Source organism: Anolis carolinensis, chromosome 1 (assembly GCF_035594765.1).
Source record: "Anolis carolinensis isolate JA03-04 chromosome 1, rAnoCar3.1.pri, whole genome shotgun sequence".
NCBI lineage: Eukaryota > Metazoa > Chordata > Lepidosauria > Squamata > Dactyloidae > Anolis > Anolis carolinensis.
This window is the reverse complement of record NC_085841.1, coordinates 351,841,072-351,913,160: the sequence shown is the minus strand read 5'-3', so window position 1 is coordinate 351,913,160 and position 72,089 is coordinate 351,841,072.

The following is a 72,089-nucleotide window of genomic DNA, read 5'->3' as shown; positions in this document are numbered from 1 at the left end:
CCAGGTCCCTTCTATACTGCCATATAAAATCGTGATTTTTTTCCATGTCAGGAGCAAATTGAGAAATTGCAAGTTTCTTCTGGTGTGAGAGAACTGGCCGTCTGACAGGATGTTGCCCAGGGGATGCCCGGATGCTTTACCATCCTATGGAAGGCTTCTCTCATGTCCCTACATGAGAAGCTGGAGCTGACAGATGGGAGCTCACCTGCTCCCCGGATTTGAACTGGCAACCTTTCAGTGAACAATCCTGCCGGCACATGGGTTTAATCCGTTGAGCTACCGGGGCTCCAAATCCAGATTATCTGCTTTGATCTGGATTATATGGCAGTGTAGACTTATATAATTCGGGTCAAAGTAGATAATATGGATTATCTGCTTTGATAACCTGGATTATATGGAGTGTAGAAGGGGCCTCAGAGTCCTAGACCAGCATTCAAATCATGAAACCACATTCCTTTTTTTACTTGCTGTACAGTCACACAAACCAGTCTGTTCATGTCTGTGATGACGCAAAAAAACTACAACTCTTAGCTAGAATGCATTTCCCTGAAATGCTCAGTTTCTTTCTGAAACTAAATGTTGAGTTGGAATTTTTTCCCTAATGATTTTTGAAACTCTAGATAACAATACCACAGTTCTGGTGAAACTGGCTAGTTTTATCATGTACTACTGCATTTGTATGTATGTATGTATGTATGTATGTATGTTGTTGTGAGTAAACCAAAAGCAAACCTATCACAGGGTTTTCTTGGCAAGATTTGTTCAAAGAGAGTTTTTTAGCCTTCCCCTGAAACTGAGAGAGTGCTACATACCCAAAGTCACCAGTGGATTTTCATGGCTAATTGAGGATTTGTATCCTGATCTCCAATCTAATCCAATGCTCAAACCATGACTCTGTGGTTGAGCTGCGATTCAAACCCTGGTCTCCAAAGTTGCGGTCCAGTGTTCAACTAATCCTGGCACTACATACTTGCAGCGAATTCATTCTATCATTATTGTTATTACTATATGAGAGCAAATCTCGTTTATGCAGCCATAATGGCTTCATCTATCAATGGACCTCATCATACTGAAGTCCAGAAGTGTCTTGTCTGCACTTCTCAGTGTAGCTGGCACGTAGTCCATCAAATGATGCAGAGCTACTTCCAGCAGGGATTCATTGGGCTACTTGCTAGCAGTGCAGAGAAACTGAGCCTAGACTCTTCATAGAAGAAACCGGAGAGGAAGTGGGAGGAAGCCGGGGACACCGGGGAAAGGTTGTGGGAAGGGGTCCCATAACCACCAACAGTAAGGAGACGATGTCTTACTCTGCCCTACAGTTTCCCCTGGCTTCCCCTGACTACTCAGCCTCAATGCAATGAGGTCCAGAGGATATCAACATGTAGAGTGAAACCTCATGGTTTTGCAGAATTGAAAACAGGAGAGAACTGAGCAAAACATACAAAAATGTCCATTAAACCATTGACTGACTTGTGTGTCAAGGGAGACCCTGAATAATGAGATGGCAGGAGTGCCTTCTAAAAGGGCAAAGTTGGCTAGCTGACAGTTACCCTAGATAGGAAAATCCTACACTGCATTATTCTGTTTGCAGGTCATCCTTCTTTATGAAGTAAAACAACGGTCGTTCCTGTTGAGGAGACTAGATTTGTAACTTGATCTAGTTAGAAAAGCTACTAGTTGGCTAATCAAAATTGTTGCTGATTAGGATGTTCAGAAAGACAGAACGAAGGCAAACACGCAGGAGAGGGGCAAGCATAAGGTGTCTGAACTAATGTTCTGTTTTATGACTCTCTGCTAATGATGAAATCCAATCAGGATTTCTCGGTGTTGTTTTCCTTTAAAGCCCTCTAAGGAGTTTGAATAGTTTTATAGCCCTAACACCTTTAATTGGAAGTAAGTTGCATCGATTTCTGCAGGACTTAGATCTTTCCCCAGTAAGCCTCCTTTTAGGAGCATAGCCTTAATAATATAATTAACTATCTCTTAGCACTTTCCTTTATTGTGACACTCTGGGTCCATCTGACATGTAACTGTATTTCCTCCAGGCAGTAAGAAGAAATGATGACTTATTCATTTCATTTTATAAAATATATGTCTTACTTTCCCCTTCAGTGTAGTTTCGAAATTAGAGGGAGCTCTAGGTATATTGGTACTAATGGCAGAGGGACAATCTTATTTGAGCTGCAGTCCTTAACATTTGTTTCTCCAAGTTTATTCTATTATTATTGACCCCTCAGCCTATGATAATGCTTGCCATAGATGTGGGCGAGACGTCAGGAGAGAATGCTTCTGGAACATGGCCATACAGCCCGGAAAACTCACAGCAACCCAGTAATTCCGGCCATGAAAGCCTTTAACAACATACTGGTATCACTTTCATTGAGAATTCCAATGTTTTCCCAGTGCAAGAATTTATCTCTTCTAAGGTGGGGAACTGACCAGAGCATATTACTTTTGCTTCATTGTTCATTAAAAAATAGCACAAAGAGGAAGAGGAGGAGGAAGTAGAATAGCATACTCTGTTAAAAAATAACCATAGACTTGATAGGATTGTTTTGTTCCAGCTATTTAAAAAAAATGTATAAAGGCAAAACCTGCATATCAGTTGGTTGAAACTTGGGGAAATTTCAGTTTAGAGCTGTGCCAGAGACAATGACATTCCAGTGTTGTCACTCTAACTCTGCATGAATTCTACAGCAAAATGCAAAAAAAAAAAAAAGGGGGGGGATTTAAATGTCCTATTTTGGCTTGAAAGGTTAAACCAAGCTCTCTGAAAATGGGGCAGATCAACAGGTGGAGTTTTTAAATGAACAAATCTGCCCAAACATACCAGGAGCAGCACTTCTACCTGTTCATGGCATCGCTCAGAGCCACAGTGGTGCAATGGGTTAAACCCTTATGCCGGCTGGACTGCTGACCTAAAAGTTGGGTTGCTGGTTTGAATCTGTGAGATGGGGTGAGCTCCCATCTGTCAGCTCTATCTTGCGGGGACATAAGAGAAGCCTCCCAGTAGGATGGTAACACATCCGGGCTTTCCCTGAGCAACATCTCTGTGGACAACCAATTCTTTCACACCAGAAGCAGTATGTTCTGAAGTCACTTCTGACACAATAAATGGCACCTCTGTTTTTGGTTTTTGTTTGGTCGGTTGGTTTTGTTTTGGCTTCTCTGAGTATTGGAGAGGGGGTTCATTCCCTTTCTTGTTTAAAAAATAATTACAGGGAAGCTGGCTAGGGTCATTATGAAGCCCTGTTGCAATTGAGGCCCCCTCGATGGATTGTCACCTTGCCGTGGTGAGGGGGCTTGCGTGTTCCGATGAACCTGTGGGCACTGGAGTGATGCACTCCCAGGAGTGGCCGCAGGGGAGGTTCCAGACCAAGCACAATCCGAAGACCCAAAGACCTCAACGGCGGAGCAGGCGGAGGATAACATGGTACATGTTACAACGGCTGTGAAGGCGGAAGAAGGCTGCAACAGACTGAGAAGCCACTGTCGTTGTGTTAACCACACCACTGCTGGAACCTCACTCTGTGAAGACTGTGTGTTGACCGGCCGTGCACCGACCTCCACACATTAAAAAAAATCACGCACAGGCGTCTTCCAACAAAAATAAAAACAAACCTACAAAAGTCCCATGGCGATCAGCGAGTGGCGACGGGGGCAGGACTGTGAAATCTGGAAGCCCCTAGTCACAGACTGGCACATGGGCGGTGGATATGGACTCAGTCGTTCTACCTCAAGGACCGAGGCAGTTGAGTAGTCCGGCAGCTGTATCCATGACTGAGCAGCCCTTTTTAGGATCCGCTCTGCTCACCCCACACGGGGAAGGGGCTAGAAAAGGTGCCCTAAACATAGTCTGCCTCTCCTACCCTGACTGGACTGCCGCGTCCAGAGGGGTCACCACTCTGCGGCCAAAAAAGAAAAATGAACTTTGGAACATGGAACGTACGGACATTGTTAGATAACACTGACAGCGAGCGCCCCGAACGCAGGACTGCTCTCATTGCAAGAGAGCTGGGACGCTTCAAGATCGACATAGCAGCCCTTCAGGAGACCCGGAGAGCAGGAGAGGGGCAGCTGAAGGAAGAAAAGGGAGGCTACACCTTCTTCTGGAAGGGACTACCTGAAGAAGAGCGAAGAAGAATACACGGAGTTGGCTTTGCTATCAGAAACGACCTGGTGAAGCACCTGACTGAAGCACCCACTGGCATCAACGAACGACTTTCAACCCTCCGAATTAACCTTGCCAAAAACCAACAGGCAACCATCATATGCGCCTATGCACCAACTCTAGATGCTGACGAAGACATCAAGGAAAAATTTTACTGTCAGCTGGATACCATCCTATCGGAGATACCTAAGGAGGACAAAATCATCCTCCTGGGGGACTTTAACGCAAGAGTCGGAAGGGACTCTGACCTGTGGCCAGGGATCATAGGAAAAGACGGGGTCGGAAACAGCAACTCGAATGGCATCTTGCTTCTCACCAAATGCGGAGAGCACAACCTTGTCATCACCAACACGCTCTTCCGCCAGAAAAACAAGCTCAAGACATCATGGAAGCACCCTCGGTCAAAGCATTGGCACCTCCTGGACTATGTTATCACACGTGCCAGAGACCGCCGCGATGTGCTTCTCACAAGAGCCATGACAGGTACTGATGACTGCTGGACAGACCACAGGCTAATCCGATCCACGATGGCTATCAAGATCGTCCCCAAACGCAGACTCCAAGGAAGGAAAACAAGGCGAAAAATGAACACCCAAGCCCTTCAGGTGCCCTCCAAACGAGCCCTTCTCCAAACAACACTCAAAGATCATCTACCCACAGAACACCCCGAAAATGTTGAGGAACATTGGAACAAACTGAAGACCTCCATCATCACAGCCTGCGAAGAAAGCATTGGATACCTAACTAAGAAACATCAAGACTGGTTTGATGATAACGACAAAGAGATCCAACAGCTGATTGATAACAAAAGGAAAGCCTTCCAAACATGGCAGAGAGACACCAACTGTGCTGCCAAGAAAAAGATCTATGCCAGTGCAAAAGCCGAGGTCCAAAGAAGGACCAGAGAACTCAAGAACATCTGGTGGACAAAGAAGGCTGAAGAAATCCAACACCTTGCAGATACCCATGACGCTCAGGGATTTTTCAAAGCCACAAAGATCATTTATGGACCAAGAAACCATGGCATACAGCCCCTACGCTCATCAGATGGAACCAAAATTCTGAAGGACAAAACATCAATTGCACTACGTTGGAAAGAGCACTACCAGAACCTGCTGAATCGCAGCTCCAATGTGGCCGAAGAGACCCTCTCACAAATCCCGCAACAACAAACCAGGGATGAGCTTGCAGCACTGCCTAGTTTGGAAGAAGTCAGCAATGCCATCAGCCAACAAAAAAACAACAAAGCTAGCGGACCTGATGGGATTCCCGCTGAAATCTTCAAAGAGGGTGGACCTGAGCTGATGCAACAACTCCACCAGCTTATTGAAAAGGTGTGGATGACCGAGAAAATCCCAGCAGACTTCAAGGATGCCACCATCATCACCCTTTTCAAGAAAGGGGACAGAACAGACTGCGGGAACTATCGTGGTATCTCCCTTCTAACCTCCGCCGGGAAAATCCTCGCAAGAATCCTTGCAAACCGCCTTCTCCCTGTCTCAGAAGACACCCTCCCAGAATCCCAGAATGGCTTCCGCCCCTCCAGAGGAACAGTGGACATGATCTTCACTGCTCGACAGCTCCAAGAAAAATGCAGGGAACAAAACCAACCTCTGTACATGGCATTCATTGACCTTGCAAAGGCATTCGACACAGTGAATCGCAGCGCTCTCTGGACCATCCTCCAAAAAATCGGGTGCCCTGACAAATTTGTGAACATCCTGCGGCTCCTCCATGATGACATGATGGCAACAGTCTTGGACAGCAACGGCTCCCAAAGTGACCCATTTAAGGTTGAATCAGGTGTCAAGCAGGGATGTGTTATTGCCCCCACCTTATTTTCCATCTTCATCGCTATGATACTTCACCTTGTTGATGGGAAGCTTCCCACCGGAGTGGAAATCATCTATCGGACAGATGGCAAGCTATTTAACCTCAGCAGACTGAGAGCCAAAACCAAGGTCACCACAACATCTGTTATAGAACTCCAATATGCTGATGACAACGTAGTCTGTGCGCGTTCAGAAGAAGACCTACAAGCCACTCTAAACACCTTCGCAGAAGCATACGAGAAGCTCGGCCTCTCACTGAACATCGAGAAAACCAAAGTGCTCTTCCAACAGGCACCAGCTAATCCCTCTGCAAAGCCAGGAATACAGCTTAACGGTGCAACATTAGAAAATGTTGACCATTTCCGCTACCTTGGTAGCCACCTCTCCACAAAAGTCAACATCGACACTGAAATACAACACCGCCTGAGCTCTGCGAGTGCAGCATTTTTCCGTATGAAGCAGAGAGTGTTCGATGACCGGGACATCCGTAGAGAGACCAAGGTGCTTGTTTATAAAGCCATTGTCCTCCCAACCCTGCTCTATGCCTGCGAAACGTGGACTGTGTACAGACGTCACACCAAACTCCTGGAGCGTTTCCATCAGCGTTGTCTCAGGAAAATCCTGCAAATCTCTTGGGAAGACAGGCGGACAAATGTCAGCGTGCTTGAGGAAGCAAAGACCACCAGCATTGAAGCGATGCTCTTACGCCATCAACTCCGTTGGACTGGCCACGTTGTCCGAATGCCCGATCACCGTCTCCCAAAGCAGCTCCTCTACTCTGAACTCAAGAATGGGAAACGGAATGTTGGAGGGCAGGAAAAGAGATTTAAAGATGGGCTCAAAGCCAACCTTAAAAACTGTGGCATAGACACTGAGAACTGGGAAGCCCTGGCCCTTGAGCGCTCTAATTGGAGGTCAGCTGTGACCAGCAGTGCTGCGGAGTTTGAAGAGGCACGAACGGAGGGCTTAAGGGAGAAACGTGCCAAGAGGAAGGAGCGTCAAGCTAACCCCGACCGGGACCGCCTTCCACCTGGAAACCGATGTCCTCACTGCGGGAGAATATGCGGGTCAAGAATCGGTCTCTTCAGTCACCTAAGAACACACGCCCAAGATACCAAGGTTGGAAGACCATCGTCCTCGAACGTCGAGGGATCGCCTAAGTAAGTAAGTACTAAGCAATTGAGGGTCTCTTCTCTTATCAGTTTCTGAATGCCTCTGAACATTTTACAGTACCTGCTGCCAGTGAGCAAAATTATGTTCAAGAAATAGAAAAAGGTATATTTGAAACCTATGCACACTGTGGTCCTAAATTTTGGCCTGAAACCCAGATTTATGCACATCGCTGTTTCCCTCCAATCTCAAAAGAGTTAAACTCTTTTCTCAAGGTTTGCTTTTAATCTTCTGTTCAGTGTGTGCATTTCCATTAGCTTGTTTGGCCAACCCATTCTCAATTTTTGGCAGTCAGGAAGTTACACTGACAAGCAGACCCTGATCTCCAGCCCTGACAATCTGAGGGCTGAATTGGATAAATTGGCAAAAGATCCATATTCTGTCCAGCATGTCTCACTCCCTCTGAGTCAATAGAATAAATAGCAGCTTTGGCAGATGACTGAGTCTTGAGGAAAGGATATGAATTAAAACACGGGTTTCTTAGGTGAACATATCATACAACATTCACAGATGAAAACCAGGACACTTGTGCCAAAAAACATAAAAGTGAGGCTAAGATTCCAATACTATAGTTGTTTGGGAAATATAGCACCAGATTCCAAGCTCTACATTACAATATACACATTTGGTTTCACAGTTTGTTCTTTCCATTCTTTTGCTTCCATGCCAAATGAATGTCCACAAACAGTTAAACTCAATGAAAATTAGTACTACCCATTGAGTTATACTTGAACGATTTATTGAATATGGAAGATTGACAATATCACAGCTGTCTCCAATGAAAAACTATAAATTCATGCAAATCAGTATTATATAATACAGAGTTCTCCTGGGAATGGTTCAAACCAATTCAGTACTTCTTTATGAACTGCTGTAATCATACATCTATGTAGATTTCAAGATATGCTACATATTGGGAGGGAAAGAAAGAAAAACCACAAAGATACACAATCCTCCCTATGGACCTTTTATCCAAAGAGGCTATGGATATTCCAGGAACTTCATTTCTATCGGTGCCTGTCAGTTGATAAGCTTTCTCATGACAGCTAACAAAAACAACATTGAACAACATGGTGTGGAACAACCTAATGGAGAAATGGAGACAATGAAACCTCTGACACCAAGATCACATAAATACTAGTCTTGTGCATTTGTATAGAATCGCTGTCAGTTTCTGTTAGTAATTCATAAGGCCCTGCTTTCATTTTCAAGTGCCTCTCCTGAAAACAGGCAACTTTTGAATGAACTTTTTCATCCCGCATCCGAAAAACGAATATTTTCGTCTCATTGGAGGCAATGGGCGGGCTTTTCACACTCCCCTTCCCCTCAGTTTTGGGGCTCGAGGCCAGCTTTACTGCCATTTCTCCCTGCTGTTTCTTTGTGTATGGAGAATTTGTGAATTCTTGGAAAAAAATGGATTTACAGAAAAATAGCAAGAACAAACTAAATTATTACCCTTCCTCATTGACCAAGCTTAATTTGGAGTTGTTGTTCATGGGTAGCTTCTCGGGTTTTTTTTTTTAAGTGCCAATCTGAATTTGCAGCAGACCAAGAGGTGAGAGAAAGTCAACCATGGCCTTCATCAGTGACAAGTTGGAAACATTGTGGTAAAGAAAAGAAATGGATGCTACAGTAAGGATGTGTTGTTTGCAGTACACAGTTGTATTGATTGTATGTCCTTTTATGGCTCCCTCCTATGCAATCCTGAGATTTGAAGCCTGTTGTTGTGGGCCTTCAAGTAGTTTCTGACTTATGGTGACCCTAAAGCAATCCTATCATTGGGTTTTCATTGGGTTTTCATTGGGTTTTCATTGGCAGGATTTGCTCAGAAGGGGTGCGCCCTTGCCTTCCCCAGAAAGAGTTTGACTTGCCCAAGGTCATCCAGTGGCTTTATATGGCTAGGACAGGATTTGAACCCTGACCTCCTAGAGTCCAAGTCCAACACTCAAGCCATTTATACCACATTGATTTTCTATTCACTTAGTGAGGTATATCTCAGTGTCCAGTGTAAAAATACTATTTGTTACCTTCAAAATCCACTGGCTTGGAACTGGGGCCCTTCCACATTTCATAATCATACTGATATGATCCCACTTTAATTGCCCTGTCTTCATCCTATGCAATCCTGGAGCTATCTAGTTGCAAATACCTCTCCCATAAAATAGCACACAACCAATACAATTGCATAATGCAGACAACACATCCATACATGGCAAATCCCAGAATACCATCAGACGGAACCATGGCAGCTTGTAGAACTGTATCACTACAATTTTGAAGTGTGAATTTTATTATTCATTGGTTTTATATTCCACCTTCTCCCAAAACTGAAGTCCTATTCTTAAGTTGAGATGGTAAAGTATGGAAGGTCATGGGGACAATTTTAGGTCTCAGGTTTCATCCTGGAAACCTCAGGTTCTGGGATGATCCTAAACTGGCTCCCCTGCTGTGGATATCTGGAAAGGGTGGGACCAAAGGAGGACCAGATTAAGGTCTGATGTTGACCCAGCCCATCCTATAATTGTCTTCTCATTTGACTGTTTTATTCTCACATTGTTCCATCCATTATGTGTTCTAACAACCTGTTATACATAATATCTCCCCCATTTAATTGCCCTTATTCATTAGAAGCAAGGAAATAAATCTTGTTCTTTGCCAGTTATGGGCAAATGCCAACGCTTCAAATATCAGGAGTTGTAAAAGAGTCCAATAAAGAAGAAATAATATTTAACTGTCAACCAGTCCAAAAGTAAATTTGACATCTTTTATCTTAGACTCACAGGCATGTCTCAAATAGGATTATGATGCTATTCAATAAAGTATGAATGGGAACTCTTCCAGTTCAATCTACACACACACATACAGAGTTTTGAGCAAAAATTTTATTAACGAGATTTAAAGGAAAGTTTACACTGCGGGACTTGCAGGCTCAGTGGTGGAGAAATTCAATCATAAAGAAATCTAGGTTTGAGCCAGATTTGAAGCTATATCACAACTCAGTTATTATACCTCTTTTGGCTCATCAGTACAGTACCCTTAATTGTTTTTGTCATATTTTACTGCTGAGTACGCTTACTGATAACTGGCTAGGGAATATCTTTATGACAACATTGCAGTGTGTGTGTGATTTCTAATTCATAATCCCATACCTGCCACTCACCTCACTTTCAGTACCACTACCCCTAAAATCTTGACAGATGCAGATGAAACCATCAGGCATGCGGCAATCAAATGCCAAGCAAAACTAACTGTAGCACTCTGGTATATTTTAAACTATGGAAATTGGGTGCCAAGAATAATTCAAATGCTTCAGGGATCACAGTCAATTCAAGGAGGCAGCATCTAACTTAGTTATCAGCAAAGTGAGCCTCAGAATGAAGATGCAGCATCATATGACTCAATGTTTCTCTTTTTAAAACATATCTCTTTAAAACAGAAAAAGAGGCAAGAGAAAAACATGTTTGAATATAACCCTTGGCATGCTAGATTTCTACATGCAGGAACTTCCTTTACTAGATTTCTATATGCAGGGACTTGCTTTTTCTTATACAGCTAGCAGAATCTGTAATGCACATTCCAGGACACTGTTTTCTAGGGATTGAAAGAATATATAAATTAAGAATAGATCAGAAAACCTTGGCTAGAAGATTTCTGGAGAAATTAGAATCTTTGCAATTCACAATTTATCCGGAAAGATTGCATTTTCTGTGCAGAAAATAATATTTCAGTGCAGGAATACTGTTCTCTACACAGAAAAGGCTGTTTCCTGCAGAGATAGTATTGCTTTGTATGCAAAACAACCACTTACAGATCTCAAACTGAATATCCTACAAAGACAGTGTGGGGTTTTTTTTAAAGTAGGGGGAAACTTGCAAAAATTACTCATTGTTTCTTTCAAGAAGAAACTTAGGCCCCTTCTACACGGCCATATAATCCAGATTATCAAAGCAGATTATCCACATTATCTGCTTTGAACTGGATTATATGATTCTCTACTGCCATATAATCCAGTTTAAAGCATATACTCTGGATTTTATATGGCAGTGTAGAAGGGGCCATAGTGAAGAATGATATCCTAACTCTATCCCACTATATCATTATTAGTATTATTGATAAATTCTTCCTAGTGGCAAGCCTAGATAATGATATAGTGGAGGTAGGCTTTAAAGTGCTGGAATTATTTGACTAGAGGAATTATGATCTGAGAATCCTTTCATACTTTCTTGTCTCATTATAGTTGTGCAGGCAAAGGATGATTTTTCCCCAACAGCAAAATATAATTGTGAGTTTTATCTGATGTAATTTCATCTGGCCTGGTCTTGAATGTAAAATTAAGATCCATTACTTTAACAAAAGACATGTTTCTGGCATATATTAAATTTTTAAGAACTAGCTTGTTCAAAGGGATGGATGAGTAGGACATAGCTTCTTGTGTTTTAGCCTGGGTCTACACTGCCATATAATCCAGATTATCAAAACAGATAGTCCAGAGTATCTAATTTGAACTGGATTAGATGAGTCTACACCGCCATATAGTCCAGTTCAAAGCAGACAATCTGGATTTTATGCGGCAGTGTAGATGGGGCCTAAAGTTCCTTGTAAATAGAGCTATAGGGATGAATATTTATACTTCAAAATGTATCACTACTCCCTAAATCTCAATTCTTTTTCTTCTGCTTAAAGAACACTTCTCTGGACTAATCAGCTTCTTCAAGGTCAAGCCAGTTACTTCAAGGATACCATCCATCCATCTTGCCCTTGGTCAGCCCCTCATCCTTTTTCCTTCCATTTTCCCCAGCATCATGATCTTTTCCAAGCTTTCCTGTCAGTGTAGATACACCCCATGTTAATATTGGATTAGGGTTGCCACCTTCTTCTTTTAAGAATTATTATTATTATTTATTATTTACAGCATTTATATTCCGCCCTTCTCACCCCGAAGGGGACTCAGGGCGGATCACATTACACATATAGGCAAACATTCAATGCCTTTTAACATAGAACAAAGACAGACAAACATAGGCTCTGAGCGGGCCTCGAACTCATGACCTCCTGGTCAGAGTGATTCATTGCAGTGATTCATTGCAGCTGCTCTCCAGCCTGCGCCACAGCCCGAGCCAGCTATATAAGATAAATCAGCAAAGAGGAGATTGATGCATGCTGCATTGACATAATCAGAGGAAAAACTGAAAATAATATATGGGAATATAGGCTAAACATCTCTTATCTAAAATTCTGAAATCCTAAATACCCCAAAAATACAAAATTGACATATAGTGGCTGAGAAAGTGACACCTATCGATATTTGTTTCCTGCACAATATTATTATAGATATTGTGCATACATTACCTTCATTCTGTATGCATAAAATATAAATGAAAAATAAATCCCTTGTTTAGACCTAGATCCTAGCTCCACAATTTCTTATTATATCTATGCAAATATTCCAAGATCCAAAATAAAAGGAAATACAGGAGACTTCTTGTAATTTTGAATAAAAGATATCAACCAGTATTAGTATCTACGGAATTTGGCTGGTGCAATTGGGATAGAAGTTTTATTTTAGTTCAGTTTATTTTAGAAGAGGAAATCAACTTCTTTATATTCTGGATGGTTAAGAGTCTACGTTTGGGGGGAGTTCCACAAAAATAATGACCCTGACTTGATAGAAATCTATTTTTGTATTCCTGTCAGTCAAACTGTCTTTTCCTGCTATGGTGATCAGTAGCTTATTTCAGAGCGAGAATGTGCATAAATCACAGTGCATTGTCCCAAAGTAGATATTTCAGGACCAAACATAAAATATTTATCAACACTGAAAAAAGAACAGGGCTGTATTGGCTGAGTACTGCAGAAAACTGTCACAATGATAAGGGAAAGGGGAATGTGTTGCAGCAGTGATCCAAAATATGATTTTAGGAAAGGACGGAAAAGACAGGAGGCACAGCATTCCTGCTGTCTGAGAACAGTGACATGAATAAAAGGATATATGGTAGGGTAAAAGAAAATATGTCCCCCATTGGCACTATAATATGACCACTGTTTATGTGGTGCCATCTGCTTGCCTGACTGGCACTGAATCTTCAGTGGAGGTTTACTGGTTTTCACTGAATTTTATTTCGCTGGCTTCTGGGATATGTTTGCAGAGCAGAAAATAGGCAAAAAAAAGTTGAAATGCAAGCTACATAATCGAGTATCTGAATCTAGGTTATCTGCTTGAACTGAATTATATGGCAATGTAGATTCATATAATCCAATTCAAGGCAGTTAATCTGGAATCAGATACTGGATTATATGGCAGTGTCGAACCAACCTATATACTGTATATACTCGAGTATAAGCCTAGTTTTTCAGCCCTTTTTTTAAGACTGAAAAAGCCCCCCTCAGCTTATACTCGGGTGAGGGTCCTGGTTGTCTTATATTTGGGTCAGCTTATACTTGAGAATATATGGTACATTTATAATTTTTCTCTATTATTATTGGTATTATTACATTTATTATTTTTATCTATTATTGTTGCTACTATTACATTTATTTTACTCTATTTTTATTATTAAACATTTATCATTTCACTCTTATCTTATTATTATTATTATTATTATATTTATTATTTTACTCTATTTATTATTACATGTATTATTTTCCTGTATTATTTATTATTATTATTATTATTATTATTATTATTATTATTACATGTATTATTTTACTCTATTATTATTAAAAGGATACATGAGCACATTTACATTGAAGAAGATGAGAATAATGATTTAATCAGAGTTGGACAGTCTTATCTTAAATTTGAGCTTTATGTAAATATTCAAAAACATGTAACCTACTGATGCCTCAATTAATGTAATTTTATTGGTATCTATTTTTATTTCTGAAATTTACCACTCTCGGCTTATACTTGAGTCAATGTTTTCCCTCAACTTATACTCAAGTATATACAGTAATTAATGTAGGCTGAGACAATCCTATTTGGTGCTAAAGTTCAGTACATCTAGATATGCCCTTAAAATTGAATCAAAACCCAGAGTACATTCATTGCCCCAATGACATAGAAATTGCCACCATTACTGGAGATAACCATTCAACATATTCCTAAATCCTACTCCTTGTCTTAACTCAAGTTGTGACATTGAATGAGTTGGATTTACTTGTGTGTAAATACAACCATACAATAATTGATCCAGTGGATCCAACTGATGTTAAATCAGTTGGATTTACTTGCATGTAAATACGTCCATTCAATAATTGATCAAATGGATCTCCTGATAGAATTCTAGCCAGTTTTCATATGAAAAGTGATAGATCACATGAAGAGACCCGCTAAGAGTCAATGGGTGCATCTACACTGTAGAATGAATGCAGTTTGACAACACTTTGACCACTAAGCCACAATGCTCTGGAGATGTCATTTTACTGGGTTTTAGTCTTCTTTGCCAAAGAGTGCTGATGCCTTACACATCTCAGCATTCCTTAGCATTGATTCATGACCATTAAAGAGGAATCAAATTGCATTCATTCTACAGTACAGAGTCAGCCTATCAGTTACTAGGCATGCACGGTCAATGTTTCAAAAGTAATTACAAAATTAGGAAACACTGACGTTTCATTTCCAACGTGTTTCTGCAGTATGGTTAGTGAAAATTTCATTACTATAATGAGAGTAATGAAATTTTGTTACTATTTTGTTTTAGAAACCTAGAGTTGGAGGGTACCCCAAGAGCCATAGTTCATAGTCTATTGCTCTACACAGCTATAGGTGAACCTTATGTAAAGAGATTATTCATGAACCAAAATTCCACAGAAAGATCATTTTTATTTCCCTTCTGTTTAGATGCACACTGGAGATTCCTTTTGCTGCTAAAGCAGCCCAACACAGCAACCCTGTGAAGATGGTTGGACTGGGAGAAAACAGCTGGCCAAGATGCTTTGTGATTCAATGAAGCCTCAAAACCAGATCTCACGAGATCTGCTCAGACTTTGGTTGCATCATGGAAATCACGGTTTTCAACATCTTTAGCCTTCTCTGCCAAAGAGTCCTAACACCTCACCAAACTACAATTGCAATCATTCTACAATGTAGATGCATTCTCTATTTCAAGGTGGTTCAGAACAGGTTAAAAACAGGTGTAAGTTAAAAAAAAGTAGGCAGAGATTTTTTTAAATGCCTAAAGGTATACTGGTTATGCCACCTGGAGAGAACCCTGCTTGTTGCTACCAGATCAATATTTACATGTAACTGTTCTTTGTTGCTGTCAGTTTTGCAGTTGAGAAGAGCTGGTAGAGGAAATGTGGGAGAAATAGTTGAAAACAATACTGAAGAAGGATGCAATCAGATGTTATCTTTTGCTGGTTTTTAAAAAAAGGCTGTTGTCTTCAGAAGAGGGAAGCTTGAGTTTTGGGAAGAGGTCTGAATGTTGATAAGCTGAATAATAGGAGGAAAAGTTCACTTTAGAGGGGCATTACTGCTGATCTTCTTATCTGAAAATAAGAAGGAGAAGCTACCCAATAAAGACCTTATATCATTTCTGGCATGTGTTGCAAAGATGGAGATAATCAAAAAAAGAAATAGAGAATTTGTCTGTACAGAATTGGTTACACAGAATATGGGTCATAGCTTTACCTGAAAAATTAACATACGAAGTAAGATTAGAGAGAGGCGAAATAGAATTTGTCTGAGGTTGTATGGAAACCATTTATTAACTATATGTGCCAGAGAAATAGCAGAATTTAGCCCCCCTTAGATCGGGTGAGATTTTGGAAAAACAACTAAAGGAAGATATGACTATTATTAATAAAATTAGACAATGGAGTAGAGGATAATTCATTAGTAAGAATAATGTTAAGGAAGCAATTTGTAAATGTCGATAACTAAGGAAAGGGGAGGGAAAGTGGATGAGATAAGAGCAATATTTTAAATTATGATTTATTGTTATGTAATATTGTATATATTGTGAAAAATTAATAAAATCATATAACAAAAAGAGAAAATAAAAAGACAAAAGAGTAATGGAGGGAGAAATAGTTGGAAACAATACTGAATAGGGACGCTTGTTTCAAAAAGGCTGTTGTTTTCATGAATAGGAGAGGGGAGCTTGAGCTGCCTGGGGGATTTCTCTTTGTGTCTGCCAGGGTCACAACGCCAGAGGCGCTAATGCTGTAATGGGAAGGAAGTTAACATCACACACAAGTATGCAAGCTGCTTGCCACGTGCCAATACAAACAAGCTTATTTTTTGTACTAGCGCTAGACCTTCCCAAAATGTTCTCTTCCCTGCAGCTCATAGCCATAGGCAGAGTTGGTTTGCTTTCCACAGCATAGCCTTCAATCCATTCATCTTCAGGCCTCTTTGCTTTATGATTGATCTTGAGACCCTGGGGAGGGGAGAGGAAGTGGTGACGAGAAAAGGTACAACTTATGCTGCCTTTTGCAATCACACAACATTTTTATAACCCATTTCTATTGCAATGCTGGTGGGGATTTGCCAACCCAAAAACTATGCTGGCTCTATATTGTAAAATCAACACAGTTCGACTCAAAGCTCTGGGATCCTGGGAGTTAGAATCATAGAATAGTAGAGTTGGAAGAGACCTCATGGGCCATCTAGTCCAACCCCCCACTAAGAAGCAGGAAATCGCATTCAAAGCACCCCTGACAGATGGCCATCCAGCCTTTGCTTAAAAGCCTCCAAAGAAGGAGCCTCCACCACAGTCCGGGGAAGAGAGTTCCACTGCCGAACAGCCCTCACAGGGAGGAAGTTCTTCCTGATGTTCAGGTGGAATCTCCTTTCCTGTAGTTTGAAGCCATTGTTCCGTGTCCTAGTCTGCAGGGCAGCAGAAAATAAGCTTGCTCCCTCCTCCCTATGACTTCCCGTCACGTATTTGTACATGGCTATCATGTCTCCTCTCAGCCTTCTCTTCTGCATGTACTGCTGTCTAGCCAGGCGTCCCCCATTCTGTATCTTTGCATTGCATTTTTTCTGCCTAAATGAAGTATCTTGCATTTATCCCTGTTGAACTTCATTTTGTTAGTTTCAGCCATCTCTCTAGTCTGTCAAGATCATTTTGAATTCTGCTCCTGTCTTCTGGAGTGTTAGCTATCCCTCCCAGTTTGGTGTCGTCTGCAAACTTGATGATTGTGCCTTCTAACCCTTCGTCTAAGTCGTTAATAAAGATGTTGAACAGAACCGGGCCCAGGACGGAGGAGCACATGGTCACTTGCCCCTAAGGATCCAACCACTTCAACTGTATTGATCAGGTCTTCCACATTTGTTAAGATTAGATCAAGAGTAGCCAATCCCCTTGTTGCCTTATTGCCTCTGTTGGGCGAGGCATCAATGCTCTTTGGCAGAGAAGACTAAATACCTTATAAGACTACAACTCCCAGAATGCCATGGCCGATGCACAACAGATGCTTTAAAAACAGATCGAGCCTATTTAAACAAAAACAAAAATGACTACTTTCAAGAAGCCTCACAATTAATCCAAACTCCAAAATTGGTCTCAGTATCCAAAGTCATGCCGGACTTTGTTGTCTTGGGCTAGATCTAAACTGCCATATAATAGAGTTTGAACCTCCATTATATGGTCAGTGTAGACCCATATAATGCACTTGAACTGCACTGAACTGCATTATATGGGGATACATTGACCATATAATACAGACTCAAACTGTATGATATGGGTCCACACAGACCAAATTCAAACTGCATTATATAGCAGTATAGACCTAAGCCTTGGTTATTCACCACAAAGTCAATAAGAAGCTTTCCTGACCTTCCTTAGGAAGAGGTTTAAAAACAGAAAAAGCCCTCCCTTGTGTATTTTTCCTAAAGTATGCATTTCCATTGCAAATTTTCCTTTGTGTGTGTGTGTGTGTGTGTGTATCTCAAATTGGGGAATTATATGCTATGAAAAACCATTGATCGATTGGAAAGGTCAACTAGGGACTACAATTCATCATGGTTAAAGCCAAAGTCAATTGTGGATGGATTCAGAACCAAAAGTAGGTGGAATATTTATTTATTTTTATTTATTTATTTACAGTATTTCTATTCCACCCTTCTCACCCTGAAGGGGACTCAGGGTAGATCACATTGTACACAGATAAGGCAAACATTCAATGCCATATAACATAGAACAGAGACAGAGACAGACGCAGAGGCAATTTAAACCTTCTCCAGCTTCCAGCTTCCTGAGGGTATGCTTGATTCTGGCCACAGGGGGAGCAGCTGCTTCATCATCCACTGCGATGGCACTTCCTCATTCCAATGGCGGCCGGGTGATTTTTATGGTGTCTTAAATTAGCCTCCCCACATATAAGTGGTACCTAAGTTTCCTACTTGATAGATGCAACTATCTTTCGGGTTGCTTAGGTCAGCAACAAGCAGGGGCTATATTTTATTTTTAATTGTCAGGTGCTCACCCCAACACGGGCTGTCCTCGAACTCATGACCTCTTGGTCAGAGTGATTTATTGCAGCTGGCTGCTAACCAGCCTGTGCCACAGCACCACATAATAATCAGAGGACTATCTGCTTTAAACTGGTTTATATGGCAGTGTAGACTCATATAATCCAGGTCAAAACAGGTTATGTGGATTAAGATATGGGCCTTTAAATATGTCACAAGTTGAATAGTTGCTGCACAAGGAAGGAGTGTTTTTCTGTGTCTTCAGAAGGTATGATCTGAACCTGTGGATTGAAATTACAAGAAAGAAAACACCAACTAAACATCAGAAGGCACATCCTAATGCTATGAGGAACAAAGTAATGCAGTAGGCTGCCTTTGGTGATGATGAAATCTCTCAATGAGTTGTTTTTTTTAATTAGGAAATTTTTTTTTTAAAAAAAAAAACATCTGTCAGGATACCTTAGCAGCAAATTCCTGCATTGGCAAGTGATTGAATGTGATGGCCCACAGATATACATCCCATCTTAAAACTGTACAATCATTTGATTGTAGAATTTTGTTTCAATTCATCATTTTGTTAAAAAAAATCAAATTTTCAAATTTCTGAGATAGATTAATCTGTAGCACATACAGTTGGCCTTTCATATTTATGGTTTTCATCTTTACAGATTTGCTTAATATGTTATTTCAAGTCATTTCTAATTTATGGCAGCCATAAGTGAACCTATCATGGAGTTTTCTAAGGCTGAGAATGAGTGACTTACCAAAGAACACCCAATGGGTTTCCACGACTAAGCAGGGATTTCAACCTCTTCTCCAGTGTCCAACACTCAACCACTCTGCCATGCTGATGCTTTGTAGTACAAGCCACAAAATCCCCCAAGACAACTACTGGTCCCATTTCATGCAGGATGGTGGTAGATTTACCCAGCTGAATGAAAGAACAAACTCAAAGAAGAATGTAAGAATTTTACAATCAAGTTTTAGGCATACTCAACTGGAATTAAGCTTTACTATAGGGCTTTTCCAACTGCACATAGATCCTATCTGTTCCGTCCCCCAGGACGATGGTTTGCCTTACCTATTGGTCGTTTGTTTGTTTTCCCTCCTTTGCATTTTGTTTGAGCCTCTGGCTGCAAAAGCCTAGGAAAAGTGGCTTGGAATCTGCAATAGCTGGCTGCAGTTTTCTTTGCAGTGATTGGTCAAAGAGTGCAACATCTTAGGACCGCCCTTTTTACCAGGGTCTAGTCTCCATTTTGGAGCTTCATTCTGGCTATTGTCTTCCAACGTGCTGGAGCTGTGCAAGGCTAACTGGGACAAATCATCCTCAAAACCAGGCCAATCTAAGCCTATCCAAATTAGATAAGTATTGAATTATATTGATCTGGAATAGGAAATCTAGTTAGAGGAGCAAAGTTATTCCATCGCTTCTAGAACTAATCTTTGCTGTAAAGATAGGGAAGGAAAGAGTTTCTCCTTCTAATATAGGCAGCGTGATTAGGGTATAGTGGTTTTATAATCACTTTTGCCTTCTGGAACCAGGGATAATTCTGCAACTAAAACCTATGGAAATTTGTTTCATTTTCTGCAACTTTAAGATCTGTGCCAGGTTTACAACCTTGTGTGAATAAACATCCTTTTTTGAAGTTATCCAGACTCAGTCGTTCAATATCTATAGGACAGCTTATAGGGATTTGCAGTTCGCCCGGATAAAGGACAGCACGTTTCAGTTTTATAGCTTTTTATTGTCCGGCGGACGGCACAGTTTTGAGGAGTTTTGAGGTCGATCAGCGGTTTTTCCGCTTCAGCTAGCTTGCACGGCTTTATAGTTTTTTATAGTTTAGGAAGTTTTAGTATAGGCTGCGGCTTTTCCGCCTGAGCTCAGTCTGCATACCTAAAGACTCTACCAGCGTCTGAGGCAGTGGAGCCCGCTCTCAGACCTGAAGGAGTCAAATAGTGGGGCTCTATTTCCTTGCTATTTGGCTCGCGTGTGCGCACGTGGCCCAGTGGCTTTCTGGGTTTGCACAGGCTGTGCAGTTCCCAGCAACGTCCAGGGCTCCCTCGGCGGTAGACCTCGAGCCGCGGAGCACCAGCGACAGTTCTTTGGCTGGCTCTGAGGCGTGAAGCCCACCAGAACCCGGCTAGAACCTGGACAGGCCTGGCAACGTTGCTGCGAGTTCGGCCGGAGCACTCGGCCGGCTTCGACCTGCCTCATCGCCTGGCGGTGGTGACCTGCCTCATCGTCCTGCGGCGGTGACCTGCCTCGTCGTCCTGCGGTGGTGACCTGCCTCATCGTCCTGCGGTGGTGACCTGCCTCATCGTCCTGCGGTGGTGACCTGCCTCATCGTCCTGCGGTGGTGACCTGCTTCATCGACCTGCGGTGGTGACCTCCCTTCACAGCGGGGAGGAGGCGTCTCTTCTCTCCTCCTTTCCAAAGCCAGCCTCGGTGCTCCTTCGGCGGCAGGCCTCGAGCCGCAGAGCACGAGGTGCTTGAAAATTTGGCGAAGTCGCCATTTTGGCAGTTTACGTCACTCGGGCAAGGGAGGTATCAAGTGGCAAGTTGCTGTCAGTTGACATTTTGCAGCTTGCCCACCAAAGTCTGGCGCCAAAGGTCACAATCTTTGTAAAGTATAGTTACTTAGTGATATATATTGCTATGGTTAAGTGCTGTGAATTGTATTATATATTGAATTTGCTTTTATTGTAAATTTACTTGCAGGTATATTGCATTTGCCTTTGTTGTAAATTTACTTGCTATTAAGAATACATAATGTCTATGCAATTTCAAGATGATACAGATGGCGTACCTCCTTCTGAGGCTGAAAGTAGGAATGAAAGGCCCCAAAGGATAAAGCACCCTTCAGCCAAGATGCTAGCCCATCTAATAGATGAAAAGGAGCTCCTCCATGTGAGGTTAGGTTCGGCATGGGAGCGAATTGTAACATTGATGGACAGAATTGAGAGCTTGGGTATTACAAGGGTGCCATCCATATTACAGACAGACCTTGAAGAGACCTTCGGTCTTTGGAGGGGTTTGGTGTCTAAGATAGTCCAGGTCCTCGAGCGCATTAACGCCAAGGATTCAGAGTTAGAAATAGTGAGTGTTTTAGCTGACACTAATGAGAAAGAAAATAGGGTGAGGGCAATCCTAGCTTCCTTATGCAGCCATGAGACCAATCTTTTAAAATCACCTGCTGTGGCACTTAGTCTTAAGTCCAACCGCTCTAGTCAGGTATCTAAACTAAGGGAGCGTGCATCGTCTAAACACAGCCACTCTAGCAAGTCTTCTGCTGCTGGGAGTGCCATCTCTTCCCTAGCTGCCTTGCACATTAAGGAGGCTGCACGTCTGGAGCTGCAGAGTAAAGTGGCGGGGGCGGAGGCTGATGCTAAGGCAGCTGATCTCACCCTTCCCTTTAAAGAAGAAGAGCAACGACTGCAAATAGAACAGGCCCGTAGACAAAGCGAAATGCAAATGGAACAGGCCCGTAGACAAAGCGAAATGCAAATAGAACAGGCTCGTATAGAGATGCTTAGAATAAAGATGGATGCCGCAGCCAAAAGGGTAAGGGCTGAGACTTTGGCCAAGGCCCTAATTGAGCCACTCACAGAAGAAAATGTAAGCCAGTTACCAATACAGGATCCTTCTGCCAAAGTGTTTGCGCACCTTGGCAGCATGAACAGCCAGTTTTCGGATGAGGAACAGGGAGACTTCTCTCCTTACCCAGAGCAGGGCCCCAAAGTCACTTTTGAATTTCCTGCAGAGCAGAGCGTCATAGCGGGGAGCTCACCCTTGCTCGAGCTACCTGTGCCTCCTGCTAAAACCCTAGGTCAGTCAATCAGGGCCCCAAGGCCGAGCGCTAGTTGGCCCCTACAGACAGCTGCACAGGGAACCATCGATTCGTCAGTGGTCGATGTCATCCCTCCAAGAGGCCAAAGGTTGACGCAAGGTACACGGTGGGAGTCCACTCCACAACAGCAAACTCCTCAATTGTTCCCTTCGACGCCAGAGTCCCAGCTTGTCTCCATCATCAGAAGCCCCAGAAGAGATCTTAAGGACAAGGGTGTCGAAAAGTTTTCGGACAAGCCTGAGGAATTTCTTCTCTGGAAGGCCACCTTCCAGAGAGCAATCAGAGACTTAAAGTTATTGCCGGAGGAAGAACTGACTCTTCTGGCTGCATGGTTGGGCCCAGCCTCATCCTCACAAGTTAAGAAGATCTACGCAGCCCACGTAGCCGATCCCGACAAAGCCCTGGAAAAGGCCTGGGCCAGGTTGCAGCAGAGGTATGGGGCCAGCACAGAGATTGAAGCATCTCTTATGGACAAGCTCCAAAGGTTCCCAGCTTTAAAACTCAAAGACTTCAAACTCTTGTGGGACCTCAGCGATCTCCTTACGGAATTAGAGTCGGCCAAGGAGAATCCAGAACTGCCCGGTTTGAGGTGCCTCGATCAGCACCTGTCCCAGAGGCAGATCTTGACCAAGCTGCCCTTCACTTTGCAAGAATGCTGGGGACAGGAGGTCTTCAACTACAAGGAGGCCCACTCCCAGGCATACCCTCCATTTTCTCATTTGGTCCAGTTCATCACCAGGGCGGCCAGAGAAAGGAATGATCCACAGACGGGCCTCCCCACCTTATACCAAGGGACCCAGCCAGAGAAGGCACCTAAAGTGGAGAAAAAACCATCCAGAGAGGCCAAAAGACCGGTTAGTGTTAAGGCTGTTGAAACTCAGCACAGGGCCAACGAATCCAAGTCAGAGGTGAAGGAGGTGCTCTGCCCCATTCACCAAAGGCCTCACAGTTTGGCCAACTGCCGGGAATTTGGCAAGAAGCCTTATAAAGAAAGACAACAGATTGTAACTAGAGAAGTTGTGGAGGCTCATCCACACTTGCGAAGGCTGCAGAACGCCTTACCTGCTTTCCGTCCAGATGTGAACATTGCCCTTCTGCTTGGTGCGGACTGTCCGAACTTGTTCTACGTGGACGACCAAGTTAAGGGACCTCCAGGGGCGCCCATTGCTCAGCTGCTACCACTAGGCTGGACAGTTACAGGCCCAGTGTGCATAAATAGGATGCACCCTCCATCGTCGGTGGGCACTCGTCAAGCGCACGTGCTTCAAGGCAGTCGCCCCACACTAATGCATAGCTGTTTGAGTCATATCTCGGTCTATTGTCAGGGGATAACACCAGAGTATTCTTCCATCTTTGAAGTCTCCGAAAGGGATGAAACTACAGCGCTTTCCAAAGATGAACAGAGGTTTCTAGAGATCATGAACTCTCAAGTTTCCCGGAGTCCAGAGGGAAATTGGATAGCCCCTCTGCCTTTTAAAGCAGAAAAACCCACTTTGCCAAACAACAGGCATGTGGCAGAAAATAGACTCTGGTCACTAAAGAAGAAGATGCAGAAAGACCCCAAGGTAAAGGAGCAAATCGTTGGCTTTATGGAAGACATGTTCCAAAGTAACTACGCCGAGGTCTCTGATCAAAGTGAGGTCAATGAAGAAAACTGGTTCCTGCCTTTCCATAAGGTCACGCATCCCCAAAAGCCTAACAAGGTCCGAATTGTATTCGATGCCAGTGCCACATGCCAAGGCATTTCTCTTAATAATGTTTTGCTAAAGGGACCAGATCTTTTAAACAGTTTGCTCGGAGTCATCTTGAGATTTAGAGAGAAAGAGTTTGCTGTTATTGCAGACATCCACAAGATGTTTTACGCCTTTTTAGTTCATCCTGATCATCGCAGGTACCTCAAGTTCTTGTGGTACGCGGACACTCAAAATTTGTGTGACGTTCGGGTTTTTCAGATGCGCGTACATGTCTTTGGAAATACCCCGTCTCCAGCCGTTGCAAACTACTGCCTCAAAAGAACCGCAGATGAGTTTGGGCACCAGTTCAGTCCAGAAGTCGCCAGCATAGTTAACCACAACTTCTACATGGATGATCTTCTGGTTTCGTTTGACTCCGTTCATCAAGCCATCCAAATAGTGCATGAGCTGCAGACTTTGTTAAAAGGTGCCAACATTCGCCTGCACAAACTATTATCCAACAGCAGACAAATCTTGCAAGCCTTTCCCTCCGAAGACTTAGCGGAAAGCAATGTTCATGAGTTATTCAAAGGGTTAAGCTCCCAGTCTAGTTTAGGACTTCTCTGGGATGTAAAATCGGACCATCTTTCGTTAAGAGCATCTAAATTTCAGTTTGTGAACACTAAGAGACAGATGCTTTCCGCCATCAATGGGATATTTGATCCCTTAGGCATAGCTGCTCCTGTCCTGATCACTGCTAAACTTTTGTTCAGACAGGTGATCCAAGAAAAAATAGGATGGGATCAAGAGCTGTCTCAATCAATAAAAACAGCTTGGTCAAACTGGACTGCCCAAGCTGAAGGCCTGGAAACCATCGCAGTTCCCAGACAATTTGTGCCCTGCAAGGTAATGATAGAACCCACCACAGAACTTCACATCTTCTGTGACGCATCTGAGCGAGCTATAGCAGCTGTGGCATACATGCGACAAAAGGACAGAGATTTTTGTCACGCAGGATTCATCATGGCAAAGGCTAAAATAGCTCCTATGGGAACTTCAATACCCCGGCTGGAATTGTGTGCAGCAGTTCTTGCTGTCCAGCTCTGGCGCATCATCCAGCAAGAGATAGGAGACTTGTTTCAAGATGTCCATTTCCACACGGACAGTACAGTTGTGCTTGGTTACATCAACAACACAACCAAAAGATTCAAGGTGTATGTGGCTAATAGAATCAACAACATTCTATCCAGTTCTACGCCTAGCCAGTGGCACCATGTCGCCACCAGCAACAACCCAGCTGACATCGCTTCCAGAGGAGCTTCAGCTCAACGAGTGTCAAGTTCAAGTTGGCTGACAGGCCCCAGATGCTTAACCGAAGTCAATTTTCCATCAGCCTTTTCTCCCACCGAAAATACAGAATTGCCCGAGTCCGTTCCAGAGGTGAAAGTTTGCAAGATGACCACAGAAATCAAGATGGGCCAAAGATCTTGCCTGGAACCACACCGTTTTGAACGTTTTTCGGAGTGGCACAGTCTTCTTAGAGCAGTTGCTAGGCTTATACATCGCTTAGTCTGCAAAGATAGTCAGCCTTTGCAAGTTCAGGACATGTTGAAGGCTAAGGGAGTAATATTCAGGTCAGTTCAGAGGCATGAGTTTAGTCTAGAAATAGCCAGGTTAGAACAAGGGCTTGACACCCCCAGCCGGAGTTTCTTGCGTGAGTTAAACCCATTTCTAGACAAGGAGGGTATTTTGAGAGTTGGAGGAAGGTTAGCCAAGGCTAAACTCAAGGTGTGCGTAAAAAACCCCATCATCATACCCCCTAATAGTCACACTGCATTGCTGCTCGTTCGGCATCACCATGAAAGGATCCATCATCAGGGTAGAACTCTAACTGAGGCAGCCCTTAGAAATGAAGGTCTGTGGGTAGTTAATGCCAAAAGGTTGGTCAACAGTTGTATTTTCAAATGTGTCAAATGTCGGCGACTCAGACGAAACTGTCAAAGTCAGTTGATGGCAGAACTACCTCAGGATAGGACTTTGACAGACCCACCCTTTTCCCATGTGGGAATCGATGTGTTTGGTCCTTGGGAGGTTGTCACTAGGAAAACCAGGGGTGGTGTTGTAAATAACAAGAGGTGGGCAGTTTTGTTTACTTGTTTAGTAATACGAGCTGTCCATATAGAAGTCATAGAAGGAATGGACACTTCATCATTTTTAAACGCATTGAAAAGGTTCATAGCCCTCAGAGGGCCAATTAAGTCAATTCGGTCGGACTGTGGCACCAATTTTGTAGGTGCGACCAAAGAACTCAATTGTGTGTCTAGGTTTGGGAGAGACCCAAAGGTTCAGAACTTTACGAATACTGAACAAATTATGTGGACTTTCAATGTTCCTCACGCCTCCCATATGGGTGGTGTTTGGGAGAGGATGATTGGTATTAGTCGCAAAATCCTTAATGCCATGTTTTTGAGTCATAGGTCATTGACGCATGATGTTTTGGTGACACTTATGGCGGAAGTTACCGCAATTATCAACAACCGGCCGCTGGTTCCCCTTACCAGTGACCCTGAGAACTTACAACCACTGACTCCTGCACTTATTTTGACACAAAAGGTGCCAGGATGGAAGGACGTCATGTTGCCAGTTCCGGACGGAACTCACCGTGCCCTGTGGAAACAGGTGCAGTCCTTGGCCAACCACTTTTGGAAAAGGTGGAAAGCTGAGTACTTAAGCCAGCTTCAAGCTAGAAGAATCTGGCAAAGCCCACAGGACAACATTGAGGTTAACAACGTTGTGTTGTTAAAGGACAAAGACTTGCCCCGCCATGCGTGGCCCATGGGCATTGTATTAAAGACCTTTCCTTGCCCGGACGGTAAGGTCAGGAAAGTTCAATTAAAGACTTGCAACAGAGGCAAAGTGTCCATTTTGGACAGACCAATTAGTGACCTCGTGTTGCTTATTGGAGATGTTTAAAGTTCTAGTGTTTGTATTGTTGTGTATACAAAGGTGTTTGTATGTTTTTGATTGGTAAATTCCCACATCCTGGGAATTTAGCGGGGAGTGTTCCGTCCCCCAGGACGATGGTTTGCCTTACCTATTGGTCGTTTGTTTGTTTTCCCTCCTTTGCATTTTGTTTGAGCCTCTGGCTGCAAAAGCCTAGGAAAAGTGGCTTGGAATCTGCAATAGCTGGCTGCAGTTTTCTTTGCAGTGATTGGTCAAAGAGTGCAACATCTTAGGACCGCCCTTTTTACCAGGGTCTAGTCTCCATTTTGGAGCTTCATTCTGGCTATTGTCTTCCAACGTGCTGGAGCTGTGCAAGGCTAACTGGGACAAATCATCCTCAAAACCAGGCCAATCTAAGCCTATCCAAATTAGATAAGTATTGAATTATATTGATCTGGAATAGGAAATCTAGTTAGAGGAGCAAAGTTATTCCATCGCTTCTAGAACTAATCTTTGCTGTAAAGATAGGGAAGGAAAGAGTTTCTCCTTCTAATATAGGCAGCGTGATTAGGGTATAGTGGTTTTATAATCACTTTTGCCTTCTGGAACCAGGGATAATTCTGCAACTAAAACCTATGGAAATTTGTTTCATTTTCTGCAACTTTAAGATCTGTGCCAGGTTTACAACCTTGTGTGAATAAACATCCTTTTTTGAAGTTATCCAGACTCAGTCGTTCAATATCTATAGGACAGCTTATAGGGATTTGCAGTTCGCCCGGATAAAGGACAGCACGTTTCAGTTTTATAGCTTTTTATTGTCCGGCGGACGGCACACTATCATTATTGTCTCCTACTGAAACTGGTTAAATTTCAAAATTCTTAACTTTGTCAAGATTAAAATCTAAGGAAGAAATGGAAATTTCATCATGTTTTAAAGCAGGCAAAAGACAGCTGGGCAAAACCAGCTCCAGCTCTTACTCTTGCTTGCCCAGTTTCCAGGCCACCCACTCATAGTTTCACCCTGTGGATGATCCCACTTATGGAGAACACATGATGTTCCATAGGATTCAGGACTATGTTATGTTACATTTTGTTCTTTCTGAGTAATATGTCCACATTTTTTTCCATCTTGGCTGGAAGTGACAAGTCTTATAGCATTACACTAGAAGGAAAGAAATATCCACAAGAATTAGCGTACTTGATCCATACATTTAGAGTTGGAAGATGAGGAAGATTGTTTTGCACTGATTCATGATTAGTGCTGACATATGTCACAATGTGACCGGAGGGGATTTCTTTTGAAAATAAAAGGTCTCCTCAGAGCCATTCTTCAGGGCATGACCCACAGGGCATAGAGCACAATTAGGTGTCAGACTAGTAAGGTAGAGAAATGGACTATAAGAGTACTTCTCTGATGAAAGGGATGGCAGGAGTTTTTCCCAGTATGCCAGGAATAAGCATTGTAGAAGATGGTCCCCTTATCCATTGGGGATACATTCCTGAACATGCTGTGAAAACAGGAAATTGTGGACAATAGTGAACCCTGCTGTAATGAATGGCTTCTGCCAGATGTTACCATAGAGTAGCCCTGGAAGACCTAGAAAAATCGCAGAGATGTATCATCTCTAGGAATTTGCTAGATCCTCCATGATGTCTTTATTGTTGCTTCCAGCAGAAGCTTACCATATAATTGTTTAAAGGACCTAGAAAATTCCTAAAGAGAACATATTTAATTGGATGTGAGTAGGTGAAACTACAAGTATCACACTGTTGTTTGGAACAGAAACCATACAATTACGAGTAATACAACTCATAGTAATAGGAACTGCATTAGTGAGGGTGAATTCAAGGTGGTAGTGCTTATCTTTAAAACTTCATATGGCTTGAAACCTTTGTATTTGTGGTGGTACCCTTCCCTTTTCATATCTTCATGGGGACAAGAGGCTCTTGTCTGAATCTCAACAGTGGGAGTAATACACTGTGTATGAAGGTAGGAGTGCCAGTCATCTTCGCCAGGCAAGGAAATTGGCATCCTACCTTTCAATAGAAGCATTGGCAACAGTAATCCATGCAACAGTCACCACTAAGCTGGATTATTGTAACACCTTATACGCCGGCCTTCCGAAGACAAAAACCCATAAGATCCAAATGGTCCAAAATGCGGTGGCCAGGCTGCTAGCGGGATCATCTATAAGATCCCATATTACACCGATTCTGAAACAACTGCATTGTCTACCAATAGAACATTGGATCTCTTACAAGATACTGGTCCTGACATTTAGAGCTCGAAATGGCCAAGGACCATTATATCTTAGGGACCGCCTCATTCCTTTCTTCCATCAGTGGTCACCTCGATCCTCCCAGGAAAATCTCCTATACGTACCGGGCCCTAGGGAGGTACATCTGGAAGCTACAAGGCATAGAGCCTTTTCGGCCTATGCTCCAATTCTGTGGAACTCATTGCCTCCATATGTTAGAGCAATGTCGGAGTTGCAACCTTTTGGAAAAGCGCTCAAGACTTGGCTGTTTGGTTGTGCATTTAAGTAAATCAGATCTAATTTGCCAAAGAGTCACTGTTGAATGTTTTTAGGTTGAATGTTTTTATGTTGAATGTTTTTATGTTGAATGTTTTTATATTGTGGAATGATATTTTGAATTATAAGTCGCTCAGAGCACTCTGGTGGAGAGTGACTAATTAAGAAATAAAGTGAAGTGAAGTGAAGTGAAGTGAAGTGAAGTGAAGTCTGCTTTAAGCTTGGTTGGCACCAACATTGGCTTCAGTTAAAAATTAACCTAATTACAGTCTTTGGGAGCTTAAGGATGTCATCTAAATCTGTAAAAATAAATAGTTTCTTTCCACCACAAAGTTTCAAACATCACGAAGAATCAAATTCGATACCAAGAACAATGGTTTGTACAGTAATGCAGCCATTATTTCCCTCCCTGAGATTCAATTTGCAAATCTATTTATTCTAGAAGGTGGATATTTTCCTCTTCCTGCACAGAAATCTATTTGCCTATTAAGTTCATTTATTTTAATCTCACACCAAGGACAGAAAAAACCACACTTCTTTTGTATTACAGAGACAATATATTGTCCTCCCTCATTTTCAGTAATCAAGGCAACGGCTCCAAGCCAAACGCTTAACCTGTTAAGCACTGTCTGAGTGCTAGTTGCAGAAACCCTTGTTTCATTAATTTTTAAGGTTGGGCATTTATATTTAATTTGTATGTATGTGGGCAGGCACAGCCTTGCAATTAAATTTTGGAGGATGTCTCTCAGCTCCTCCTCCTTGTTCTTAGAATTCATCAAATTAAGTAAGCTTTACACATTATTTATGAAGGATTTTACTCCCTGTAAAATATTCCATTTGAGATAGGAATTCTGGAGGGTGACATAGTCGTCCTGAAACTGATTTTACTAACCACAAGGTTCTGCTAGAGAAAAAAAAGATTAGCATGGATTCATTATGCTGTACCAAAACACTAGTATGGGTTGAGTCCTCAGTGCAAAAGAACATGAAGATCCAAAATAGGTCTTTACAGCCACCCATGGACCCACCACCAAGACCCTACACTTGGAAGGTAATCATACTCAGTCGCGAGCAATAGCCTGATGATGGTGATGACACGCTGAGTACACTTTATCCAAAATGCTTGGAACCAAAAGTGTTTTGGATTTCAGATTTTGCATATATATACATCACATATTTGCATATATGTACATCATGAGATATCTTGGAGATGGAACCCAAGTTAAACATGGAATTTATTTATTGTTCATATACATTTAACTTATGTAACCTGGATGTATTTTTAAACAATGGTTTTAATAATTTTGTGCATGAATCAAATTTTGTGCACATTGAACCATCACAAAGCAAAAGTATCACTATCTCAGTCACCCATGTGGACAATTTGGGATTTTGGAATATTTCAGAATTCCAGATAAGAGATGTTCAACATGTATAACATCCAGATCAGATTCTCTGTATTTGTCTCAAGGCATCTGAAGAGATCTGCAACACAGAAAGAGTGTAGGATTGGGTCTAGCAAGGGTTTTACATGCCATGCCTGATGCAGGGTGAGGTGAGTTGTTGTGTAATACTGCACGAACTTCAACCTCCAAAAAGGCCTTTTATTAAACACCCTACTCAGGTCTTGCAAACCTAAGGCCACAGCTTCCTTGACTGAATCAATACAGCTGTAATGTGGCCTCTTCCTCTTTTACTATTGCCTTTTACTTTACAGTGAGCCCTGTATTTGCTGGGGTTTGGTTCGAGAACCCGTGAATGTTCAAATCGAATAATGTGGCATAGTAAAATGCCCTGATGCTAAGAGAGCGTGACTTGCCCAAGGTCAGCCAATAGGTTTCCATAGCTAAACAAGGATGCGAATCCGCCAAAACCATTGTCCCACACTAAAATCACTACACTATATTGAATCTCTTCCAAATATCCACACAAATGTTGGCAACAGGGTTTAAAGGTAACTGAAGACATCTATTTCAGTTATGTTTGACAAATAGAAAAGCAAATCAGGGTTGTTGTATGTTTTCCAGGCTGTATGGCCATGTTCCAGAAGCATTCTCTCCTGATGTTTCTCCTACATCTATGGCAGGTAACCTCAGAGATTGTGAGGTGACATCTCACAAGGCCCTCAAAACTTCAGAGGATGCTTGCCATAGATGTGGGCGAAATGTCAGGAGAGAATACTTCTGGAACATGGCCATACAGCCCGGAAAATATACAACAAGCCTGTGATCCCGGCCATGAAAGCCTTCAACAACACAAAAGCAAATCATTTTTAAAGACTGTGATTATAGCAGCATCAAACTCCTTTTGAGAACTTTAACACTAAAATTGGCACTAATAAGATAACGGAATCTTATTTTTAATAAGATTATGAAATATAATCCATTAAATTACCCTAAATTTACTAGATTGCTTCCTTCTAGGTTCACATTGTTTAGCAATGCCTAAAATGGCTATTTTTGTATAGTACTATTCTCTCAAAACCTGTTACCACCACCAATTGATGTCTATAAGTCTACTTTGTCTGACAGCCCCTTGAAAAAGAAATTGTAAATGTAGAAGTATCACAGCTGTCAAACATGGAACCTTGTCTCCTGAGCAAAACAACAAAAGATAAACCATTAAGCCAGTGATTGTTTCTTCCCTCTCTGTGGAGCAAACAGAGGTGTTCAGTTCATGAAGAGAGCTGTCTTCAAACTCATCAAAATCATGAACTCCCTTGCAAGGTCACTGTCTAAATCCTAGTGAATCATACATCCACATCTTATTGCTAAAGCATTATCCCTAGCATCAGATAAACTCAAAGCCAGTTATCTTATTTTCTACTGGAAAAACAATTTTAAACGTTGCAGGCAAAATGCCTGGTTTTAAAATCTCCGAACAGTTCTCCCAATTATGTGCGTACTCATCTCATCAGGTCTTTTTGACTTAAGGAAGTATATCTTGTCTCTATCTTCTGAATTATTTTCCCTGCTGCATCTTTAGGACTATAGTCTAGAGATTAGAGACAGGTTTTTTTTTCAGTTCATTTGAAAAAATTGACTTGTCTATGCATGCAAAGAGATCTTCGCTCTTACTAATGTAGAGAAGAATCCTAATTTATTCTCACCTCTTTTAAAATGAGAAACTTCACACATTACATCTACATAATAGGGAAATGCAATAACTCTATACATATGGCTGTGATAGCTGGACAGTGAAGAAATTCAACTCAGTGGAGAAGAGTTCTATGGATACCATTGACCACTTAAAAGACAAATGAATCAGACTTAGAACAAGTCTGATTGGTCCCGGGCTGTGGTGCAGACTGGAGAGCAACATGAACAGGCTGGAGAGCAAGCCAGCTGCAACCAGCTGCAATGAATCACTCTGACCAGGAGGTCATGAGTTCGAGGCCCGCTCGGAGCCTATGTTTGTCTTGTCTTTGTTCTATGTTAAAAGGCATTGAATGTTTGCCTATATGTGTAATGTGATCCGCCCTGAGTCCCCTTCGGGGTGAGAAGGGCGGAATATAAATGCTGTAAATAAATAAATAAATAAACAAATCAAGCCTGAACTCCATCCAAGAAGCCAAGATGACAAAACTGAGAATATGTCTACACATGTCAAAAAAGCAGGCTCACCTTGTAACTGTTACAAGGTATCCACAATGACATTTTGTAGCAGAAGCACTGCTTCCATCCATCAATCCACCACAAGAGAAAACAGAGTCCAGGAAGCTCAAGAATAATCCCAGTACTTTTGAGGTATGGAGAACTAGATTAGGCTGGATCTGACCCTATCCAGTGGCCCCACATCAAACTAACCCACTGTTGTGTCACCAACTAGAAGCAGCTCCCTGTCAAAGTCTTGGTGCTGCATGACTTCTGCTGGTCACATGGCTGGACATTTTGTTGTGATCTCATCAAAAGCAATATCACCAGCTAGCAGGGCCGTAGCCAGAAAAAAATTTCAGGAGAGATTTTGAAAATTTCCAGGGGGGGGATTGAATAATAATAATAAAACTTTATTTATACCCCGCCACCATCTCCCCAACGGGGACTCGGGGCGGCTTACATGGGGCCATGCCCAAAACAATACAATATAAACAGCATATAAAAGAACAACACATCACAAGACAATAAGCAATGCAATAAATAATAATATCCATTACAAAATAAATCAAGGAAACAATGAAAAACAAGGGCGGATCACATGAACATTAAGTTAAAACTTGGGGTGAGAGAGACATAAGAATAAAAACCACAGCGAAACAGGGTCATAAGGAAGTGGGAACCCCTGACCCACCTGCCCCCCGGGTTCAGGCCTGTCAATATCTGCTTGAGAAAGTGCCTGGAGGGACTCTTAATGTTTTGCGTCTCATAGACTTAGCATGGGGATTTGGTTAACCAGTTAAAATTCATGAGTAAACCAGGTTTTTTTTATAACCTGAAAATTTTGGGGGGGGGGGGTTGAACCCCTAACACCCCCCCCCCCCCCGCCTCACTACAGGCCTGCCAGCTAGTATCTGCCATAAAATTTCGTTTACCTGGTGAAATAGCCACAATGGAGGTCCAAATGTGCTCTCAACCCAACCAGCCCTCTGGATCCAGGAATGGTCCTGTGCTGCATTTGAGACATGTCTCTAGCACAGTACGCCATATTATTTTGGTAAATGTAGATGCAGGCCAAAGGAGAGTATTGTGCTCTGGAGCTACATCAAAGGCAACACCAGGGCAGATTATTTTAGCATAATTACCTTCACACAACCCTTTTGGGATGTGTAGCATTGCTCATGGCACCTGTGTGCCCTTCCTCCTCCCCTCTTTACACAGTGGGGATGGAATAGGGTGTGTTGGCACAATGTATCTCGCCCCATCAGATAGCAGAAAGGGTGGCAACACACATTACCCTGCCACCCTTTCTTCAATCACATGGGGAGAAAAGTGTGGGTAGCTCCCTCTGAACTACCCAAACAACACTTTCCTCCCCGTAGTGGTGGAGAAGGAACCTTTCAGCGCTTCCACTGCTCTTTGGAAAGAATGTGGGTGGAGCCTGCCATGCGTCATGTGCACGGCAGGCCCCATCCAAGTCATGCATAAAAGTGGCAAAAATGCCCCATGTAAAGGTCCTTAGATAGATCCTGTCGTTGCTATACTCTGGACATATAATGCAATGCTGTGACTTACAGGAAAAGACTATAATGCCTTGTAAAGTGGAAGGCAATGGGAAACAAAGGAGACTGCATTATAGGTGGTTTGAATCACTTAAGGAAGCCCCAGTACTGAATCTTCAAGAACTGAGCTGGCTGCTGATAACCAGGTCTCATGAAGTCACCATAGATTAGAAAGTAACATCAAAAACTAGCATCTGGTAAGTATAGGCAAACAAGGTGGCCAACACCAAAACAAACTGAAGTTATTACTTGGGAAGAAAGAGGTGAGTGACAATAAGACAAAGCTCGGTATCTTGTATGGGTCACAAGCATAGATTAATTCCTGGATGCATGAATTTCCTGGGTGCTGCTGATAGCCACTGGCTTTATTATCTAATACAACATTCTGATCAAGGAAAATCATTTGTGGATGTGAATCCCAATGTACTGAAATGTCATTCAAGATTTCTTATTCATTTTCTTTCAATGACCTCTTAAAATAATAAGCCATATCTTCGGCCCATTCTCAACTTCTGATTGTAATTAACATTTCCAAAAAAATATATTACCCAGCATGATTTTATCTAGCTTAATTTAAATTGCAGCATACTCCTGACTAGCCAGAACACAACTAATCTTGAAATTGATTTTCTTTCCCACTGATTTTTTTCCCCTCCAGACAGAAAAACACCAAAGCCCTCTGGAAATTGGTCAGGAGAAAAAAAAATAGTGAATCATTGATGTTGAATATTTCTAATTGGGCCTTACATGTGCTCATTCCTAGAAGAAAGATAGGCAGGTTAATATGTATCTAGGAGGAGAAAAAGAGGGGAGGCTATGTTAAAAAAACATTTCAGCCATGCCTCACCCCACAAGCTTTATTATATTTGAATGAGACAGGCACATGCTTCAGCAAACACTGCTGTCTTTTCATGTCTTCTTTGACTCAGAGAAGACCTGTAATGGGGGAATAGATCCTTTGAAAGATAGCTTACCCAAAGTAATCATGCCATTCAAATTCTATTCTTGGCAGACTGTTGGCTATTTTATAGGGCTGTGGAGAGGAGCCATTGAGTATCCAAGACTCATGCATGCACCCAGTTTTAAGATTCCCAACTCTCACATGTGCTTTCAAAACTGGAAGACACCCCTGTAAAGAAAAGGCTAGTTTGGAAGGTGATCCCCTCAAATTTCTGGGGAATCAACTTAAAATGCAAAATCGCATCATACCTCCCAACTGCTCAGATTTGGCAGGGACAGTTTCCGTAATCCTGTATCATCCCAATCTCTTTTATTCTACATTACAGTTTTGTTGCAATCCCACACTCTTTCTATCCAAATATGAAGAAAGTGTCCAGTGTTAGTAAGCAATTGTCCCCTCCCTTCACACACACAAAAGGGAATTAAACAGAATAGTGAAATTAGGTCCAATTAAATCAAGGGGACCTCAGTTAGTCCTGGCTAATGTAAATACTGCTTCTGCTTGCCAGACTAAAAAATGAAGAAGCTTTCTGTATCTTAATAATTGTGCAGAAGAAGGAATTTCAGCAGATGTTGCTTGTTACCTGGTTACTTGTTATCTCCAGGTATCAATATGGCAACCCTAAGTATGATGAAGGCCTATTTTGTTTGAGGAGTCTTAAATACATAGTATAGCCATTGAATCTATGCAATTTCTATAACTATTAACTTACTATTTGGTGTTTAATTCGTTGGGTGTGTTCTAGTGGGATCTAGTAATAAGATTTATGCCGAAAACTGTATGTCTTAGCCCTCAATCCTTTTATTGAGCTGTCAGGTGAGCCTGAGGTTGGGCCTGGTCAGCCTGTGATTGTACCTGCATCTGACCTATCAGATGAATCTGAGTTGGGGCCTAGGAATCCCATGCAACCAGAGTTGTATGAAGTGGCTGTTCCTGAGGATTCTGGGAGCAAGTATACAATGGATTCAAGCAGGCAGCTTGAACCGCATTCCTTGGGAGAGTCAAGGTCGAACTATCCCTTGGTAGATGGGCATTTCAGTTGTGATAAGACTAATGAAGTTCACAGAAAGAAATCTCTATGTTAACAGAGACAAGAAAGGGAGGTTTTGAGACAAAGCAGATGGTTGTTAATTTGAAAAGTTTTTGAGCAAACTTCCCACAGTAAGCAGCCTTGATTTCAGCTTTAAGAAGAACTGCTTCTGAGAGAGATTTTCAGAGGTGGTAACTTTGCTCATTGAGAGTGTGGTTCCTGTTTATGGACTCATGTTTCATGCTTCATAGAATCCTGTTTCATGTTCCTGTGGATTTTCATGCCAAGTTCATGTAGCCTTGTATCCTGAGTTTTGTTCCAGTCCTTGTTCTTGCTCTTGGGGAATTTTGGGTTGTCCAGTCATTGTTCCTGAAAGTTTTGCTATTTGGATCCCTTGTTCTAGTCAAAGATCCTGTTATTTGTTCCACTTTTGTTCCTGTTCCTTGGGCTAATTTTGATACCTTGTTGAAGTTTATCCTTGTGTTTGATTTTCATGAACCCTTGCTTCAAGACTCTCAAGTATCTTGTACCTGGTGGACTAAAACCTTGTTTCATTGATTTTGATCTTTGATTTGCTATCGCTTACATATATTCTTCAATAAACAACTTGCTTTGCTTATAGTCTGGGGCTCCAGCATGGTTTTGAGGTGTCTTTGCAGTCTAGGGGTGCAACAGTCCCTACCAACCTTAATCATACTTAGGGATGTAACTTGAAAACACAAGATAAGCAACTAAGTATTAATCCACACCTGTTGAATTTCCTTCTTCTACACCACCATTAAATGGTACAGGAGGCTTCTCCAATTTTTAGTCCAGAGAAGCTTCCTTTATGGTAAGTTAGGGCCCATTGATTTCAGTAGACTTAAGTCTGTATCCAGTGTAGCGTGGTGGTTTGGGTGTTGGATTATGGCTTTAGAGACAAAGCTTCAAATCTCCACTTGGCCATGGAAACCAAGTGAATAACCTTGAGCAAGTCACACTTTGTCAATCTTAGAGGAAGACAAAGGCAAATCTCCTCTGAAAAAAGTTCACCATGTAAACCGTATAATAGGTTCACCTTCAGGTTATCATACGTCAGAGGTAACTTGAAGACACATGACAGCAACAATGATATACATTACAACCTAAATTCCCACCTATATTTAAGCAACAATCAAATATAACACCCGACAGAAAGGTTGTGTTTGTCATATTGGCTAAAAACTGATATTTACCTATCTGATAAAATAGCTTTTAGAGGTTTACTTCAACAAAGCTTAAAAACTACGCTGCTCATTATAACTTTTGATAAGGTTTGCTATTGTTATTGTTAGTTGTTTCCGCTTTGAGAGCATGGAAGAAATCATCACTGGTGAGTTTCTTTGTGCGAGAACTAATATGCAAGGTCCTTCAATTGATGTGGAGCTGTTAGTGTCATATTTCGTAATGTAAATCACCTTTTAAAAAGCAGAGAAAACAGAGGATCAGCACGTTTGTTCCCCCTCGGTCTTATTTCAATGACATATGAGTTCTCCTGCCCTTTTACATAGAAAGTGTCACACAAATAATTGCTGAGTTGGAAACAGAGAGGAATTGCAGGGGAATAGCAGAAGTTATTCTCCCCGGGACAATATTTTTGATGAAGGACTTTGGGGTGGTATTTTTTTATGGCCATCTTTAAAATTTCCCATTAACATTAATTAGGGCAAGGGCCCGGCTGACTGATACATACAGTATGGTAATAATCTAAGCAAAATCACTGCTCTGGGAATTCTGGAAAGGGTGTCAGCGCACTCCTACACAAGAGCAAATAGAAAGATGTGACAACTGAAATGCTAGGTTTGCTTTTGAATGCCTGGGTATGCAACTCAAAGGAACAAGTCCACTTCCCCTATGCACAAGGGAAGTCTTTGGGTGTAGAGGTTATTTTCAGGAAGTGTGATATGATGAGTCCTATAAAGTTTCAGGAGGGATATAAATTCTAGGGATATAAATTTTCAACTATGCTGCCCATTCATGTGAAAATAATTGGCATCCAAGACCATGTAGCAACAGCACTGCAGGTGAAGACAAGCTTTCATGGCCTCCCTGAATATATAAATAATAAAGGCATCTGCAAAGTGTGGGCCAGTTGGTTATATAGGGCCAGTCCACCAACAACAATGCCCATCAGCGTGTGACCACCACTTCCCTAAGTTCAGTGTGAACTTAGCTAGTACCTTTAGGGCCAGGTAGGAATTTACCTGTGATTTTTTTTTTTTGCCTACCCCAACCCAAGGGTAGCATCTATAAATAGATTCCATTGGCAGGTATCAGAAGAAGAATCTAAGAGTCCAGGTGTTTCACCCAACTGAATCACAAATTGACACCTGGCCTCAACCAGACCCACATCAAGTCACCCCCTCCTTGATCATCCCCAGGTCAATAGGCCAATAATGGGGCCCTTCTTTAACCCAAATCTCTGTCTCTAGTTCATTATTTTGTGATTCTTCATCAAATAAATACAGTACTTGTCTCACTGTTGCAAGGGGAAAAGATACAACAGTATTTTTTTTGCTGTAACTGAACATCCCAAAATGTTACAGTGGAATTATCCTCTGGAGAAAAATATTAGGGCTTGAATTCATGATTGCAGTTATTAATGTACAACTTAAAGCCACACTTTCATAACTGGTTCATAAGCATGATATTAGACAGATGCAGTTAGAGCAGTGGTTCTCAACCTGTGGAGTCCCCAGATGTTTTTGGCCCTCAACTCCCAGAAATCCTAACAGCTGGGATTTCTGGGAGTTGTAGGCCAAAAACATCTGGAGACCCCAGGCTGAGAACCACTGAAGTAGAGGGAGCAACTTCTGGTGATGACTGGGATTAAGGATAACAGTTTTTCTCTCTTTGAATTCTACTTGAGCTGTCATAGTTCGTTTCTATGGAATCCTGGAGTTTGGAGTTTAGCGAGAGGTTTTAGTTTTTTTTTTCTCCAGAGAGCTCTAGTGCCTTGCCAAACTACAAACTTCCAAAAATAATGCCATGACTATTAAGATGTAATATAATGTTACAGTTGTGCAGTCTGAATAAATCCCAGCTTGACTCGTCTTAGCTTCCTACTCTGGTCCAAAAGGGCTCCTGGCTCCAAACTTAATTTAAGTTTTTAGAGTTTCTCATCTCAATATCCACAGTCCCTAAAAAGCATATCTGGTATAAGCAATATCTGGCTTTATGAATGGCTAGAAACTCACAGAAAGGAACCGTTGCTCCACGAAGGGCAAAAGGTGATGTGTTTTCCTCTGCTCTCGTTTCAGCTGCTAAGTGGAGGAAAGACGATAGGTATATGTACCATATGGCAGAGGCCTGCTCATGCATTAAATCACAGGATGATCTAACTTTGCTTGGGTGAGAATGCTGCATAAATAATGCTTCTTCAGAAAACATCAATGATACAAATACTAGAGTCCCACATACTTTGGAAGCTGTGATCTATTAATGTACAGTGCTTTAGTCACTTGTACAAGATCCACTTTATGTGCACTAAATGTATGTCTATTCATGCTATGCAGAATGATGCTCCCATGAATATTGTATTCAGACAGAATGTAAACTGCTGCCATCACACTCAATTCTTAAGTTTTGGAAATACTGTCCTGCATTTTGACTCATCACACTATGAAAGGCTGGTTCCTCACAATCTCTTCAAATGCCTTCCTACTTCACTTTTGAAAACATCTTCTTCTTCCTCTTCTTCTTCTTCTTCTTCTTGTTTGTTAATACCCCACTTTTGTCTCCTCAAGAAGAGATAATACTGCACAGTCTTGAAATACCATTCTTGCAACATTTAAGCTTATGGAATGTACACTAACGTTACGATCACACATACAAACAATGCCTCAGAACCATATTAAAATTTTAAAACTATTAGAATCCTGTGTGCAATTACTCTGCTTCTGCAATGTTTTGCAGATAGATTCCAATGGATTGCTGATGAAATGGAACAAACATCATGTGATAGGACCTGTTCAGACTCACATTCAAAGGGTCTCAGAAAATGAGTATATCCCAATGTGATAATGTCCAAAGATAGCACATCATGGTAGCATAATACAGAGTTATGCTGTTGTGTTGAATGACAATGTGGACCCAAATGTACAGTGAATGGGCAATTGAAGGTCCTGGTACATGTTTGTGTGCTCACTGTCACTATACTTCCTTTCTGCTGTTTTTGACTGAATGTAGACATGTGCATTGGATGCAAATGTCCAAATTCTATACCCTCCAGCATTTCATAGATGAAAACCGGAACATGTATGACCAGCAATATCAGAATATGGTGAATATGACAAAGGCTATTGGTGAGGAAGAACATACAAGCTAGAAAAAGCAGCAGTTTGATTTTGCCTAAAGGAAGAGCAAGATTTTCTCTCTCCCTTCTGAGAGCTCATCTACATTTATTTATTTATTTATTTATTTATTTATTTATTTATTTGCAGTATTTATATTCGCCCTTCGCTGTATGGTCATGTTCCAGAAGTCTTCTCTACTGACATTTCGCCCACATCTATGGCAGGCATCCTCAGAGGTTGAGAGGTAAAGGATCAGCTCTCTCCTCCTTTCTGGTAGTGCAGGAGCCTTTGCTGATGCTAAATTGGGGCCCCTGTTACACCCAGAAGCTCACATAGAGCTTTGTGGCCAGCCTGAAGTGGCAACAGCAATACAGAAGATGAACTGATCATCCTACAGAGCCAATGCAGTCTCAGCTCAGGTGAACAACATAGGGTCCAAACTCACTGCCACAGCGGGTTCAGTATGTGGCCACCTCTGGGCCAGTCCAGACTATTGCTCCAAAGTGGCCTTGGATTTATCAGTGAAAGTCTTCCATAGGTGAATATAAACTTGTGTGAGACAAGGATCAATGCAAACAATAGACAAGAGCAAAGAATGGATGACTGTGTAGAATCATAGAATCATAGAATAGTAGTTGGAAGAGACTTCATGGGCCATCCAGTCCAACCCCCTGCCAAGAAGCAGGAAATCGTATACAAAGCACCCACCCCCCACAGATGGCCATCCAGCCTCTGCTTAAAAGCCTCCAAAGAAGGAGCCTCCACCAGGGGAGAGAGTTCCACTGCCGAACAGCCCTTCTCACAGTGAGGAAGTTCTTCCTGATGTTCAGGTGGAATCTCCTTTCCTGTAGTTTGTAACTGGAGTTTGCTGAGTTCAACAACAAGAGGCTAATTAATAATGGAGGCCACACTGAAGGTGTACAGCTGTGGGTTGAACCATGCAGACCCAGGGCAAATGCTAAGCACATTCTCTTAAAGTCCTTCGTCACTGCCTTTTATGATTATCCAGTTTAGGGTCCAGGTGATGTACTGGACCATAGTCACTCTACAACATAAGTGAATACTTTTGATGTCCTTGTGACCATGGGGATGGGGAAAATGCAAAACAAGAGTGAATTTAAGTTCATTTTAGCAAAACCAAACCATGGTTTATTGTTACATATCAACTCAGTCCTTGCATGTCACTGTGTCAGAAACTGATCTCCTTTCTATCCAGAAGGATTTCTGCTTCCCAAGTAATTCCATTTTTCTAAACAAAGACTCTGACAAATGTTTTCATTGCAGAAATGCTCCATGTCACTATTAACACTGATGAAAATGATGGCGCATTAGAGGCGAATCATTCCTCGCTCAAACTAGTCAATAAATTATTTAGTTTGCAAAATGTCATTATGTGTGGGGTTTACTTAATTGAATAGAATAATTTATGGTAAAACCTTGAAAAGAGATCAATGCAGATGGCATGTTAAAATGATTGAGTTTCAGCACAGGCAATTTGATTTTTTTATCCCTCATTAGAATAATGTTAAAGGGGAAGCATCATCTTTGGTGGGGGGAAAATATAATAATAAAAAAATCAATATTTGATGAGTGCCTAGGCCATGAATTTTAAGCAGAGGTTTAGAAGCGAGGTAGAAATAGGTGTAAATAATTAATGCCCTCCCCAGACTGAACAAATAAGAGTTTTGTTTTGGCTTTAAAAAAGAGAGGCTATTATCCAGAGATATTTAAGGCTTGTCAAAAAAGATGATTTAGGAACAAGTGCTGGGATTTTTAGACATATTTTCTAAACTAGTACAACAAGATCTATGAAAAACATCAATGTTGTAGCTTCTTTAAATTCTCTATGGGAAACTGAAAACAATATATTTTCTAAAAAAAATTAAAAGTCAGCCTTAATTTTGTAGAGAATGTATGAGCATTTTACTGTCATAAGCTTTTTCTTCGGGAGTAAAAAGATGATTTTCTGATTTAAAATGAAGCTATGGCAGCTTTTTTTTTTAAAGAGAGAGATGGAGAACACAGGAGAAGGAATGTCAGAATTAAAATATTATTAATTTAAGAGGGAGAAAATTGAAAGATAAATCTGTCCATGGACTTTTACCAGCCATCTCAGTTATTTGGCAGAAACAGATGAATTAATCCCAGTAAAATGCTATCAAGCAGCACAGCTTTGCTACCTGATAAATAAGCCCATGAGACAGGACACATGCACAAGACTGCCTGACACTTTTTTTAAAAGACTACATTAACACTTCATACTCACAACTATGGTGTAACCTTGAGGTCCAATGGGAAACACTAGTTACCACTGCAAGCTTGTTTTCTGCTGCTCTGGAGACTAAAACATGGAGCAATGGATTCAAAATGCGGGGAAAAAGGTTCCAACTTAACATTTGGAAGAAATTCTAGAAGCTGGACTGGATGACCCTTGTAATCTCTTTTTACCCTATGCTTCTATGAAATGTACACACATACAGACTTCTTGCATTTCTAAATAGCAGGGTCAGTGAAGCTGTGTTGGACATGGGCAGACCATCCAGAATACACGACACCCATTTACCCATAGTTATGGCTAGCTCATGTGTTAGCTAGCTGGCATGAACCCAATTTCTCTTTGTATGATTGAATGCATTGGGAATTTTATTTAAAACATTAATCAAGCCTGGAATTCTGGATTCAGGTCCAGTAGTTTTGAAATATCTTCATTCTCTCATGCAACATATAGGTATCTATTGTGCAAGGGTAGTCAGTGAAGTGAATGATGTGCAACTGGAGCTCTCCTAAAGGACATCCAAACACCTGTTAAGAATCCAATGCACATCAGGAATAAACAATGCTCATCACAAGTGCCCAATGGGCATCGGAAAACCAAGGCACATCATAATACATTTGCTCGTGCCTGGAGGCACATCTTCACAGTTCACTAATAGGTAGGGTTGTGCATGGATCTGTTTTGAAAAACAGGCTCTGCCTGTTTCAGCTGTTTTGGCCAGCCATAACGGCACAGGCTCCACTATCATTTTATTCCAGCCACAACAGACCACGTGGCTGACAAAAAAGATTGCTTTGTTTCTTTTGGCTACACATGGAGCATGGAGAGATAGCCGCGCACCAGCACGGGGTTTCCCTGTGAGCCCTGCCTGTTGAGTCAATCAGAACAGAAGAAAACCATGACATTTTTTTAGCCAAGCTTGGCTTCCATTTTCCTGTTGCAAGCAGACTTCTGAGAGAGACAGATCAGTGATCTAAATTCTCAGTGATGTTTGCAGCTCAGTGTGGCTTGGTTTGCTTTTTGACTCAAATAGCAATAAATAAGCAGTTTACTTTATACACATTTAAGATGCCACCACTGATGGTGCCCTTCAAAGAACGTATCTTGCCATTTCCAAAACTGCCATAAAACTAGGAGGGAATTTATATCTTTTTTTAAAAAAATGTCTAATGCTCCTTCAGGTGCTGTGGCTCCCATTGAAATGAGTTTTTAAAAAGGGTGCCTCCCTTAACTCAGCTTCAGTGAAAGGGTGTTGAGGGCAAACGATCTCAGAAAGGGTGGTTTCTTAATGATGCCTTTAACCCAGGTTTTATTGAAGGATATAATAATAATAATAATAATCATCATCATCATCATCATAATCATAATCACAATCATAATCATAATCATATAAGGAGAAAGGATCCCAGAAATGGTGGTTTCTTAAGTCTGATGCCTTTAACCCAGATCTTATTGAAGGATATAAGAAGAGAGGATCCCAGAAAGGGTGGATTCTTAAAACTGATGCCCTAAAAATGATGGAAAGGGAACCTCGTAAATTTCCCATTGCTCCCAATGGGCCAGAGCTTCCTGGAGCTTTCGATTGCCAGATCGAAAAATTGATTTTTTTTTCCAACCGAATTCAGGAAGCTCTCAAAAAAGGGATCTGGTAGGGAAAGGTACTCTTCACTGAAATCCAGATACTGAAAACAGAACAGGGTTTAACCAAATGGGTTCATTGTGTTATAAAATATAGGCAGTGATGTAGAATCTCAGCCCGTAACTCTAGTGCAAGATCCAATAGTGACAATGTACTCATGCATTCCCCAGTTGTAAGAATGAGCATGCCTTTAAAAAGTGAATGTTACATAATTTGATGTATACAGCACTGTTATATAGCAGAGACACCAAGAAACCCTTTTAGGGAATCATGAAGAAGCATGATGGCCAAAGTGTCCCAACGCACATTGACACTCCCTATTCTACTGAGGTAAAACCAATATGTTTTTGGAACAATGTGGAATGGTTTTGTTGTGTGTTAGTCTCAAAGCACATTGGTCATTTTGTTGGCTCCCCTGCAGCTCTTTTTACTAGATACAGACATTATGGATCTGACCAATTCAACTTGCAAAAATGCACTTTCCCCATGGGATTCCGGCCTTAGTTTTGCAGATCTCACTAGTAGAAGACATGTTTCCATTCATGTCAGAGTGTTGACTCCACAGAATGATAAAAAGGTATTGCCTCCCATAGGTCACAACCATCTGGCAGATAAAAAAAAGAAGCAGAGGGGAAATGCCATATTTCAAAGGCCACACATAAATTTACCTTTATAGTTATTGATCATATCTGTCTTTTGAACATGAAGATACAGTGCAACAGGAGACTACAGATCCACATTGATGTACAACAGAATGTTTTTTCCATAGGTATTTTTTTGCAAGATGGTAGAGGCGTCATTCCAGTCAAAATGGCACATGGGTTCCAATCATTGAAATGGATGTAAATAAAGAAACTAAGAGTGGATTTCTACTGCCTGAAACAGACCACATTTCTTACAGTGTTTCTAAATACAGTAGAGTCTCACTTATCCAAGCCTCGCTTATCCAAGTTTCTGGATTATTCAAGGCATTTTTGCAGTCAATGTTTTCAATATATCATGATATTTTGGTGCTAAATTCATAAATACAGTAATTACAACATAACATTACTGCGTATTGAACTACTTTTTCTGTCAAATTTGATGTTTTGGTGCTTAATTTGTAAAATCATAACTTAATTTGATGTTTAATAGGCTTTTCCTTAATCTCTCCTTATTATCCAAGATATTCGCTTATCCAAGGTTCTGCTGGCCCGTTTAGCTTGGATAAGTGAGACTCTACTGTACATAAATATATGATTTCCTGAGTCAGGGATTAGCAACATTCATTATGTCCATACTGTCAAATCTGGTAAGAATATGTCACAAAGGAAACTGACAACATTTTTATGGATTTCAAGGAAGGCAACAATTTACTTAACCTAGGAAGGCAACAGGTCACTGATTTTTTCCATTACATCTTGAGTTGCTATTGGAAGGCAAACAATGACAGATTTTTTTCAATGTGCCACAGATTAGCTATATCCTGTGCTGCACATTAGAAGGTATAAATAAAAGCTAACAATAGAAGAAAAAAGAATATTATGGGAGCAGAATGCAAGTTTGCCTCTCAGTACATCTATAGTTTCTCGGATGAGAGAAAAATGGAATATTAATGTTCAATTGTTTGAACTGGATGTTCTATTTGAGAAATTTTCAAAGGGCAAGTTGTGGTTAGTCCTTTGCAGCAAAACAACCAGTTACCACGTAGTCTCTTTAAGGCTAACAAGTTTATTACAGTTGGCCTTCCACATCTGAAGATTTCACTTCTGCAGATCTGATTATTTGCACATTTGATTAATATAGTCCCTCTAGGAGTCTCGAGGTCCTCCCATGCAACCCTATGGTCAATGGGAATTAATTATAGAGGATCTTGAAAGAGCACTTTTCTAGGCATTTGCCCAGTGAACTGTAAATCCTTAGTTTTGATTTACATTCTATTGCTGCTATATATTACATTTGTACCCTATGTTTAGTGTATGTTTTCTTTTATAATGGTGTGTTTTTATTTATGTATTTTATTGTTTGTATTTTATGTTCATATGTTTTGACTTTACACACCTCAAGCCATGGGGAGAGGTGGGGAAAAATAAAATGTATTATTATTCTTACTTCAAAATGATTCTATTGCTAACTGATCCTAGAGTCAGGCTGCAGGACCTAGAGATTCCTAGAAAGGTACTCTTACAGGTAAAAAAAAGTGGCAAAGACCACCAGCATTGAAGCGATGCTCCTACGCCATCAACTCAGATGGACTGGCCACATTGTCTGAATGCCCGATCACTGTCTCCCAAAGTAGTTACTGTACTCCCAACTCAAGAACGGGAAATGTAATGTGGGTGGACAGGAAAAGAGATATAAAGATGGGCTCAAAGCCAACCTTAAAAACTGTGGCATAGACACCAAGAACTGAGAAGCCCTGGCCCTTGAGCACTCTAATTGGAGGTCAGCTGTTGCCAACAGTGCTGCAGAATTCGAAGAGGCATGAATGGAAGGCTTAAGGGAGAAATGTGCCAAGAGGAAGGTGCGTCAAGCCAACCCTGACCAGGACCGCCTTCCATCTGGAAACCGATGTCTTCACTGCGGAAGGACATGCTGGTCAAGAATAGGTCTCCACAGCTGCCTACGCATCCACCACCAAGACACTTCATCTGGAGGACCATCATCCTTGAACTATGAGGGATTGTCTAAGTATCTAAGAAGTAAGTAAGTAAGTAAGTAAGTATGACTGAAGACACAACAACTGATAAGATGGAAAAGACAATTTAAATTCTCTACCAAACAGCTCTAACACTGTCGTGTAGGTGAGAAGGCTAGAGAATTTTAAATATACCCCTAAATTACAAATTCCAGCATTCTGCAGCCATGACTATTAAAATAGTATCAAACTGCTATAATTATGGAATGTGGCTACACCCTAGATGGATGAACTTCAATTGTTATTACCATTTCTTCCTCAGCGAACAATTCTAGAGAATGATGAGGGAGGATCTCTAATCCAGTAACATTTTAAAGTCTTTCTAATTCAAAGGCATGCCTTTATTATATTGTCAGGCAGCCACAATGGAAGAAACATTTTTAGGGGCCTTTCAAGAAGCAGCCAAACTGGTGATGTAATGGATCATCCTAGGAAACAATTAGAGAATCATTTTTACTAAACGTTTTATGACTCTGCATTTGCATCTGGGGAATATTAGAGTAAATATAGCATGAGGAAATTAGTCTTAATTTCATGTTAATGGAAAAATCAATTCAGTTCTAATTATGTTATGATTTATAATATACAATCCGGCAGTTCCTTAAATGCTTTGATTAGGTTGTTCAATTGTTGATTTTTCCCCCTCAACCTAAATAAGATTAATTCTGTTTCTAATCACATGTTTAAATGCATAAATCTATTGGCAGAATAATCTGCTTAACCTTAGGGAAGTTAAACTAGAATGAAGAAGAAGTATTAAAAGTCCAACTTTAGTAGGAATCAATGTTCAAGAAAGTCAGAAACCTGTATTTCGAGGACATGACAATCAAAAGGGATGAATTGGCAGATGTTTGTGGCTGGCATTGTGTTACTGACTTAGGGTGTGTCTACACTGTACAATTAATTATGTTTGATAGCGCTTTAATAGACATGGTTCAATGTGATGGAATCCTGGGAGTTGATGTTTGCTGAGCCACACGATGGCCAATTAGTTTCCTATGAGAACCCTTCCAACGAGACATGAGTTTAACTTCATTCCATTACCTTTTCCAACAACAGTCATATTATCACTATTGCTAGAGGCTCCACATATTGGAAGATTAGGATTTAGGGATTATCTACATTACAGAAGTAAGACTATTTGAGACCACTTTAACTGTCATGGCTCAATTCTATAAAAGTATGAGAGTTGTAAATTTGCAAAGTTTCATCCTTCTCTGCCAAAAAGTGTTAGTGCCTCATCAAACTGCCACCCCATTACATTGAGCCATGGCCATTAAAGTGGCGTCAAACTGCAGTATAGATGCAGCTTAAGGAGTTCTTTTCCATATCAGCTCCATCCAGAAGTCTCTAGATATTGCTATCTCTTTCTTTGCTCAGTTTATTTATTATTTATTTATTACATCATTTCTACCCCGCCCTTCTCACCCATTGGGGGACTCAGGGCGGCTTACAATATAAGAATATGCATCAAAAAAACAGTTTGCATCACATTTAAAACCATTAAATTAAAAATTACATTAAAATTAGGAACTTGCATTTAAAACATATATAATTATACATACAAATATACATTCATGGCACTTATTGTGTCCACATGGGGTCTGTCAGTGAGTCATATGTTTATTGTCTCTCATTTCAACAGCTACTCTTGCTCGAATGCCTGGTCCCATAACCACGTTTTCATTCTTTTCCGGAAGGATAGGAGGGAGGGAGCATGTTTAATTTCATTTGGTTCAGATGTGCTCAGAATTTCATTCGGTTTTTCTCACCCCGTCCCCCAGACTATTCTTTTTGAAAACTTTATAATATCCCTCATTGACTTCCTAAGTTCATGGCGCGGGGGGGGGGGGGGAACGGGACTGGATGACCCTTGTGGTCTCTTCCTACTCTATAATTCTGTGATATTTTCCCCCATTCCCCCCCCCCCCCCAAAAATCAAAATTGAATTGTGGCAAGAAGTGAAACTGACAGATTTGATTTGCCCATCCTATGCGTCTTCCTAAAACTGATGGAAACTCATCAACAAATGGCTCTTTTTAAAAATTATGGATCACAGTCATCTATCTGACAGCCAATGCCTCTTCCAATGTGCAGTTAATCAAATGAACAAATAAATAGATTGAAAAAATAGATGGGAGACCGCTCCCCAGCCTCTATCACAGTCAAATTCCTCTGCTCTCCTCCTAACACTCCAGCTCATTCCCCATTCACTGTTACATCCACTGCCCTAGGCCTTTCCTTTCTGTTCTTCTGATGTCAAGATTCTGAATTCTTGGAGCATATGGCAAGGGAAATTGAGCACGGAGACGCTACCTCACTCAGGCACAGACACAATCAGATTTCTTGGGCTGTAATTTCATTTGCTCCAAAGGCCGCCTTAATCACTAAGGCATGTTTTCTTAACCAACTAGAACTCCTATCACCATCACACACACATACACACACACACACACACACACACACACTTATTATTTTCTTTTTGTCAGCATAATGTGCTCATGACCTTGAGTGTTAATTGGATCAGTGGGGCCAGTGACCAGCCTAGAGACATTCTGTACTTCAGAACCAGAGTGACATAGAAAAGTAAATAATTCAAATAACAGAATTGACCTTGATAGGTGGAAGGAAATGAAAGAACTCTTATGGTGCAATTTCATAGTGACATTTAATTTTAAATATAAATAACTTGGCCTGGGCTATGAAGAAGAGTGTTGAAATCCACAGTTATAAACTGTCTTCAAGTCAACTTCAACTTATGGCAATTCCATGAATTAGAGAGACATTCAATAGCCCTGATCAGGTCTTGGAAACTCAGGACTGTGGCTTCCTCAAGTCCATCCATCTAGAAAGTGGTCTTTTTTTTCCTGTTTCCTTCCAACTTACCAAGCATTGTTGTCTTTTCTTGTGAATCATATCTTCTTACAATATATTCAAAATATGATGATCTCGGTTTATCCATCTTAACTTCTAGGGAGAGTTCAGGCTGCATTGGCTCTAGGACCCATTGATTTGTAGTAGTCCATGCCTGGAACAGCATCTGGAAATACGGCGAGCTACTGGCCCTACACAGTCCTGCCTCCATCTTCATATGATGTGTGTCTGCTTTAGAAAGTTACATTCCTACATCAGGATTAATTTTAATCCAAAACTCACCTAATTCTGATGTCATTCAGTTTCAGGGATGTTTTCATGGTCTTCCTTGGTATGAAATGTGAAATAAACATGCAATTCAAGGTTCACTTTTTAATTTCATATTCAAGCCATTCTAAATGTGTTGAGCAACAATTGGAACTGGTCACTTGAATCAGCACCTACACACTTGAGCAATTTTCCACTTAAGTCCACTTTCAATGCTGTGACTCCTTATTGCAGAATTCTGGGACTTGTAGTTTAGGGAGGCCAGGAGCCTCTCTGGATAAATAGTTTAGGCTCCTCCCTAATCTACAAACCCCAGAATTCTGCAGTGACTACTTCCTGATGAATTCTGGAGTTTTATAGTTTAGGGAAAATCCTTAAACTGCTCACCCAGAGAAGCCCTGGGTTTAATTACAAGCCCCAGAATTCTGCAGGAGGCAGCCACGGCATTTAAAGTGGATCAAAGTGGAAAAATGCTCAAATATGATGAAGCCTATTTGTATCACTTTTTAAAATGCTTTGGAGATGTTTAATATTACTTTTTTTTACTATTCATTTGTTTAAAACTGTTTTCCCACTTTAGCTTAAAAGACTCTTATTGCTGCTTACATGAGATCACTAGTGGGTTTACAGTCACTGTACGTTTACAGTCTAAGACATGAGTAGGATAAGGAATGAGTAGTTCCATGATTCTTCTTACCATGACCAACTGTAATGGAGACAGGGAGCCATATGAAGTTTGTATCTCAGCAAAGCCAGGTTGTCCGCTTCAACCTGATGTAATGACTACTTCCACCAGCTAGCTGATTGACCATGGAGAATAACAGAGAGCATCTATTTAAATCATATTATTGAAATTTCCGGGGAATAATCAAGTAAACTAAAGGGAAATCATTGATTTCTCTTATTATTATTTTTCAGGGTACATTTTGCTTTTAGACTACTCTGCCAGGGAGATTCACAAATAACCACAAACATTAGAATTCATGATTCATCTTCTATTGCTTCCAAGTCCTGCTTGAAATTTCAGGTGGTCATTTCAAAACCTGTCATGTGCAAACATTACACATTCTCCCAACATCTGTACCATTTCTAATCATGTTTCTGGCAATCTCCCCATTTGATTTTCTCCATGAGTTTCAGGGTTCCAAATTACCTGTCCTTGTCTCTGAAGCAGAACTGATGCATTTGGAATCTTCAATTGTTCCGGTCCCATCCCCCTGAATTTTGTATAAAGTTCTTTGTATGCTTAGTTTGTCACAGCTTTCAATTCTTTCAGTATATTCATCTCATCTTCTTTTTTATTTCCTCCTTCTATAATAGCTGAGGAGGCATGCAAGGAATAAAATACTACAGACAATGGGTCTCAATGTGACTCTATGAGATAATCTGTTGATCTGATCTGAATTAGGGCTGGAAATAATATCAAAAAATGATCCAGATCTATCTTTCTCAGAAATTTTTCAGATCCGCTGTACCCTAATAAAGAGTATCCTGGAATGATTAAAATCTTGGCCATTTGCTGCTGATTTGCACATGATGGAATTTTCACACAAAAAAGCATGTCTTGCACAAAGCAGCAATCATGTTTCCTGGGCACATGTACATTTGGGGCAGAATTGGTCAGAGTATAGTCTTTGAGTATTGCACAGTTTTCGAAAAAGACACTCACATCAGGAGGACAACTGCAAAAATGAAGAAGAAATATTAAAAGTGCAACTTTGGTAGGAACCAATGTTCAAGAAAGCCAGAAACCTGTATTTGGAGGACTTGACAATCAAAAGGGATGAATAGAATTCTAATTAATAGAATCATAGAATTGGATGAGACCACAAGGACCATTCAGTTCAATTCCCTGCCACTGAGGAATACACAATTAAAACACTCCCAACAGATGACCTCTGTTTAGAAACTTCCAAAGAAGGAGACTACAACACATTCTGGGACACTCCACTGTTGAACAATACTTACCATCAGGATGTTCTTCCTCCCATTTAAGCACAATCTATTTTCCTTAGTTTGAATCCATTGCTCCATATTACATTTGTCAGAGTCCTAATAAAAACATTTCTGCCAATTGCTATGAGGTGCAACCCAACACTTGCCAGCAAATCCAGCTTCATGAATCTACAGACCATGGTTGCATGTTCCTCATGGTACCATCTCCAAAGTTCACCATCACCGTTCCTTCTTTCTGGGCTGTGTTCTTCAACTCAGAGGAGAGATTAAACAACACCCTGGGCATCAAAGTCCATCTTTTTACCAAGAGCCACATAATCTCTTGTAATATCCTGAAGGCTGTTCCTTGTATTGTCAGTGGTTCCCACATGGATCAGAAGGAAAGGAAAATGGTTAGTGGGTTTATTAGCTTTTCTGTTACATCAAAGGATTTTTTCCCCCAGGGAGACAACATACCTTTCATGGCATCCTATCAGGCCTTCAAACCACTGCTTCTTTTCTCTTCAACAGGAAGGGAATCCCCTACCACACACTCCCTGTGGGGAATGGGACTATTCCATATGCTGAATCTTCCAAGATGACCTGCACGTTTTCTGCACTTGACATGGTTGCTCTTGTTCCAATTCCTCATTATCACTGATAAGGGAGAGCGCTTCAAACAAAACTCTAGTTCCAAATTCACTGAATTATCCCTTGTCCTTCTACATGTCACATTCCTCCAAATATTTTCCTCCTGTGTTGGAAACTGATACCCTCCTCAAAGACACCTTGCATGTGTTTCTCATCCAGGACATTCTCATATCCATATTATAATATTCAGAAAAGTAGATACATAGGTTTCAAGTTGCTGGATCTTCTCTTCCAACAGGGCCACCAACTTGCACTTGCTTCAGGTGTAGATACCTAATATGTTGATCCATGGGTCTCAGATTGCTGGATCTTCTCTTCCAAGAGAGCCACCAACTTGCACTTGCTGCAGTTTGCTACCCACATCTTCTGGCAAGAGCTCAGACATACCACAGCTGGTGACTACTTGCTCCGTCCCCAACCTACTTTTTGACTCACTTTGTCTCAGCAGATGCCCCCACCTCACAACTTAAGATCATATGTTCATGTAAAGAAAATGGAACCATACACAATAGAACACTAATGAGCACACCAACAAGCCTCCACTCAGCTCACACAAATCAGTCTTAACACAATAGACACAAGCTCATCAAAATACAAAAGAACAATAGAACACTAACAAGCACACAAACAAACAAGCCTCCTCATGCAAACAATCAGTCTTACCCCAACAAATCCAACAAACTTTTCCAAAAGACCCACATCTAAACATGAAATACATTTTTGATTCATAGATACTTTATACACATAACCCAAAGGTAATTTTATACAATATTTTCAATAATTATGTACAGAAATAGTAGAACAATTAGTCAGAGAGAGAGGGAGGTAGACAGGTAGGGAGGGAGGGAACAGATCCATCTTATTGCATCAGTGTAGTTGGTTAAAAGTTAGATATATTTAGCATTTGCCCCTTGGGACACTATTCATTTTTCTCAATAACTGTTGAATATCTTGGAACATTCCTGATGGCATTCCTTAGAAATCCATTAGCTAAAACCATTTTCATTTACTTTCTTCTTTTGCATTTTAACATAGCTGAGCCCATTTATCTTGTATACTTTTTTAAGGCTTTCTTTAAATTTTCAAAGGTACAGAAGAAGGGCATTTCACTTCACAGAAATACTTTACTTAGAGCAAATTCTTTTTATGCTCTATCTAATTTTATGTGTCAAAAAGAATTCTAAGAAAAGCTTGAGTTTAAATATGCATTACAAATCCAACCATACAAAAAAGAAGGGAGGTGGTGGTCCCAGATAAGTACACCATCATTTTATATAATCTCCCAACTGTATTATTAGTTAATCATACACTCTAGACCAGCTTTCACATCCTGTCTCGCACTTCATATACCGCCCGCAGCGATCACCATGCAGATATTATAGAACTGTATTTGCGGCTATGCATGTTATTCCTGAAATCTTAGCATTAGAAGACTGTTCCAATCCAAGCCATTTGAAAACAGTGTTTCCAAGAAGCTCTGTATAGGAGAACAATGTGAAGGGAGATTTTCTCATCCTGCTAATTGCACCAATTGGGATTCTTCTTGTTTTAATTAAAAAGTTGCAAGCAAGAAGCACACTCCCCCCTTCCATTTCTGAACCCGCCTGCTGCATTCAGCAGCAATGTATGCAAATGAGAACAGAAACATTTTCTACACACATTTGTTGAAGGGAGTCCTCAGACATGAAAGGCTAGAGATTTACCAAGACTCAGCTCATTAGATACACTCATCAAACCCAGATTGCTTTTACCGTGTGTGACATATCTAGAGATTTAAAAGCTCAACCTGCTTACTCTTTTGATTTCTGTTTCCTCGATCGGGGCACATTTTAACTATCAGAAAGCACATTCTAATGTTGCCTGATGTGACACCATGTTTTGCCAGCAGTGCACTAAAGGAAAGCAGTACCTGCTCACACACACAAACCCATATTGAAAACATGTATTCAGTGTGGTGATAGCTATCTAGGCCAAGAGATCACAATGGGGCTGTATAGCATAAATTTATCCCTGCAGAGATATGCATTAATTGTGCTACACTACCCTGGTGTTGAATGTCAGTATCACACAGCTAATCCAGAATAGTCTACATACAATGGAAGGTGCAATGGGATAAGCATGCCCATCTATGTACAATGCCACCATAAGTGCAACTCTGTTTCCACAACTTTGATCTGAATGTGGACCTTCTGCATCAGACAAAAATCTCCAACCTTTTCTGTAAGAGAATTTGTGCATGCATAAGATACAAAAAGGATTTCAGACATAAACTAGCCCTGCCACTGTCTACACTGGCCACGTAATCTGGGGCCAGTCTGGAGTTTCATGCTCTTGATTGACCCCAAATTGACTATGATGACGGTCAAATGCACCAGGCTGAATCTTCTGATACCACAGCAGTGTCCAGTTAGTCCAGACGCATTGATTAACTTGTTGCCTATTGAAAATCTGCCAGCAGAACTTGAATGCAACTGCATCCTCCACCTCATGTTCCTTGTAACTGAAACACAGAAGCACACGGCATCTGATACTAGAGATGATATGTAGCTGTATCCTCTATGAATTTATCTAAACCCCTTTTGATGTTGCCTCATTTGGAAGCAAAGAGGCACCAATGCTTGTTACAGCCTTCTGTATTGATGGATTCAATCATCTGTGGCTTGAAAACATTACCAAAAAAAAATTCCCAAGGCAATCCTTGATTTTGCCACTTTAGATTAGGGACAGCATTTTGCTATGCCATAGAATATAATGGGACTTGAGCATCCATAGATTTTGATATCTACAGGAGTCCTGGAACCAAACCTTAGTGGACACCATGGACATACTGTATAGAGCAGGTATGGGCAAACTTGGGCCATCCGGGTGTTTTGGACTTCAACTCCCACAATTCCTAACAGCTGATAGGCTGTTAGGAATTGTGGGAGTTGAAGTCCAAAACACCCGGATGTCCTGAGTTTGCCCATGCCTGGTATAGAGAGATTAGAAAGAGGAAGCTCTAAACTTCATGCCTGTGTTTTTTTTATTTCACTTCTGTCTGCTTTCATTTATCTAGGCCAGGCATGAGCATATTTCTGACCACCAGGTGTTTGGACTTCAACTCCAGAAAATCCAGCTGTTAGGAATTGTGGGAGTTGAAGACCAAAACACCTGGAGGGCCAAAATTTGTCCATGCCTGATCTAGGCACTCAAGTATTTTCTTCTTCCTGTCTGTCTGCAGAGGTCATATCCCACATCTTCCCAAAAAGGTTCATTACTCTTTTATGACTCTTAGCCTAGGAAGGAGCAAACCATCAGGTTTCTCTCTCAAGATGGTTTACTCATATATTGCAATGGCTATATTGTATTCTGCTTTGACATACATATCAAGTATTCCTACAATCACAACATCTTAGGATTGCTCACAATAATACTGCATTGCTACTTTGCATTGCTAATCCTGAGCTATACACATTCTTCCACTTTCCACTGACTGTTCAGCCCCATCCTCATTCAATCCAGGCTAAGAAAAGCAACTATAGATAGAAAAAACAAAAAGCCCCCAAACTGGTCATCACACAAATCAACCATAATTATTGTGATGAACATGCCATCGCCTGTTTAATTTTGAAGAGTCTCATTATGCACCAGATGCCTTTTGAACGTCTTAGTTTGCAAAGTCAATGACAAGGGAGGTATCAGAACAGCAGGAATTCTAGGACAACATATTGTGCATCTCCCTGCCATCATGATGATAAGGAAGAAAAGGAATGCAAAAACAACTTGCTTCTATTGCTTGACTGTTACAAAACCAGGACTAAGTTTCTTAATTTGTTTGAAGAGCCTATTGAGTTCTCAATTTCATTTTTGACACACTCTTTCTCTAAAGGCTTTTAAATAGTTTAAACAGAAGACATTATTGCACGAAGGAGTCAAACTGGCAGTGAAGCAAGATCATTGTACCCGTCACATGACGCTGTGTACATCCCAAGGGAAGCCGGGCAACTAATGATTATCCAGAAAAGTTGTGAAAGTGGGATGCACAATGGGGGATACTGGCATCATCATGTGTCTGACTATCAGAAGAATGCAAGATAATTCTTGGCTTCTCCCTTCCTAAGCTATAACATGGCCATGCTGCAGAAAGGGCACAAAAACTAAAATAGTGACTCTTGGAAAGAGCCAAATGCCCTACTGTGAGAAAGTCTTTGAAAAATTAATAATTTTCAAAGAGATTCTCACACTCAAGAGAACATTGAGTGAATAATTTGTTCTCTCCCAAGGGAACACATTTAATGGAATATTACCTCCGTAGTTTGTACCTACTGAATGCAGTCAGTGCAGATGGTGGAGAATTTACTTGGTTCTTCTTGATAAGACCTTACACATTTTTACAAATGGCTTCATTTTTCCTTGCAAAGAATTCAGAGGGTTGTTGTATGTCTTTCGGGCTATGTGGCCATGTTCCAGAAGTATTCTCTCCTGATGTTTCGCCCACATCTATGGCAGGCATCCTCAGAGGTTGTGAGGTATGGATAAACTAAGTAAGGAAAGGAAAGAATATATAACGTCAGGAAAGAATATATAAGGTCAGGAGAGAATACTTCTGGAACATGGCCACACAGCCCGAAAGACATACAACAACCCTGTGATCCCAGCCATGAAAGCCTTCAACAACACAAAGAATTCAAACATTGAATGTGGGAGAAAGGAAGCCATGAAAAGGGATCTTGTTACAGAAAAAAAGAAGTTGGTAGCATAGGCTTTTGGAGACTTAGGTTTATGCCATCAACATCTTTATTTCAGTTAGTCTCAAAGATGCTATAAGATCACTGATATTCCAGACTAACACAACCATGTCTTCAAATTGATGACACAATCATCCATTCCTATGGTGGGCCCCTTTTAACCCATAATGGAATCACCCCCTCCTAGAGGAAAAGTAGAAGACTCTGGACCTTCCAAAATGAAGCCTTTGTCATCACCTTTCCTATCCCCATAACGATTTTTCTGAGCTCGGAAAAACCCCGATAATATTTTTATATTTATGTTTTTTGAGAATCTTGTCATTCCTATACAGAACCCATCATCTCTCATCTTGTCACAAATCAGCTCCAGTCCTTCTTGCTAGCAGAAGGTGTTAGGGGAAAAAGCTGACAATGATGTTCCTTCATATTTACATACTCATCATCTCACGCTTTGTCTCAGAAAAAGAAATTGCTGAACACCTCAGCAGAACAACAACAAAACAAAAGGAGTTTGCTTGCCTCCAGGTCTTCCCTCCTATCTTTGTCTCTCAATAAAACTACAAAGTAGAGAAGAACCTAAGGCAATTGTTGAATAAGCAAGGAAAGAGAAAGAGGGAGAGGGTGGTGGAATAGCTACGGTGTGAAATTAGGAAATTAAGAAGCTCAGCCAGCAAGAAAAGAACACTTTAATCTGGAGTCTTTCCAGGAAATCCAGGTGACTATTTTTTTTAATTTGCAGATCCATTTATTTTCACCGCCCAGGAAGACTCTACAATATAAATGAGGAAAAACTGCTTAGGGTAGCCCTTCTGGAAAACAGAGAAGGATGTTTTGATTACTGTAATATTTTCTTTAAAAAAAAACATTAATTGCTTAGAATCCATGCTGAATTTTATTGTATTTGCATCTTTATTTTTTCCCCAGGTCCTTCAAATTTGCATTGACTGACAGGCATTTTTGGTACAGCAACAGTAACGGATGGAATAAATGGCTCATCTCAGGCTATATTTTAATTGGTGGGGGAGCAAAAAAAGGATGGGGGAAGGAAGGCTCGCTTCAGTCAGTTTATTTCAGAGACTGGCCAAAGTTTCGTCAACATCACCACAAAGCACTTTTGAGAAAGGCTGTGTGTATTATTATAGCTTTGGAAATATGAAACAGAGCAGAAAATCTATAGAGAGAGAGATAGAGTTAAATGTGAGTAAAATCAATCCATAAAGGAGAAAATGGTTCCTAAGTACACTTGAGTCTGCAAAACAAAACAAAGAAATGTACTGGAAGGGACGAGGTGGGAAGGGTATCTATGTAATCATGACAACGTAGCCCCAACTGATAGACAAAATGTCTGTTGGGAGTCACCAAGGACATTCTGTTGACTCAAAGAAAATTCTAGGACATTGGTGGGATGTGATTCATGCTGCATCTGTCAATCAGTAGTGTATTGGTTGCATCTTGAATCCACTGTTTCCAAATAGTCTTCAAGGATAGCTCCACAAAAATCTATGGCCTATGTTCTACACCAATAGTACCAAATTTGGGTGTAATAGCAATTTTGGATTTCAACTCCCAGAACCTACTATCATCATGGTCAAAAGTCAGGCACTGTGGGAGATGAAGTCCAAAACCTCTAAAGAAACAATATGATCTAACTAAATAACATCTCCTGGTCCAACACCCCCCAATCTACTTTGCCAGGCAGCAGCCATATTGAACTATGGCTGTCAAGATGACATTTTCATCGCCTCCTACCAAAAATGCTATAGCCATCAAAAGCAGAATTCATATCTTTACCCCCCCCCCCCCAATGGCAGGAAAATGGAAAAAATGTCTTCGTCCTGTGCCCCATAGCCAGATGATGCAATGTTTTATACACACGCGCACATTGACACACCTTTATAAAGTGTCCAAAAAGGAGCTAGGTATTCGCAATTGCTACTGCTAAATTAGAAAATTGACAGGTTTTTTGGCATTTGCAGTTGATAAAAAAATCACAGAGTAGTTGATAATTTTGTTGGTTTTTTGAGAGTATATCCCATGACCATTTCAAGCATTCCTTTCTAAAGAGGATGAGAATATTTGTGAACATTCCCTAATCTGGTGATTTGAATATTCTTCTGGAACCAGATATTCCTTCCATCTATGGCCTGGGTCACACAAGTATCACTATCCTCACTTAGCATGTATTATCCACTAAGTCTGCTGGTTTCCCCCTTCCTATCAGATATCGTTAATTACAAAGGGCAAAGGGCAAGCAAACTGTATTAATAGGTACCCGAAGTCTCCTATTAGCCCAGATCCTCAGGCTGCAGCAGCTGCATCACCAAATGAAATAAGATCAAACTTCAGCCTGGAAGCATCATGGGGCTAAGGAGAAAGAATGGACTTTACCCCCACAATAATGGTTTAGGCTGGGTAAGTTTCAACAATGGAGTTTTTTTACTGACATTCTGCATCAAAGCTGGATATCCTAAAGCTCTATATGAGATTATGCATCAATTGTGCTATGCAACTCTTATGTCAGGTGGCATCATTGCACAACAGAATACCCACCCATGTGCATTCAGGTACATATGCATACATAAGGGCACAATTTCTACAACTCTGCCTCTACAACTTCGAACTGGATGGTCCATATTGGACAAAAATGCCCAACCACTTCTGCAGAGAAGTTTGAACTTGCACATGAAACTAACAGGTTTCCAACCAATTTATTGATACAGGACTTATGGGGAGCATTGGATATACAGTCAACCTTCTGCATTTGGAGGTTTAACTTTGGTGGATATGATTATTTACAGATCCCATTAATATGTTCTCTCTGGGACTAGAGATTTTTAGAGAGAAAACTTTTCTAGGCATTCTCCAGTGTGATTCAGCGATTCTAAGGTAAGTTGACCATAGAATCATACTGGAGGACCTGGGACCTCATCAGACAGGGGTTTTAAAGCAATTTTACATTGGTCTCTGCTTCTTTTTATCCAATGTTACAGCCAGCAAGATTCCCTTCACATGACACATGTTTGACCATGCCCCCTTTCATCATGTTTGTGGCATCCTGAATCAGCTGATGCAAATTACTACAAATTTCTACATCATGGCCAGAGCCTGTGAGATAGGTAAGTTTCCTGCAATTTTCTCCTTTTTAGCTCTATTTTCATGCTCCCCCCACAACCTGGGTCCTCCACCCTTCCCTTCCCATCACACGAGAAGAAGGAGAGTGGGTGTGTGGCTCGCGTGGCGACTCAAGGAATATTATTTTTTCCTTTTAAGAATTAACCACTAGAATCAAATTAGATGCAGGTATTGGGAAAATTAACTTTTGGGGGGACTACAAATTCTCAAAATCTCACAGGCAGCATGGCCAATGGAGGGTAGACTTTATAGGGCTCTCCAAGCTGCTGAACCTATCTGAGGGAACTAGAGTTCAACATCTTGGATAATTTCCTTTAAAGTTCTGTCTAAAGCTCAAAGTGGGTTCACTGCTCCCCAATAAACTGCTGTCACTGGTTGTTATGTGCTGTTGGCACCAAGTTTGCTCTAGACTAGATGATGCCTTCGTGTAGACAGCTTAGCTTTTTTTTGTAACTCACTAAACTCTGCCCTAAAGTCAGTTTATGCAGGTGCAGGAATCCTTTCGAAGACATCAAAACTATAGAAGCCACTGTCCTAAGCAGAATGATAGCTCTTTTGTCTTGTCTTTCCTTTCAGATCAGCAAAGTGAAAATAGGGCATACTTATTAAAAAGCAAACAATTCCAGATCAGCAGGATTTTTGTCGACAGTGATGAAGCACAGCACAGCACTGGGCTGAATTCAAGAGAGCACAATGTCATGCTTGTCAAGGGTTTATTTCCTGAGTTGTTGGCAAGTTGACTGAGCTGAGCTGAGCCAATTCATATCTTGATCCTGTGATGATCAGAAGGTACTGCTCAGAACACAAGTGTAGCTTGTCATGTAACAAACAGGGTAGGCCTGAAATATTTTGCTTTCTGACATAAATGACAACATTGCATTCTCCTCTACCCACATAACATAAACAGACTGGAAGTTGAATCTCACATGGACATTGGGTTGGTGTCTTACACTGGACCTGAAGGAAGAAAAGGGAAATGTTAAGCCTCATTTCTGTCTGTATAAAGCTGTATAAGTGGACACAACTGCGTCCCCTTATTGCTCACATCACAACTGCTGCATAACTTCTAGCTGGTGCCTGATCACTGCCTACTTAAATGTTGCAGTGTAACACTGGGATGTGTTGAGTGAGCAGAGCCACACATGATTCCAGTGACAGGGGATCACTTTCATATCAATACGGCATTGGATGCATTACATGTTTAAGTCTGATCCTTAAAAGAACTATCAAAGGTACTGCACAAAATTTGAGAAGAGGATTGGGCATCTTTGAGACCTATTTTATAATTTCAGTTAAAACCCATAGTGAAATCACCACCCCACTATTGCGGAGGCCATCAACTGCCAGTGGGTAATGTCTGCTGGACTACCTTGCATGCAATCAAATTTAGTTGGGTTGCCAGATCTCAGAGCCTGACCCAGTTCTTCAGTTTTCATGGGTCATCTCCAAGCATAAGACAGGGGGCATGGGAATCTGTCTCCGTGCACCCCGCACCATCCCAGCTTGCCCCCTACCTCATCACATGAGGAGAAAGCATGAAGAAGCCAGCTCTATCCATAGATTTCAAGGGAAAGATGGGAAGCCTCCTGTCTTTCACCGCCGGCTTATTTTTGATTGTGGCAGGGTTTTTTTCCATTTCAGCCAACGAGCCACCCTGGAAGTACTTCTCTGGGTTGTGATGGGAGCCGTCGGGCCACATGGCCAAACTTGCAAAAACGTGTTGCCAGTGCCAAAAATAAGCCTGTGTGAAGAGGTCTTAAGTCATGGAAATCAGCCCATAATCAATATTACATCATCACACACACACACCCAGGACATTGTGAAGAAGAGAGAAATCTATACAGCTGAATATTACTTTGGTTCTCATTTTTCTACCCCAGATTTTCCATTCCAATTGATGGATGTCCCATTCCAATAAAAATTTTCTGATGTACATATCTTTTGTATATATATTTTTAAAAATCACACTCTATGGACTGATGGAGCTCCATGCAATAATGGACAATGCCAGCTCTTCGGCTTTGAAATGGAGATGAGCACCAACCTCCAGTGTTGGACACGGCTAGACTTAATGTCAAGGGAAAATCTTTACCTTTACCTATGGACTGAAATGGATCTGCAGACTCCTCAGAACCCTCTGATGTTGCTTAGTACAAAATCAGGGAAAATTCCCATGCAGTGCCAGATTCAAGGTGAGTGTAGAGTTGTTTTATGCTTGTAGACAAGCCCTGCTACTGCCTTTCCTACAATGTGTGATCTTCTTCATTAATATATTTTGCCTTTTGGACTGGGGTCTGATATTGCTTGGCTACGCATACCCTAGGTTTCCTCTGTGAAATGTTGGAGGGTATGGCACTATAAAAATGTATTTCAAACAATATACCAATTTTTGTGTAGGAAAATAAATCCAGTTAACATAGAAATGGGACAGAAGTGACATGTGTATGAATGCCAGGCACCGATAAAATACATGATGTTCCAGAGATAAGTGACATTGAATCACAAAATACAAAAATCACATTTCATTTTTTTAGATTTATTTTCTTTCTTTATTGAAACATTTACATCCTACATTTCATCCAATGATTACAGGGTGGACTGTTTCATGGGGTGTGAAGAATTCTAAATGGATTAAATCATTCTTAACTTTTCAAGAAACTAATTCTCACTGACCACAGGGCACCAATAAAATCTTATTCAAGCTTCATAATACTGAACAAATAAGGCAGAAATCTGCCATGTGTGCACATTGTAAAGTCTAACATAAGTTGTTCTCATTACCGAAACTGCCAAGTTACAGAATTGGGAGGGGTCGGAAACAAACACCACTGGTCTGAAATAATGAGCTAACCATCATCCAAGCCAAAATCTCTTTTGAAGTTAGGCTTGGTGCATAAGCATGGATCCAGTACAAGCTGCCCTCATTAATCCGCTTTTCCTCTCCTGAGCCTAGTTATGGATGAAGGGTCAAGAAAGTGGATAAGAAGAAGACCAATTCCTTTAAAATGTGGTGCTGGAGATGAGTTCTCTGGATACCATGGACTACTAAAATACAAATAAATGGGTCTTAAAGCAAATCAAGCCTGATCTCTCCCCAGAAGCCATGATGTTTACTTCGGACATATCATGAGAAAGATGACTGTTAGAAAAAAACAAATGCTTGGTTCAGTAGAGCTCAACGGAAAAACAGGAAGACCCCATTGTATGGGGACTTGGAGGTCTTTCATTCATGGAATTGTTGTAAGTCAAAATCAGCTTGATGGCAGTTAATAGAGCCTTCTGACTAAGGATTCTAGAGCTTTCTCCTTTCCATAGGATGTTGCCATGGCAGTTAAAGAGAAATCATAGAGGCATGATTGTGTAATATGAAAGGGCCTCTGGAACTACTTAAGACTGGAAGTTAACAACTTCAGGGGATCCTGAGGCCAATTTTCTGCCTGCACTATGGGATGTACTAGTAACCTTTCTGGAAGAAAATAGTGTAAAATTAAGAGCAATATTGGACAGAAGACCAGGAAAGGGAGGGTGCACCCGGTTTCCTTAAAAGGACTGGCCCTCAATATTACCATAAGTAGAAAAGAAATAAAAAAAAGTTTGTATTTCTTGCAGCTGAGGTGATTGACCTTGGATCCACACTTTTCCCACCCCAGACTAAATCTGATTTTGTTAATTTTTTTGCCTGTGCAGAAAGGATCAGTAAACCCAGCTGCCATTGTAGAGAGTTAATTGGAACACTTAAGGAACATCACCCCAAACCCCAGAAAACCCATAAATGTGCGTGGATATGCTTTCAAGTCACATGTTGATTTATGGTGACACCATGAATTTCATAGGATTTTATTAGGCAAAGAAAACCCCAAAGTTTACCAGTTTCTTCCTCTGAAATATAGCCCGCATCACCTGGTATTCATTCATGATCTCCTGCCCAAGTACTAACCAGGGTTGACCTTGCTTAGCTTCCAAGATCAGACAGGATTTGGTGCCTTACTTCATGGGAAACAACCAGTTTTCTTTATCCACACTTAAGCCTACCTGGACACACAGCACCGGAATGACTAGTAAGCTATTTGGATGTAAATATTCTTCAATATTGTTTCTTGGGAAAAAGAAATACTTGATAAATAGGTCACGTTACAGAGACTTATGGATTTATACTAACGTGGAACGAGTTTGGGCGGGAGAGATGGGGGAAAGACATGAACCCAAACACAGGAGAATAATTTCTTTCCGATTTCCAAATGCTGTCTCTATCCAAACTCTACCTACAGAGTGTGAAATCAATATATAGATGTTGCTACAAAACTAATGACCTCTTCAGTATGTTGCTTTGATATTTTTATTATGGATCATCTCGGATTTGTCTTTTCCTAAATTACACTGAAGACAGATATAATGGCCTAGTAATTCTGAGCTATGGTGGAAGGGGGGAAACGGGGATGTAGCCAACACATTGTTCTTCCATAAGAGCTTCCACAGACAGATTATTATTTTTCTTCCTCTCTTTTCCTAGGCAATAAAGCATCAAAATTAACTACAGTGGCCTAATTCAGTTGCTCCTGTGAAATCTGAGTGGGAAACAAAGTGAAATCAATATAAGAAAGAAGAGGATTGAGGGATAACACAATTAGGAGAATTCTAGCATCACTTGAAATGCTTTTCTACACAAAAGGTTAAGTGGACTTTGACTTGCAAGATTGCCCAGATTTAGTTATGCTGTATGAAAATAAAGTCCAATCTAGATAGCCAACTCATAATTCTTGACTCTACCATGTAAAACCACAGTATAGCTGAAAGGATTGCATAGCCGTGACCCTCATTGGTCTAGGAATGGAAGGGAGTCAAGTCAAAGAAAATAATTAAAGAAGAACCTTGTTAAATTATATCAGAGATGGGAAAAGTGCAGCCTACAGGCAGCAAGTGGACCTGCACCATGTTGTGCCGTCAAGGATCCAAATTTGACAAGATAATTTTTTTTAAATGTCCCAAAATGCCCTCTAAAGGTGGGCATCCCATTTGAGGAGTCTTCTGGGCCCATTTTTGCTCAGGAGGGTCCTTTTTGAAACAGGAAGCAACTTCTGTTCACTTCCTGATGTCAAACAAATAGCTTTGAATGTTCCAGGACACCCACAAAATGCAATGAGAACAGCCCACCCAAGTCCCCCAGAAAGTGTTTAAGAACCTTTGGTAACAAAAATTATTTTTTGCAGGAGTAGGTGCTACCTTCCAATAATTTCTGAGGTTCTCAGCCTTCCATACTTTGTCCATTTTAGCTAGATCAGCTTGTTTCTCCAACAATTCCTCCATGGTATGAAATATTAATGCTTCCATGGTTGCACATACAACAGTCTTGCTGCTATGGTTATATAATGGAGTAATCTTATTGGAGATAAGAGCCCTGATGGAGAAGTGTGTTAAAGCACTGAGCTGCTGAACTTGCAGACCGCAAGGTCCCAGGTTCAAACCCCAGGAGCGGCATGAGCAGCTGCTGTTAGCTCCAGCTTCTGCCAACCTAGCAGTTCGAAAACATGCCAATGCGAGTAGATCAATAGGTACTGCTCCGGTGGGAAGGTAACGGCGCTCCATGCAGTCATGCCGGCCACATGACCTTGGAGTGTCTACGGACAATGCCGGCTCTTAGGCTTAGAAATGGAGATGAGCACCAACCCCCAGAATCAGACATGACTGGACTTAATGTCAGGGGAAAACCTTTTTTAAAATCTTATTGGCAAAAGCCTAAATGAAACTCAGAAGCAAGTAATAGAATCATAGAATCATAGAATAGTAGAGCTGGAAGAGACCTCATGGGCCATCCAGTCCAACCCCCTGCCAAATAGCAGGAAATCGCATTCAAAGCACCCGTGACAGATGGCCATCCAGCCTCTGCTTAAAAGCCTCCAAAGAAGCACCCTCCACCACAGTCCGGGAGGGAGAGTTCCACTGCTGAACAGCCCTCACAGTGAGGAAGTTCTTCCTGATGTTCAGGTGGAATCTCCTTTCCTGTAGTTTGAAGCCATTGTTCCGTGTCCTAGTCTGCAGGGCAGCAGAAAACAAGCTTGCTCCCTCCTCCCTATGACTTCCCCTCATGTATTTATACATGGCTATCATGTCTCCTCTCAGCCTTCTCTTCTGCAGGCTAAACATGCCCAGTTCTTTAAGCCTCTCCTCATAGGGCTTGTTCTCATGAGCAATTGTCCTGTACCAGGCAGAAGAAGTGAGAGAAATCCTACTTCTGATAGTGGAAGTAAATCATCAGAACTAATATCCTCCATGAAAAGGTATAACAAGGACTAACTACCTCTCTTGTTGAATGACTCACTATCCTATCACAGACCCCTGCCTTCTCCTTAGACATTTAGTGATTAATGGAGAATAGAAGGAATCAAAGTGGCTGGCTATCTTCTGGGATTTCCTCAAAATGCCCTGGAGGTGATGCTATCTATCATTGTGTGTCTGGTTACAGATGCATAGTCACTGTCAGATGATTCCCTGACATACCTGTTCTCCGTTGGTCACAAAATGGCCATAGAGAGCAGATACAGGAGGAAGGCGAGTCCAATGAGAGGACAGAGGAGGATTCCTCAAGCAGAAGTTTATAATACATGTTTTGCTGCAGGATCTTGCCCATACTGTTTGGGGCTATCCTCGCTGTAATGCAAAGTATTGATTAGTAAAGGTAAAGGTAAAGGTTTCCCCTGACGTTAAGTCCAGTTGTGTCCGACTCTGGGGATTGGTGCTCATCTCCATTTCTAAGCTGAAGAGCCGGCGTTGTCCATAGACACCTCCAAGGTCATGTGGCCGGCATGACTGCATGGAACGCCATTACCTTCCCGCCAGAGCGGTACTTATTGATCTACTCACATTTGCATATTTTCAAACTGCTAGGTTGGCAGAAACTGGAGCTAACAGCGGGCGCTCACTCCGCTCCCCGGATTTAAACCTGGGACCTTTCAGTCTGCAAGTTCAGCAGCTCAGCGCTTTAACACACTGAGCCATCAGAGGCTCCAGTTAGTGTATTGATTAAATAAGTTTTTTTTCTTGTCAGGAGCAACTTGAGAAACTGCAAGTCACTTCTGGTGTGAGAGAATTGGCCGTCTGCAAGGGGGTAACCGGGATGTTTTGATACTTTAACCATCCTTGTAAGAGTCTTCTCTCACATCACGAATGGGGAACTGGAGCTGACAGAGGGAGCTCATCTGCACTCTCCCCGGATTCGAACTGGCAACTTTCAGGTCAGCAACCCAACCTTCAAGTCACATTGAATAATGGAATAAGTAAATGAATACCCATTAGCTCTACAGTAAGGTGTGCATGCAGAAGAAAAACTACTATAACTGGAAAGTTGATATACATCAAAAGAGCCATTTTCCTGTTATGGGTGTTAATTGAATTCTTGTAATCACCTCCTGAAATTCAGAACTGAAAATTCTAGGACCATTGACAGTCCTTTGAAAAGAGTGGCATATGTCAGGCAAACATGATCACCTTATCCGTGAATAACACTTTCCGTAACATGGCATCAAGAATAAAATATTTCTGATATGCTATCTTAAAATATCAGTGCAATGTCAGCTTTCATCAATAAGATTAAAGTGTCTAGATTGAGGGAAGCCATTGCACAATTCTGTTCTCTTTTGGTCAGACCTTACCTAGAGTATTGTGCCCCATTCTGCACACTGAACGCTCTGTCATGCGCAAGATAGTTTAACAAAATGGATCAGGGGGAGTTCAAAAATGGTTATTCCAAACTTACTTCATTTTGCAAGCTCATTATCTGGTGTCCTTGATTCATCAATCTCACTCCTTTGGGGTTGGTACTTCTGGCAGCAGCTGACTGTGTCAAAACCATCAGGCAATGGTAGCATCCCAAGACTGAACAATATCCAAGTTCAAGTTAAATGGATTGAAATCAAAAGGGAAGCTCTGTAACAGAGGCCCTTGCTGGCAATTTTTTCCAGCTCAAAGCATCTTGACAATGCAACCTCAGGAGCAGGCAACAAATGTTTAAAGGCTCTCCTCCTTGCCCTCTGTTGAGCATTGTGGGGATGCTAAGAATGACCTTGTTCAAGGAATGAAGCAGTGCAGCAGAGAAGCAATAACTAGCAAAGGAAGGGTTGTACTGGGGAGATGCCGGTGTCATTGCGCAGCCTGTCTCCACAAGGACATGGCACGCATGAAGACACAGAAAGGGCACTGTGCGGGCAAAGAGAATGAACAGTGTTAGTTTATTCCAAGCTGCTGCATAGTCTCCTCTTCCCCTGTTCTGCATTTTCTTTTACATACATGGCATTTAATTTGCAAAGAAAGAAGAGTGTGTTTTGCTTTTTGTCAGCAAGGGCTCCATTTGTCTGCATATCATACATCTTATTGAAACAAACCTGAGCACCCATATACAGGGCTTCCCAGAGCTGCTTCATATTATGAACACAATCTTGAGGCATCAGGATTTCACATTCTCAATAGCTGCAAGTCATGGTGATTCTGTAGTTGGTCCAGTGTCATAGGCACCATGCTTTTGGAAACCAATTGCTGATGAATGCAAACAAGATGGTGCTTTAGCATTCACATGAGCTCCCCAGAGGTGACTGCTTGGGAAGAAAATATTGTGAAGAAATCTGCCTGTTACAAAGACTGGATCTACACTGCCCTATATTCCAGGATCTGATCCCAGATTATCTGCTTTGAAATGAATTATATGAGTCTACACTGCCAGATAATCTGGGATAAGCAGATAATCTAGGATCAGATCCTGGGCAGTATAGATCCAGCCTAAAATAATAGTGGAGATGGTCCATGCTGCTACAGTGAAAGAATGCTTTGAAAATTTTTCCCAACTTCTGACTGTGATCTCACTTCCAGAGTAAGGTAAAGGTAAAGGTTTCCCCTGATGTTAAGTCCAGTCGTGTCTGACTCTGGGGGTTGGTGCTCATCTCCATTTCTAAGCAGAAGAGCCGGCATTGTCCGTAGATACCTCCAAGGTCATGTGGCCGGCATGACTGCATGGAATGCTGTTACCTTCTCGCTGGAGCGGTACCTATTGATCTACTCACATTTGCATGTTTTCGAACTGCTAGGTTGGCAGAAGCTGGAGCTAACAGCGGGTGCTCACTCAGCTCCCCGGATTTGAACCTGGGACCTTTCGGTCTGCAAGTTCAGCAGCTCAGCGCTTTAACACACTGAGTGGCATCAAGAAATAGCCAGCCTTTGGAACTGAATGCTGCTGTCACCTTTCATTTCCTCACCCAAAACACACTCGCTAGACTGTCCCTAACTACCCAAAATCAGTATACTATAGTAAGTGGGAAAAGAGATTATTAACTGATTTTTTCAGTTAGTAAAAAATAATAGGTTTCGAAACCATTTCCTGCAAGACAACAACTGTAGAGGGATGACTTCATGCAGTAAGTTGCAAACAGAAGTGCTATTATTAGGCTTCACCTCTGCTTTACTTGCAATAAGCTCCTAAATTTTATACTTTTACTACAAGGGAAGAGTCATTCCATTTGCAAAGATAATGCATTTTACAGAATTGCAAAAAAAGTGGTGAAAATGGGTAAGCCACCGTCTCACAGCAGCAAACATCAAGGCAAAAATATTGTGATTTCACAACAAACAAGTTGAAATTGAAATGTCTAAAACAGGCCTTCGGTTTGGCACAGCAGGGCCCTTACATTCTTATGCTACAGAGACAAAAATACATCCTTCCTAATGGGAAATTCAGCTCAGCATTCAAAACATTAATATCGAGGCTTGTTCTTGCATCATGGATTGGATTTATGTCTCTTGTGTTCATGTGCCAATTCCACCGAGATCAGTGGTGACTGGTGACTCCCATTGAGAAGTGAATCCATTTGGGACTTTCATCCATACAATAATGGAATTATCTAAGATGCTGAACATAGTTCTGGGATAGACTTCAGCACCTTGTATAGCTCCCTTAAAGTCTGGACTAAAACCTAGACTGCAATTACTTATGGGCTATTCTCAGCAGGTAAATGCAAAGTTTCCACAACATCTTGGAGAGAGGGCGGGGGGATCACTTTAAACACTGGCAGAAAAGCTTCCCTTTTTGTGATGCCTAGGAAAGCAGAGAGTCAGATCTTGTATCTAAAACAAAGCGGGACAACAAAGATACTGGATAGAAACAGAATGACTCAGTTTGAAATATGGTACCAGAGAAGTGTTCTGCTAATGCCATGGACTGTTAAAAAGACAAATAAGTGGGTGTTAAAGCAAATTAAGCCTGAACTCTCCCTAGAAACCAAGATGATTGAACTGATGTTGTTGTACTTTGCCCATGTCATAAAAAGACATGACTCAAAGCAAAAGACAATAATGCTTGCTATGGTAGAAAGTAGTAGGAAAATAGGAAGACCATATTATTGATAGACTCCGAATCTGCAAGACCTGAGCAGGGTGGTTGATGATAGGAGGACTTTGAGGTCTCTCATTCATAAGTTAAAGTTGACTTGAGAGCAACCAACATCAACAAAGTGACAAAGATTGTCACCTGAAGAAAGAAATCTATGGAAGCAAGTTTGTAGTAGTGGCATACAAAATGGCAGAAATCTGTTTCAGAATTCGTTTTGAAATTTGGATGCCCCCCCCCCCCCATTTCAATTTGGAAAGATTTGGGGAGGAGGCATTTTCATTTGTGGATTATTAATCAAAATCCCCCCCCCAATCTTTCTGAAGTTTTGTTATTGTTTCAGTACAATTTGTTCCATTAGCGGCAAAGGGAAAACTTTCAAGGCTCGTTTTTCCATAATTTTTATGGCTATCAGGATGAAACATTTGTAGGCCACATTTCAGACTATGAGCCTGCCAGTTTCAGAATGTTTTGGTCATACACTGATTTTTAAGAATTTT